Source organism: Solanum verrucosum, unplaced genomic scaffold (genome assembly GCF_900185275.1).
Source record: "Solanum verrucosum unplaced genomic scaffold, falcon-dt-bn FXZP01000176.1, whole genome shotgun sequence".
NCBI classification, from domain to species: Eukaryota; Viridiplantae; Streptophyta; class Magnoliopsida; order Solanales; family Solanaceae; genus Solanum; species Solanum verrucosum.
In genome coordinates this window covers 1,254,771-1,326,859 of record NW_026020412.1, presented here as the reverse complement: position 1 = coordinate 1,326,859, position 72,089 = coordinate 1,254,771, and the positions used below count along the sequence as shown (strand labels likewise).

At 35.1% G+C, this 72,089-nt stretch overlaps 1 protein-coding gene across 1 annotated transcript; it reads left to right on the top strand.

Moving 5' to 3' along the window:
* The first annotated feature begins 23,608 nt into the window (after nucleotides 1–23,608).
* On the top strand, nucleotides 23,609–66,993 carry LOC125840728 (probable sphingolipid transporter spinster homolog 2). Its single transcript, XM_049519698.1, has 16 exons — nucleotides 23,609–23,844; nucleotides 24,723–24,854; nucleotides 31,142–31,243; nucleotides 38,005–38,109; nucleotides 38,213–38,288; nucleotides 39,453–39,527; nucleotides 39,624–39,726; nucleotides 39,790–39,852; nucleotides 41,290–41,344; nucleotides 41,489–41,586; nucleotides 55,999–56,075; nucleotides 56,336–56,449; nucleotides 62,850–62,969; nucleotides 63,441–63,569; nucleotides 66,544–66,622; nucleotides 66,699–66,993. Exons 1-16 carry the CDS (start codon nucleotides 23,783–23,785, stop codon nucleotides 66,821–66,823), a joined length of 1,515 nt encoding a protein of 504 aa, XP_049375655.1. The 5' UTR covers nucleotides 23,609–23,782; the 3' UTR covers nucleotides 66,824–66,993.
* The last annotated feature ends 5,096 nt before the right edge of the window (nucleotides 66,994–72,089 follow it).

Below are 72,089 nucleotides of genomic sequence, written 5' to 3'. Positions count from 1 at the left end.
AAGAAGCACCCAAGATGGAGTTAAAAACACTGCCATCTCACCTCAAGTATGCATTTTTGGGTGAAGATAAGACCTTACCTATTATTTTGTCTGCAGACTTGTCCGAATCACAGGTGGAAGCAGCATTGAGTATTCTGAGGAAGAGTAAAACAACTCTAGGCTGGCAAATGTCTGACATTTATGGAATAAGTCTCGTGTTGTGTATGCACAAGATTTACATGGAGGAAGGTCATAAGCTGAGTGCACAACACCAATAGAGACTCAATCCAGTAATGAAGGATGTGGTAAAGAACGAGGTGATTAAGTGGTTAGATGCGGGGATAGTATACCACATATCTGACAGCAAATTGGTAAGTTCGGTACAGTGTATGACCAAGAAGGGCGACATGATAGTGATAACAAATGAGAAGAATAAACTGATCCCTACAAGGACAGTTAATGATGCCACCAGGAAGGACCATTATCCAGTGCCATTTATTGATTAGATGTAGGATAGATTGGTTGGGCAAGAATATTATTGCTTCTTAGATGGATACTCAGGTTAAAATCATATAGTCATTGCACCAGAGGATCAGGAGAAGACTACCTTCACTTGTCTGAATGGCACATATGCGTTCAAACGTATGCCATTCGGATTATGCAATGTACCGATGATATTTCAGAGATGCATGATGGAAATCTTCCATGATATGGTGGAGGATTTTGTTGAGGTCTTCACGGATGACTTCTTGGTGTTTGGTAAGTCTTTTGATCTTTGTTTGACTAATCTTGACAGGATCCTTGCAAGCTGTGAAAAGACGAATCTGGTGTTGAACTGTGAAAAATGCCACTTCTTAGTTCGAGAAGGGATTGTACTAGAGCACAAAATCTCAAGAAATGGTTTGGAAGTTGATAAAGCTAAGGTAGAAGTCATTGAGAAGTTGCCTACACCCATCACTGTGAAGGGAGTTAGAAGTTTTCTGGAACACGTCGAGTTTTTATAGAAGATTCATCAAGGACTTTTCTAAGAATCCAAGACCCATGTGCAACTTATCGCAAAAGGAGTTGAAGTTTATATTTGATGAAAATTGTTTGAAGGGGTTTGATCTATTGAAGAAGAAGTTGATTGAAGTCCCTATTCTGATTGCTCCTAACCTAAGGCTACCCTTCGAGCTCATGTGTGATGCCAGCGATACAACGGTTGGTGCAGTGGTAGGCCAGCGTAAGGAGATGATTTTTCACTCCATCTATTATGCTAGCAAAACACTTGATGCAACCCAATCGAACTACACTGTCATAGAAAAAGAGATGTTGGCACTAGTATTTGCTTTTGATAAGTTCAGGTCATACTTGGTAGGCACCAAGGTTGTTGTTTACACTGACCATTTGTCAAGATTGGAGGACTAATCTCATGTGAGGAATGAAGAACAAATTCGTGAGGAATTCCCTGACGAGCAATTACTGGCCTTGGATCTTGCAGGTGTACATTGGTATGCTGATAATGTGAACTTTCTAGTGACTGGTTTATTTCTACCTGGGGCTTCGACACATCAAAAGGAGAAATTGAAGTATGAGGCACAATTTTATATATGCAATGAGGCTTTCTTATTCAAGTAGGGACCTGATCAGATGGTGCGAAGGTGTATAGCTGAACATGAGGCATTGCAGGTGTTGGAGAGTTGTCGCTCCTTACCGATGCAAGCGTACGACACATAAGGTATTACAATCTGGATTCTTCTGGCCTACATTATTTACAGATGTTGTAATTTTTGTAAAGGGTTATGATCAGTGTCAGCGGATGAGCACAATTTCTAGAAGACATGAGATGCCGCTAAACAACATCATCGAAGTTGAGATCTTTGATGTATGGGGATAGACTTGATGGGACCATTCCTATTATCCAATGGAAATCAGTACATTTTTGTGGCAATGGACTATGTGTCCAAGTGGGTGGAAACAATTGATCTATCGACTAATGATTCGAAGGTGGTAGTGAAGTTCATCAGGAAGCACATATTCACCAGGTTTGGAACTCCAAGGGCCATGATAAGTGATGGAGGTACGCATTTCATCAACAGTTCAATGTGGAATCTGCTGGCCAAATATGGAGTAAGACACAAGGTAGCCACAACTTATCATCCTCAGACTAGCGGGCAGGTGGAGGTGTCAAATAGGGAAGTAAAGCAAATTTTGCAAAAGACTGTGAATGCACAACAGAAAGATTGGGCTGGAAAGTTAGATGTTGTTTTATGGGCATACATGACAGCATACAAGACACCGATAGGGACTTCTCCTGATAGAATGGTGTTTGGAAATGTGTGTTACCTTCCAGAGAAATTGGAGCATAAAGCGTACTGGGCTTTCAATAAGTTAAATTTAGACTCTGAGTTAGCTGGCAAGAAAAGAATAACATAGCTACATGAGCTTGAGGAATTCAGGCTTCATGCGTACGAAAATACCAAGCTATATAAAGAGAAGACTAAGAGGTGGCATGACAAACATATTGTGTCACACACCTTTGAGCCTGGCCAATTGGTGTTACTGTTCAACTCAAGACTGAAGTTGTTCCCCAAAAAACTTCGGTCTAAGTGGAGTGGGCCGTCTGAAATGGTGAGGATATCCCAACATGGAGTTGTGAAGCTAAGAAATAAGGATAAGAGCTCCATTTTTCTTATAAATGGGCAACAAGTGAAACACTACTTCAGGAATGATGTTGATCGTGAGAAATAATCGCTCACCTTGAATGACGAATGAGTCATGATCTAGGTCGTGCCGCGATGTTAAATCGGGTGCTACACGGGAGGCAACCTATGACCCCTTATAATAGTTAGGATTTCTAATTTTTTGTTTCGTTATTTCAAATCATAGGATTTAGTAAAAAATGTTATATCAGAAAATAAAAAAATGAGTCGTGCCACGACCAAAACTAAGGCGTTGGATGGGAGGCAACCTATGTGTTTACATTAATGGGTGTTGTGCTTGAAATGTGCAGGAAATAGGATTTTACACCAGAGTGCGTCGTAGAGATGGGGGAGAATTTCACTTCGCTAGGAATTAATTTTCCAGGGCTAGGCAAAACACACCATAACGTGCACGTGTTGCGGATGAGGGCAAGATATTTAGATTTGGCAAGAAATATTTTTATCGTCAATCATAATGGAGCAGTGTATCATTTCCGTGTCGCGGAGAGGCATTTTTAGAATTTTATTTCCCTGGGAATTGAATTGATTCCAGGAAACAGAGGACTGTGATGGGAGCGCGTCGCGAAGCAAGGTCAAAATTTTGCCTCACTAGGAATTAATTTTCCAGGGTGAGGCAGAACGGTCCGTGATGGCCCCGCATCGTGCAGCAGGTAAGTGAAATTTGACTTTCATTAAAAAAAATACAAGTTTTACCCGTCTGTTTTCAAAATACCCCACCTAAGTCCCTTTTAATCCCCAAATTCACATCCCGAAACCCCCACTTTTCTCCCAAATTACTTTCTTCCAGTATGCACAATTTCCCCTCCCCTTCGCCTCTTCTGGTTTATCAACTTCCAATCCGTAATGTGGAGTCAGTCGCTCATCCATCTCCTTACTCTACTCTTCTTCAACAACAAATGTACGTGTTTTGTTCCCATTTTCTCTTGTGTATGGATTGTTCATAATTTGCTTGTTGTTGTTGTTATTGGGAGTATATGAGTTGTGGGGAGTTGTGGGTGTGATTGGTAGTAGATAGAACTATTGTATGTTGTTCTTTATGGGTATTTCTATGTCTTGAGTAGAAATTACCATTGTTTGAGTTTATGTGGGTATTGGGTGGAAATTATTTGTAAGAACTCGATAGACTGAAAGGTTTGGGGTTTGTTGGATACATAAGATCGTATGTTTCATGGTTTATGCGGGAAGTAGAGTGATGTCTTGAGTAACACTAGGTGTACCTTTTGTGGAATCTCGCATGTGTTGGGTAAGAATCTTAGTGTTGAGGTTGGTTGTACATGACTGCCATTCTGGTGACCAAATGGGATATATGAATGTGTTCAATATGTTGGTATGCTGTTGTTTTGAGTGTTGCGTGTTAACAATTGGGAAGTCTGAGTTCCAAGGTTGGATCACTCAATGAAATAAGTGTGGGGTGGTGTTTGCGCATCTCCCATGTTTATCTGGGTTTTGTGATTGGCTTGGGCTGACTTGTATTATGTTTGAAGACAATCATGTCAAGCACCCAGCGACCCAGAAAGGAAGTAGAAACCTCAAGCCAGAGGAAGTGTGTTCGGAGTGGGGGGAATGTACCTCTCACACCTGCAGTACCCAGGGCACAAACTAGGAGGTTCGGGTTGCGCGCAGTGGTTAATGAAGGAAACGTGTGGTGGAAAAAGCATACAGAGGCACGGTATTTCTCTGATGTGTGCATTGAAAGAGATAGTCTGGCACTTTCCCAGAATCATGAGGCATATCCAAGAGCTGCAGATGGAGTTTATCTTTGATGAGCCCATCGAGTGTAACTTGCACATGGTTCGAGAATTCTATGCTAACTAGGGGATGGAGTCTGGATCTCATTTTGTGAAGGTGCGGGGAGTGGATGTAACTCTCACTCCCGCAGTTCTCAATGACATTGTTGGCACTTCACCTGATGTTGATCCATTAGTGCTAACAGGGCTGAACATTCATCCACCTTACTGGGCCATTCGACACACACTTTGTGGCCCCAGTCTATGGTGCAGTAGGCTAAGCCCAGTGTAAAGAGATTCCACCAATCTCTTCCTTACGCGCATATGATCAGAGAAACTTGGGATTGGTTAAAAATTGTGATGAATTGTTTGATACTTGTGCTACACTACACGGATAATAATCGGGATAGAGTGTGCTTGGTTTATGCCCTGGTGACTCCCACTGAGTTGAATATTAGTGCTGTTTTGAAATTGGCAATGAGGAAGGCCCGGGTTCATAAAAGGCGCATGTATGCGTTTGAAGGTATCATTACTAGACTTTGTCGTGATGCAAGTGTACTAAGGAGAGCTTGGACTATATGGCACCAATGTTCCCAGCGCCTGTAGATATAACGAAGACAAAGGGATCTAGTATAACACTCACTACCACAGAGCATCATAGACGTGATGAGTTGATTATGGCCTGGATGTATGGGCTGGAGATGTTGCGCCACCAAAATGGCTGTCGGGCGTCGACTGACATGCAATTGGGGAAAGTAGAAAGGTGGTACCCGTTGAATGCACATGCTAAAGCCCTGCTTGGCATTGGTCCTGAGTTCCATGAGACGGTGTATGGTGATATACCAACATATGAGGATAGGCTGCGCTCTGGTTCCGATGTGGACTCTGATTCGGAAACGGAGGAGATAGACCCTACACAGGCCGGTGACGAGGCTGACGGCGGAGATGCCATGGAAGACTGATCAGGGAGTGATTCACCCTACCTCTGTATTATTTTGTGATTTTGTGGAGCACTGGGGACAATGCTAATATTTTTAGTATGGGGTGGAGTGAAATTTTCTTTGTATTGTATATATTAGTGAACATTGATAGTGTCCTATGTCTGTCTTTGAATTTTTTTTATTTGGGTTCCTTGGAGGTTGTTTTCAGTTCTTTGGCCAAGGAGAGTCCCTTTGAACCGTACAAAATACAAAAAGAGTTTGTCTTTTTAGGATCGAGTCAGTCGTCGTAGTTGAGTTGCATTGCCCTATGATAGATAGATGACGACCGTATTAAGGGCAATTTTCTTCATTGAATCGTAGGTATGGTATGTGCTGAAGCTTGAAATTTTGAAAGAAGATTGTATGAAAGCATGTGGGCTATATATATATAAATGCATTTGAATTCTTGTACTTGATTTTAATGGCTGCAACTTAAGCTTAAATAGAACCCTTGCATGAACTAATTGTGTTGCCTATGATTGATCCATTTTGAGTAGAACTTGTTCCATAAGCGGCGAGGTATTGTAGTAGCCATGTATTGCATCTGAGTCTAGAACTTGTCTGGCGTGTTATTGAAGCGAAATAAAAGGTTTGCTCTGTTTAGGAGATGATAATAGGCTTTCTTTGATGTGTCTTGTTTATGTTAGCCTTTTCAGATAAAATATCCCTAGTATATCCTTATTGAGCCATTTAGCCTTGATTTTGATCTAACCTACTTAATTGAGCCGAATCCCTTTTATTTATACCGTTAGTTTTTATCCAAAGTAATCCTTAATGCAATATGTTAAGATGAAAAAGTGAAAGCAATGGTAAAAGTAGATAGGGTGAAAATGCTTGGTTTGGTGGTAAAGAAATAAAAGAGGTAGAAAAATGATGCCCCTTAAGTTCCTAAATCTGTGATTGGCCCTGGTCCCTTGGACATTGTGCACTACGACTAAGGTTAAAAGCCTAAGTTGAAGGTGGCTAATTCGGAGAATACCTTAATAATGTCCCTGGTTTTTACAAGGGAAAAGTGCACCTTAACTCGTGAGAAATCCATAATTTGAGAGTGGATATTGTTAAGTGTGAAAAAAAGAAGAGAAAAAGGGGTGTGTAGAAAATAAGGGCTTAAGGAAAAGAGAGGGAAATGTTTTAAGTACAATTGGAAAAAATATGCAAAAAGGGGGACCCAAGGGAAATAAAAAGTTGTGAATGTATCAAGAAAATGAAAACATGTGCATTAGGGAGGATGCGTCACTAGTTTTACCCAAATGTATCCCCCCCTTACCTCAAGTCTACATTACAACCCATTAAAGTCCTATTTGATTCTTTGTAAAACACACTTAATTAGTGGAGATGTACATAATGGGCAAGCTTATAGTTCTTAGTGCATGCATATTTGATGTCCTTTCTGAGTGAGAGTGTTATGTGTTGTTAAAGTCCTTAAATTATATTCAATCTGTTGAGTTGAGCGTGCGTACTATTCTTTTGAGTGAGGGGCACTTGTTGTATGAAAGATATGTGATATTTAATGGTGCACATGAAGTTAAATGTGTTGGTTGCAAAAAGTTGTCGAGTCAGTACTTGAGTTGTATGATGTATGAAAGTGGGAAAAGCCTTTTGTAAGTGAGAATATGCTTGTTTGAACTGATTAAAGATCCTTGAAAGGTAGTGGCGGATGCACAAATACCAGAGTAGGGGTCTAGGTCTAGGACTAGTTAGTAAGTTGTTCAAGGACGAACAAAGCTCTAAGTGTGGGATAGTGATCTTAGTCGTATTTATATGCCTAGGAACCAAATAGAACCCGGATTTTAGCCAAGTTCAGAATCATTTTCTATTAACTGATAGTCGTGTCGAGTCTTTTGAATGCATTTATACTAACCAACGTGATTAGTTGTGTAGGTGAGCTTAAATGAAGGAACGAGCACGGAAACATGCATTGGGAACCACGAAAGGATCCAAGTTAAAAAAAAGCAAGGAATAAGAACAAAAAAAAAATGCAAGGAAGGACCGTATCCGCTTTGCGTCGACGAGAGAGGGATTTTTTATTTGCTTCACGAAATAGAAATTGGGACAAAACGGTCCGTGTTGTGGCCACGTCGCGGAGAAGAGAAGAAATTCTCAAACTGAATTTTAGGAGTCCCTCCGCGTCGCGCCCCCACTTGCCAGATTTGGCCCTTTCGACTTAATTATAAGTAGAGTCATATTTTATTTTATTAATTATTCTTTTTCTGGGTTTTGAAGAACGACGACTTTGGGACCTTTTTCATCTATTTTTAGGATTCATTCATAAACTCTTTTACTTTCGATCTTTTTATGTTATTTGAAGATTGCTTAATCGAAATTCTTTTCATGAGTAGCTAATTTCCCTTGTTCTAGGGTTGTGGCTACATGATGATTATAAATTATTGGAGTTTTATGGATTGATATTAACTATCATATGAATCACTCTTATGTTCTTGTTTTTCGTATTTCATGCTTGATCACCACTGAAATAAACATCTTGTCTGAATTGAACTCGGGAAAGGAATAAGAGGATAGAACGTGGGGCTTGAGGAACATGATTTTAACTTAAGAATTAGAGTAAATTTGTATCTAGGATAGGGATATATCTAGAGACCTTGCTTGGTCATTAGAGAGGAAGAAATCGTAATGCTCAGTAATTGGTCCAACCTATCCTCGCTCAACGATGTAGTTAGGTTGCCATTTATCATAGGCGATTAGAGGTCGAGAGACCATAATCATATATTTTACCTTGTGATCATTGATTCGATAGTTGATAAATATCCGTTTAACAACATTATATGCATGATATCTGAGGTAAGCTACAACCCTAGACTTTACCCAATCATTGTTCAAACCCTTAAGAAATTGAATCACTTTTATTTAGTTTTTAATTAAGTTTTAGATTATAAAATCAATCACTCTTTTACCCTTGATAACACTTGTGTTTAATTGAAAGTATTGGAAAAATCGAATTATTCTAATCTTAAGTCTCTGTGGGTACGATACCTGGCTCTTAATAAGAGCTACTTTAATACTTGAATGACCACGTACACTTGCGTGTGCGATTGGACGCAACAATGTCGAACTGCTATATTGATCAAGGATATGGATATCTTTCATTTGATTAAATATATGCCCATCAAATCAAAGAGGAAAAGCTAAAGGAGAAGTCAAGAGAGTCAAAGAGGGCAAGAACCGGTCACAATAACTTTATTCATTCTAGATCCGGTGGACATGGTCATCCTCAATTTTGGTAAAAGTTCTCCGATCGAGGTTCTTCTAATGTTCCGGCTCCAAAATTTAACAAATATAGGATGTATAACCCTAAGCCTCAAGGAGGTGGTGGTAATGAATCTTCTACTCTTACTTGCCAAAAGTATGGATGGAATCATCCGAGAAAGTGCTTAGTTGGTACCGATATTTCTATGGTTGTGGGAAGAGTAGTCACAATATGAGAGATTATCCATTGCTCGATATTTAGGGTAGAGATGGTAGACAATCTTAGCCTAGTAGTTCTGGTTCGAGTGCTTCTTATCAGAACATATTCTATGCTCTTCAGACTCTACATGATCGTGAGGGTTCTACAGATGTTGTGACCGGTATATTGAAAGTCTTTCATTATGATGTGTATGTGTTGCTTGATCCATATGCTACTTTGTCATTTGTTACTTCTTATGTGGCCATGAAATTTGATATTGGTCTTGAAATCCTTTTATGATCCATTTTATGTCTCTACACCTATTGGTGACTCCATTGTTGCTAAAAGAGTTTATAGAAATTGCTTTGTTTCTTTTTCTCATAGAGTCACTCAAGTTGATCTTGTAGAGTTTGATATGTTAAATTTGATGTTATTCTTGGGATGGATTGGCTTCACTCTTGTTATGCTTCAATTGATTATAGAACACGTGTGGTCAAATTTTAGTTTCCAAATGAGCCTATCTTAGAATGGAAATGGGAAATTCAGCACCTAAGGATCATCTTATATCTTGCCTAATGGCTAGGAAAATTATTTCTAAGGGTTGCATTTCTCGTGTTGTTCGAGCTAGGGATATAGATTCTGAAACCCCTACTCTAGAGTCAGTTCATATTGTAAATGACTTTTTGGAAGTGTATCCTAATGATCTTTCTGGTATTTCTTTCGAAAGGGATTTAGACTTCGTTATTGACCTTCTTCCAAATATGCAACTTATCTCTATTTTTCCTTATTGTATGCCTCTGATAGAACTTAAGCAATTAAAGGATCAACTGAAGGAATTGTTGGATAAGGATTTCATCCGACCAAATATCTCTCTCTAAGTTGCTCTAGTGGTGTTTGTTCGAAAGAAGGATGGTTCACTCCGAATATGTATTGATATTGTCATTTGAATAAGGTCACCATAAAGAATAAGCATCATATCCCACAGATTGATGACTTGTTTGATCAACTTCAATGTGCTAGTTTCTTATAAAAGATTGATATTCGATCAAGGTATCATCAATTGAAGGTAATGGATTGTGGCATTCCTAAGATAGCTTTTCGAACTGGGTATAGTCATTATGAGTTTTTGGTGATATCATTTGGGTTGAAAAATGCTCTGATCACTTTTATGGGTTTGATGAATAAGGTGTTTAAACAATATCTTGATATGTTTGTAATTGTGTTTATCAACGATATTTTGACTTATTCTCGAAGTAAGGATGATCATGCTGATCATTTGCGGATTGTCTTGCAAATCCTTAAGGAACGACAATTGTTTAAAAAATTTAGTAAATATGAGTTTTGGTTGAGGTCCATTGCGTTCCTTGACCACATTATTTTCGGTAAGGGTATTGAGTTTGATCCTAAGAAGACAAAAGCGGTTAAGAATTGGCCTAGACTTCCTTCCCCTTCATATATTCAAAATTTCTTAGGCTTTGCCGGTTATTATAGAAGGTTCGTTGAGGGATTCTGTTCTATTGCTTCGCCTTTGACTACGTTGACTCAATACCCATGACTTGGAGTTAGCGGCATTTGTTTTTTCCTTAAAGATTTGGAGACATTACTTGTACGGTGTCCATGGGGACATGTTTACCGACCACAAAAGTTTGCAATACGTGTTCAAGAAAAATGATATAAACCTTCACCAACAGAGATGGCTCAAAATTTTGAAAGATTATGACATGAGTGTCCTCTATCACCCTAGCAAGGCCAATATAGTGGCCGATGCCTTTAGTCGGTTGTCGATGAGTAGTGTGGCCCATGTTGAGGATGGTAAGAAAAAGTTAGTTCATGATGTGCATAGACTAGATCGGCTAGGTGTTAGCTTGGATGATTCTGATGAGAGTGGTATCATTGTTCAAAATGGTTCTGTATCATCTTTTGTGTCAGATGTGAAAGCCAAACAAGATCTTGATGGGCTTTCCCCCAAGGGGTAGATGGTGCTCTTCGTTACCAAGGTCGATTATGTGTTCCAAATATTGACGACTTGAGAAATAAGATTTGATGGAATCCCATTGTTCTTGGTATTCTATTCGCTTGGGAGCCACCAAGATGTACCGTGATTTGCGGGAAGTCTATTAGTGGACTAAGATGAAAAAATATATTGTTCCTTGTTGGCATGGATTCACACTTGAAGATAGTTGACTCAATTGTTTCTCAATTTGTTTAATGGGTACAATATGTGAATCTACCTTTTATCCTATACTCGATAAACCAGTACATATCTCCTTCACATTATCATATGTCGAGTCAAACCTTTTCATCATCTTCGACATTATATCCTCAATGCAATTCAAACTTGATCCTCCATCTCGATTGCCTGGTGGAACATATGGATCTCTTTTATCATTTCTGTTGTTATACATATTCATGTTGTAATTATTATCATGATTGTAGTGCATTTCATAGTTGTAATTATTGTAGTTCCAACCTTGATTTCCTTGACCTTGACGTCTATCAATCTGATTGGATGCTTGGGTGTTAGTCCGGAAACCCCCGTCTGCTCATTCACAAAATTAGCATCTTTCTTATACATATACTCATCATGCGGTGGTGCTCTATTCTGGTAGTTGACTGCATTAACTTTTTCAGCACTCCCACTCAAATGGTTCAATATCAAACCTACTTGTGTTCTTAAATGTGCCACCTCTTGACGCATATCTTCACTCACTTGATCATGAATGACTTGTATTGAAAAATAGGTCTTTGTGGTAGCTGAAGTTCTAGTGCTCCATGCTTTATTATTCTTTGAAATCTTTTCCAGCTTCTCTACAATCTGTTGGAATGACTTAGACCTATTTGATCCTCTAGGATAGTATCTAACACAATTTTACCATTGTAATCCAGCCCTCCGTAAAAGTATTCCTTGAATGACTCATCATCAATTTGGTGGTTCAGAGCACTTCTCATGAAATCTGTTAATCTGTTCCAAGAATCAATAACTGACTCCTAGGTAGAGCCACGAAGTTGTTGAGTTTATCTTTAAGCTTCAACTTCTTTGACAACGGGAAGTACTTTTCCAGGAACACTCTATGCAGCTCATTCCATGTGGTAATTGAGTTGTAAGAAAGCTCATATAGCATCACAACACCCGTCAATGATTATGGGAACACACGTAACCCAATCACATCCATGTCTAAGTTTGGACTTCCCACACTACTCTTGCACACACTGAAGACTTTACTTAGATGAGCATATAGATCCTCTGATTGCATGCCATGAAATAACCCTATGGATTTGAGCATTTGCATCAGACTTCTAGTAAACACAAATGTATGTCTAGGTGGTAGTGGAGGTACAACTTTGGCACCCGTTGATCCCACAACACTATGATCAACCCTGTAATTAGGGTTGTTCTGGTTGTTTCCCAATACTTGCACTACCCTTGGGGGTTAAGATCTAGGGTTATCCTCTTGACCTACTCCAATTGGATCATCATTCAGTTCTAGATTTTGGCCTTGTCCGACCATCTTTCGCAAAGTTTTGTTGAGTTCTGGATTGTAAGGTGTCAAGGGATTGGCTTGACTCCGTGTACTTGACATACACTGCAAACAAAACCTGTATAAAACAAAAATAAAATAAAACATAAATCAAGAAACAATTGACTAACAGTGTAATAACAAAATTAGTCTAATCTAAAAGTCTTATTTCTCGGCAGCTGCGCCAAAATTTGATAAGCCCAAATTACACCTCCCTAAAGAAGTATAAGCGATTGTTGTTCAAATAAAGAACCTAACAGAGGCTAGGATGGACCCCACGAAGAATAAGGCTAGACATAGGATAATTAATTGTTGATTGTACTTTAGTTAGCTTATTTCTGTAAAAAGAGTGGATTTATAACACAAGATATTAATTGATTTAATGTAGTAACAAGTAACCAAGTAACAAGATTTAATGTTTTTTAAAATTAATAGAAGATGAAACTATAGTGTATGTGTTCCCACAAGTTCTTAAAGAGTAAACCTTATAACAGTAACCATATTTAGTGTTTAACATACAAAGTCGATAAGTTAGGTATCTCCTAAGTGATTAGTCATCCAAGTAGGGAATTTCACCACACAACTTGGTCGGTCTACGGGTGTATGCTTACTAACCCTTACCCTTGACCCAAGATTAGTCTTTACACAATGGGTTTAGGCTATTAGATGACAATTTATCACGCTAAATCTCCATTATTTTATCTATTTTCCCATTCGTTACTTCCTTTGTCAAACAAGTAGGAATATGGTGGTTTCTAACGTTGGCCACTATTAAAAAACAATCAAAACGAAGAGATTAACAATACATGCATCAACACTATTCAAGAATTACTTAATTATTAGGTCTTCTTTGTTAATTACTCATGGTTCTCACAACCCTATTTGTGGATTTAGGTACTCATGTTTGGGTGATTACAATTCATAACAAATTTGCTAAAGTAAATCATGAACTTACAATAAGAGTAGATGAAATTTGGAATCTTGAATTGACAAATGAAAATGATATTATAAACCAATACTTCAAGATTTAAATAGACAAATTGTTCAACAATTAATTCTTAAAGACAAAACAAAAGTGACAAATTGTCCAACTCCCAAAAATGTAAATTATAACTAATATTCATAGACATTGAAATCCTAAATAAAGTCGAAAGAGGATATATAGGAAAATTGGTTTGGCAGTCAATCCTACGAGTTGTATTCCTACGATTCGTAGGAACCTTCCGTCAAACAGAAGATTCACTTCTTAAATTTTGGACTTCTCTACAGGTATGTTCTACGACTTGTAGAACTTTTCACGACCCATCCTGACTTTCTGTCATTCAAGTACCGGAGCTCAAAATCTCTGAACCTTTCCATGACTGGTTTCTACGGCTCAGAGGAGTTCCTATGGCTCATTATTTGGTTTCATCGTTTTACACTTAGAGCCCTAATTTACTTTGCTTCAGTCCACAACTCATTCTTAGAGCTTGTAGAAAAGTCTACGGCTCGTAGGTTGAGTCGTCAAACACCAATAATGCTGCTGCTTCAACTCTTTTCATATCGACTGATCCAAAACCTATATTTCTACAAAATACAAGAAAGGTACAATCAATTATACTAACAAATGATTAAGACACGTGCAAAACTCCAAGTTTAAAGCATTATATATCGTAAATTCGTGGTACATCATATGTTTCCTGACGAACAAGTTTTGGCTTCTTCTTTTGATCTTATCCCCTAGTTCACAAATTTCGCTAATTATTTGGAGAGTGATGTTGTGCCTTAGAATTTGTCATTCCACCAATGAAGAAAATTCATGTCTGATGTGAAGCAGTTTTTCTGGGAAGAGCCTTATATATTTTATGTTTGCGCTCATGGGATTATTCGCCCTGTGTTGCTGAGGTTGAGATGATGAGTTTACTGAAAGCTTGAAATTGATCTCTTGTTGGTGGTCATCATAGTGGTATTTGGACTGCTCATAAGTTCTTGCAGTGTGGGTATTTCATTTGGTAAATTATTGAGTTTTCATTGCATTTCAGCTGGTTTCGTTTTGGCTTGACGGTCCATATGTTGGGCTTAGTTTGGCTTGAGTTGGTTCGCTCAGCCAAGTGAGGTACCGGTGCTAGTCATGCCTCTGTGAATCGAGGAGTGAAAAAACTTGGTATTAAAGCAACATTATGTCCTAGGGAGTCTACAAGTCATGTCCAGTAGGGTCTTTCTTATGAGTGTGTTGTGAACCATAATTATAATCAGGAGGCTATAGTGCATTTAAGATTTGTTACAATTCTTTCATCTTCGAGATCATGCTATAGAGATGAGTCCTAAGAGTTGAAATGTTGAAATAGTGTGGTAGAGATGCGCGATCACCAAACCTCAACAGACCTTCAATTTTGACTCAAGATATCATGACATATTCAAGAATTAAGTTGCTATATTAAGGTAAGTTTTTGTTCTTATTATGAGTGTATCTTGTTGACGTCTGTGTAGAGTGTAATGAGTTTTTGGTAACTGTTAGTGACTATGTAAGGTAATTGACTTATTTTTCTTTTGAGATGTTTAGCAGATGTGATATAGTATGGTATATAGAAGAGGTTCTACCATAAATTTGAGAAGTTTCCATCTTTAATTATATGTCCTATTGTACAGTCGAGGACAAATGTTTCTAAAGGGATAAGGATGTAACACCCCGAGTATTTGTGGTTATCTTTTGTCCCGTGTTGAAGGCTTATGAACCTAAATTTGAGAAGAATATATCGCTTTTAAATTAAAGAGAAAATGGTCAAAAAAACCCCTATTCTATATCCGGATTTCCAACTACACACTTTAACTTTACGGGAGTCCTACCACCCACCTGGACTATTTCTAACTGTAATAATTACCTCCTTAAAGGCTTAGTTGGCAATGTGGGTGTGAACATCAAAAACTATTACTAAAACTTTATTTTTAGTATCTTTTTTCAACAAATATATGTATTTTTAATTATTTATCTTTCTTATTTATTTTCTTTCTTCTCCATAGCAATATAAAACAAATCTCTCCATCATTCACCACCTCTAAACAGGTGTTGCCACCGCCATAGTCGTTGCTGCCATCACCATTTTTACCAAATTCTTTATTGTTGATTCAAAACAAATTTTCAAACTCATGTAATACTCTTGCAAAATCAATCAACCCAAAAGGATTTGGATCAAATTTGAGAAAAGATGATAAAGATGGAGGTGGAGGTGGTAGCAACGATTTCTTATACGACAATGGTGAAAAGGATGGAGGCCCGACGAATTCACCTTGTGAGGAAGATAAAAAAATAAAAAAAAAGACCCACAATGTATTCCCTAATATTTTCCCCAAATCAAGCTTTCACAAAAAAAATTAGGGCTGCAAAAAGATTGAAGAAGAAAGGATGAAGAAGAAGGAGAGAGTTTTTTAAAAAAGTTTAATTGGTGAAACACACGTGTCAAGCGCGTGTGCCTCACCACAAGGCAGATGGTAGGTTATCACGTTTTAAGGGGGTATTTCATTTATTTTAAAATAGTTTAGGGGGGTAATAGGACCCCCGTGAAGTATAAGTGTGTAGTTGAAAATCTGAATATAGATTGGAGGAGGGGGGCGGGGGGGGGGGTATTTGACCATTTTCTCTAAATTAAAATTTGATAAATATATATTTTTAGTTTCTTTTTAAAATGTCTTAAAATATTTATGAATAATTCTTAGGTTAAGATATATATATATATATATATATATATTTATATTTATAAGAGTTTTATAAATTATTAATATTTTAATGGATATAATAAGTTTGATATGTCAAGAAGTTATTATTATATGAGGTAGGGTTTATTCAAAATATTTATCTACTAATTGTGATATATTAAAAAAAATTATATATATATATATATATATATATATGTTGTAAAACTTAAGAACAAAAGAACAATATAAAGATGAAGACAAGAAGAATATAAGACAAGAAGAATAATATGAGATACTTTCTTTCTTTCAAGTGTTCACCAAATCTTCAAGTGTATACAATATGAACCTTTATGCCTCTATTTATAGTGTAACATAGAGGCATACAAAAAGTTAGTCATAAACATGACATTAACATGAATATAATGGAGGATGTTATGGAAGTGAAAGGTTACAAGAATAATGGTTATAAAGTTGGAGGTTATGGTTATTTTCATAATGGAGGAAAGTAATGGAGATAATGGGTGAAAGTAACTTCTTGGTGTAGTGGACATCCACACTACAATATTTTATAACGCTCCCCCTTGGATGTCCATAGATAATATGCCTCGTTAAAACCTTATTAGGAAAAAATCCTAGTGAAGGAAAAAGAGTACACATACCTTTTAATACGCTTTGAATGTGGTCTCGTTAAAAACCTTACTAGGAAAACCCAATTGGGATAAAACCATGGTTTAGGAAAAGAGTACAACACGTATTTTTCTCCCCCTGATAAAAACTTTAATTGGTATCTCGGAGACGATGCATTCCAATCTTATATCACAACTTCTTAAATATTGATGTTGGCAATCCTTAGTGAATAAGTTTACAAGATTATCACTTGAATGGGTCTTTGAACGTCTATCTCACCATTTTATTGAAGATCATGTATGAAAAAGATTTTTGGTGAAATATGTTTTGTCTGATCTCCTTTGATTGTATCCTCCCTTCAATTGAGTTATATATTATTTTCGTATATGGTGGCTGGAATGTTCTTTGCCAAAGGAAAATCACATATTTTCTGAATATGATAGATCATGATTCCAACCAAACACACTCCCGACTTACTTCATAGATCAATATTATTTCTGCATGATTTGAAGAAGTGGTTATCAATGTTTGATTCTTTGAATGCCACGTTATTGTTGTGCCTTAATATGTAAACAAATAGATCATTTTGCGATCGAGCTTTATGAAGGTCAAATAAATATTTTGCATCTACATAATCAAATCATTTCTGACTTAGAGATTGATCATTTCAATTTTATTGAAGCTCATTTTTTCTACTCAAAGAAAATCACACATCTTCTATGTGTTGAGTCACTTGCTCTATTAGTTTCTTGGCATAACTTGAATGATAATATGTCAATCCCCTCACATAACTTTTTATATACATATAACAAATAATCTTCTAGCATTTGCATAACCAACAATTTGTATATGCACAAATTGCACTAATACATGGCATTTTTAATTATTTTCATGAGGTTGAAAAGATTCTTTCTATGTATTAAGCAATCTCAGAATCATTGGGTACTCAATGGAATTGTTTTAAGACCTTTTAAATCCTTCAAGAATTTTTACACAACCTCAATTGTCTAGTTAGACATGATAATCCGTCATTATACATATTCAAGTATTTCATCTATTGCATCCACCACTGGAGAACATATCTCCATTTGATAATGTCAGGACTTCTGTGAAAACCCTTTATGCCCCGAGGCACAAATCGTACTTTATATCATAAGGTTATACTTTCGCACGATGATTCATTTGTACCCCACTGACATATATTTTGATCTATGAACTATAAGTTCAAAAACATCACTTTTCTAAGTGGAACAAAATATACTTGAATAGTGCATTTTATCTGGCCAATCATTTATCTGTCCACATTATATGACAGATGCGAATTTAAGATCATCGTAACCACTTATAGCATTGAGTGCTACTTCATATCAAAGATAATTTCGACGGTCATTTGACTCGATTCCAATATGACATAACTTCTCGAGATCTCTTCATTTTCCATTATTTTCAGGTACCCGAACCTTTGCCAAGGTTTTATGAAGTGTTATGTCATAGTGCTCTTTCAAAGCACTTACCTCATTATCATGACCATTTTGATAATTTGCTCCTCTCCTTCCTCAAGGAGTTTTACGTTTGGAATCAATTGGTTTATCACGCTTCTGGTGTACCATAGACTCTGTCCTTCAAGGACTATTTATTGGAGCATTTGCAGCTTAATTAAAATATTGAGTCAGTAAATACATCTGGCAAATTATTTGCAACATTTTGCAAATGAATTATCTCTTGAACTTCAAGTTCACATTTTTAACGAGGATCTAGATAATTCACCCCACACATAATTTCAGCTGCTAAACATATCTCCCCCTAGTGTTAGGAAATCTAACATTTACCCCCAACCTCATTTGGGGATCCATCTTTGTGCATGGTGGAGCAATAAAATCATACGTGCACACATCAAATTTTTAGATGGAAATTATTTGGTTCCTGACCCTGAACCAATTGTGATGGAAGAACCTTGTTGGCTTGATGCATACATGTTAAATAAACTCATCTCATACCAAATTTTATTTGAGAGATTTGTTCTCAGAATCAATGGTCTAGCTATAATTGGAGGCATACAATTTCTGCTAAACCAACCAGTATTATCAATATAAGTTTATAGTTTGGAACTGTGCTCTTAATTTAACAATTTGAGCAAACAACCTTACAAAAACCAATTTGTAAGTTGATACAAATGCACATGTGACCATACCATAAATGCATCTATTAAATCATAATAGTAAGCGGTCCACATGAAAGGTGAACGGGCCCATATTCACCTTTTTATGTGTTTCAAATAATTCCAGGGGATACAATCCCAACCTTAGCTGGTACAATGTTCATTTTATCACGAGAAAAAGCAACACAAGAGAATTCTTGAAGAATCTTTTATTTCTTCAAGCATATAGTTACATGAATTCTCAATTTCTTTTGCATCACATTTGAATCGGAATGGCCAATCGATTATGCCAACTGATATTTATTCTAGTAAATTTCTAGTTTACTTTTGCATGTGATTCCATCATCATTCCCATATTTGTATACAACAAACAAGAGGAAAAAATGGGTAATCTTATACATAAATATTTATAACCCACTTTTGTTGTAGTAATTTAAAGATATTAAATCTTCCTATAATTTATAGTCTCAATATAATATTTTTTTCTTTTCAATTCTTCCGAAACTTAAAAAGTTTCTTTTGAGACTTACTACAACCCCAATATTATGAATAATTTCATTCCTCCGGATAGTAACAAATTAGCCCTTTCGGAACTCTCAATTAATTTTGTGTACTACCACAAATTTCACAACGTCATTCTTATGGTGACCATCTCCTTCAAGGAGAAAATTATTATTATTGTCATGTTTAAAATTATCACATGCAAGACTTATTTCTTGACAACCAATGACAAATTTGTGTTACCACACAACAATATTTATTTTGGTCATAGCCACAACCTTTATATGAAATAATTATTTCTTTCTTTTTGTCCTTCAATAGTTCATAATTTAACACATCACAATATATATTTGTGTAGTACTTAAAAGTATATGACTAAATGATCATTTATGTCAAAATATTTCTTTTCAATCTCCCAAACCTCCCGTAGAGGTGAGATTTGACATTTATCCAACAATACATGAACATGTTCTTATCCATAAGAATACAAGTCACATTTTCTTTAAGAAATGGACCATAACCATTTGAGCATGCTCCATAAGTTTTTATTAGAAACTCATTGTCATGCTTTCACATTTATCAAATTCATGTGATTCACCTCAACATCACTTTAAAAGGTCAAATGTACTACCACTTTGTTTTTTTTTATTTTGATAGAGGATTTACAAAACTTTTCAAATTTGGGTTGCACCAACAACAATGTGCCCAATAACTTCTCATACCACTTTAATGGATAAAAATTACCTTCACATTTGAAAGACCATCTTAAGAAATAATGTGTCCAATAACTTTTCATACCACTTTAATGAACAAATTACTTTCACATTTGAAGGACCATCTTAAGAACCCATAATGTTCTTCCTTTTAATTACTACAATGATGACCATTAACATTTTACCACACCCATATTCATACATTCAAACATTTGTCATTTTTCAGACATATTATGCACTGCTACCACATTCACATAAGAGAATGGAGAAAAATAATTGGGAAAATTTCATGACTTTCAGTCAAAAGTATACAACTTTATGTTAGTCATCATCATATCATCACTATAGTGCATTAGGACTTAAACCCAATGCCTTACCCATATAAAAACGTCTTTGGTCATAAATCAATGGGACTTGAACCCAACTTCTTATTATCTTGGTGCACCGAGACTTTAACTCGATGTCTTACCCACTTGGTGCGGTGAAACATGAATTCACCGTCTTACCCTCAACCAATGTCTTAATAAACCAAATGCATTACCAAAAAATAAATATTGGATACCATAAATATAATCTGAATTTGACTCAAAATTGAATAAAAATGAACAAAACTAATTAATTAGAACAACATGTTGGAACCAAATAAAAGTTCCAAGTAAAAATGAATTAAAACATTTTAATAGTCCCTCACAATATTGTTATGAAGATTATCATAATTTACTAAGCATGTTAAAATGAACACAAAACAATCTTTGTTAGTACAAATAATATATTAATTACTCAACAAGTAAATGTCTAGATAAAGAAAAATAAAGAGGTACAAAAGTAACCAATAATGATAATCCAATCAATATGTATATGTCACATAACTCAATAACTTATCTTTTAATAAAACAAGATCATAAAGAACAATTTCTTTACAAATTATTAGTTTACAAAGCTAATTTTACTTTTTAAATATATAAGTGATCAAATTAAAAGTTTGCTCAAAGTAAAAGCAACTTGCTAGACTCATATGATTTTGAGATGGTAAGAAAACTAATGATGCATAATCAAAAATAAAATATAAAATAGATTATAAAGTAATTTACCTTGTTTCCGAGAGAAAAATAAACACAAATAATTTTACCTTCTTTATATTTACTTTGCTTCAATCCTTCAATAGTAGAACAATCATGCTGATAGCGTGTTGTAAAACTTAAGAACAAAAGAATAATATAAAGATGAAGACAAGAAGAATATAAGACAAGAGGAACAATATGAGATACTTTCTTTCTTTCAAGTGTTCACCAAATCTTCAAGTGTATACAATATGAACCCTTATAACTCTATTTATAGTGTAACATAGAGACATACAAAAGGTTAGTCATAAACATGACATTAACATGAATATAATGGAGGATGTTATGGAAGTGAAAGGTTACAAGAATAATGGTTATAAAGTTGGAGGTTATGGTTATCTTCATAATGGAGGAAAGTAATGGAGATAATGGGTGAGAGTAACTTCTTGGTGTAGTGGACATCCACACTACAATATTTTATAACATTATATATATATATATATATATATATATATATATATATATATGAACCTATACATTACCCAAGTGCATTTATAACGGGTTAAAGAAATTGTTGGAAAGGCGAACAAAGGTAGTACTCGACGATTCACCAAATGAAAGACTGACTTAAATGAGTTTGCCAACTGAGATTCAAACACCTGAAACCTAGAGCATGAAAAGATGAGCTGAGGAGCAAGAGGCGATTCGTCGAATGATGGGTCGCGTATTGGATTTTGGGCCTAATTTTGGAAAATTATAAATAGCCCAATGGAGAAAGAAAAAAGAGAGTTCGGAAATTTAGAAAGAGTGAGAAATATTTTGAGTTTTTGGAGAGAGAACACTTTACCTTCTATTGTTATTGGACAACCAAAGTAGTTGTGGGAACAACAAGTTCAGTTGTCCAAGAATTACAACTATTGTTTAACTATTGCATGACACATTTAATTTTATGTTGCTTGTTCTTTTGTCTGATAAATAAGATCAATTTTTTTCTTGTAAGCGGGTGTTGCAGCCATCCATTTAATCATTCTTGGAATTATTCTTTTAGATGAAGAATCTTTGGCAAATCATTGAATTTCCGGAATAGCTTCAAAATCCCAAGCCATATAATTTTAGAAATAGCTAAGTATACATAATAAACTCAAATAATAATTTAACTAAAAATCATAAAATGGAAACACCAATTTAATTATTTACGGTAAATGGCCATGAAAAGCCAAGAAGATTATACTGAGATTTTGTTTTCACGTAGAGCAGTTGAACTTGAAATGATGAAGGAACAAGGTTCAAGGTGAATGACTAAAAGATAAAAATCTACTTGAGGCAACCGGAAGAAGTCAAAGAGGTGATTAAAGAATAGGATCTTAATGAAGTCTAAGTAATTAAGGAGTCTGCGTCATGCCACGACGTTAAATCAAGCGCTGTTTGGGAGGCAACCCGAAATGTAATTTAGCTATTTTTGAAGTTTTTCTAGTTTTAGTTTTGTTTTTTAGGCTAGAATAGGTAAACTTAGGGTTCATGTCAAAATAGTGTCAAAAAATGTAAAAGAAAGGCCTAATGTTTGCTACATGTGCAGAATATAAAGAAAAATCTGGAAAAATTTTAAGTGCAGAGGGTCCTATAGATGGGTCCTATGGGCGGTAGAAATTTTCATGGACTGTAGGCCCTCTTCGTAAAACTTTGGTGTTAAAGGTAATGATATTAGCGTCAATTTAATTTAATTTATTAGCCATAAAAGAGGACACTAAAGGGTTACATTTAAAAGTTTTCAGAGGAAATATTTTAGACTTTAATGTTGCCTTCAAATAATTGCCATTAATGATTTCAACTATTAGCGGCAATTAATTTAATTTATTTGTCATAAAAATGGACCCTAAAAGGGAAAACTAAGATGTTTTTTAAAGGGATATTGTAGCTATTTATTACCATAAAAAAATTGCCGCTAAAACTAATAACTTTTAGAGGCGATTTATTTGGATTTATCGACTAAAATAATGGACGCTAAAAGACCATAGTTAGCCGTTAGGAATTGGCTTTAGTTGCCAAAATCCTTTGCCGACCTTGGCATTGCCAGCTAAAGAACATTGGCTGGTATAGTTTATAGCGGCGGAAGTTATTGCCGCTAAAGAAGAAGAAGAAGAAGCACTTTTAATAGACCTTCTGAGAGACATTTTTTAAAAGTTATACCTAAAATTGCTATGCGTCTATTTAACACTTACTATGTGTCTACTCAAAAGTAAAGGGTAAGACACGTATATAACCTAAAATACATATCAACTTGAGAGTGAAATGACCAAAATGTCCTTATTTTTTAATTTAATGACAAATACATACATGTTGAAACTCTCTCTTTTGTATAATAGAAAAGGAAAATAATAAAAATAAAGAATGGAGTCTGCGACTTATTTACAAAAAAAAAATATCTAATATGACTGATTGACTTTTTTTTTTTGCTTAAAGATAAGATTACTATTTTATTTGCTTCAAAAGAGAGAATAATGTGAGTTGAGTTTCCTCCGTTAAAAGAAAAAGGGATATTTGTGGTTGGACTGTAAACGTACCAATTTATTAAAATTGTGGACTATTAGTGCTTCTTGTATAAGAAGCAGGATCATTTTGAGCCAAAGTTCAAAATAATGCCTTTCCTCAAAAGAGTCAATTCCAAAGCATTTGGATGATCCAACCACTAAATTTGACTCGAAGCCAAACCCATCATCAGTGGCTGTTCCTGCAAAACAGACATGATCAGAGATTCAATTTCATCAACGTTAGCTCCACAACCTTCCTGGTTCACTGCCAAAAGGTATTATTGCGAAAAATTCCAAGTTTACTATAAAGAATACGAGTTTTCTCTCTTTGCCATGTGGGTTGTCTATGTATTGCAGTTTTTTTTTTTTTTGAGGCTTTTGGTTTACAGTCCAAGCACATGAAGGGAGAGACCAAGATTCATGGGGTTAGTTTGTTATTTCGATTAGTAAGCAAGTGCCCTTTTCTTGATTCTGACTAACAGGTTTTGAAGATGTATATGTCTTCTTCTTATTTAAAACCTGGGAACCTAGCAGAGAACTTGCTTCCGACCTTATTAGTATGATGACTCTAATTGGCATTTTTACTTTGGGTTGTAATTTTTCTTTTCTCCTGTTTTATTTATGGAACCTGAAGAATTGTGCAAGAAAGAGTAGGGTTGTTTTTATTGTCATTTTCAGCTTCCAAAAGTTCATAATACATATTGTGCGGGTAATAGAAAAATGACAACCACAACAATCACTCCTCAGTCCCAACAAGTTGGGGCCGGCTTTATGAATCCTCAGTGATCATGTTACTCCATATAAACTAATCCCAGAATGGATAATAGAATAACCACTAGATTAATTTTGTTAGGGTTTAATTTGTAAGATACTTTTAGCTGTAAGGTTACTTAAGAACCAATTTCTATAATAAGTAAGTGTAAATTAGTAACCTAGAAAATACGGCAGGTCATTGGTAGTTTATATTACTTTATCCTAATGAAACTTGTAGGCTTAATGAAAGAAGTTTTATTTGAAGCAGTGTCTGATGTGTTTTTTGAAACACCAGGCTCTTAGACTCTGGAGTGTCTATTACAATCCATTTTATAACTTTAATTTTAGCTATCGCTTTGTCTTTATATTTGCTTATGATCTGTCTGCTGCGAATTGTCAGGTTACTAGCCATATTCTGTATAATCAACTTGCTAAATTATGTGGATCGCGGTGCTATAGCGAGCAACGGTGTTAATGGGAAGCGCAGTGAGTGTACTAAGAGCGGTACTTGCTCTTCTGGCAGTGGAATCCAGTAAGTATTTTGTTGATTACTTAATCTTAATGTTTCAGTACAAGTCTGCTTCGTTCTCAAGTGATTGATTATATGGGGAAGATGTAGTGATTGATGTTTCACTCTCTAAGTTTTCCTTCCTGGACAAGGTTTAATATTTTGCTTTCTAATTTTTCCTTCTTGATGATTGACTAGTTATTATATCTAAGAGTCCAATTATGCGTTTTCTCTATGATGTACTTATACCTACCCTAATAATGACTTTTCCCTGTGAAATTTAATGGTTAGAATAGCCATTAAGTAGGCGTTTGGACATGCCATGAAATGAAATCACTGTTTGGACATGTGTGAAAATCTCACCGGTTCATATCACCATCGAGTCGCTGGACGATTAACTGAAAAGTCAGGTCTAAGTCCTTGTTCTTGTTCCTTGACTTGGCTATGATTGCTGAAATTTGCAATTCATTCAGGGAATTGCAGACGTGGAAACTTGTTTGAGAAAGTTCGGAATCTCAGAAACTTGATAAAATCCAACTTATTTTATTAATAACGTCAACTCTCTTAAATAGAATTGCTTTCTTGTATAATTCATTGTAGATATTATTCAGGAACATTTATTAATGCAGAAATAAGATGGGAAATAAATAGGAAAGAATTATATTCAGTATATAAATGTTTATTATCATTTGAACCATATATTGTATATAACGAATTTATTATAAGAACAGATAATACACAAGTAAAATGGTGCCTAACAAGAAAAATACAAGATTCGGTAACAACAAAATAAATAAGGAGATTGATATTAAATATATTAAATTTTACATTTACAATTGAAATAATAAAAACTGATAAGAATGTTATTGCAGATTACCTATCACGACAAAGCTACTCAGACTGAGACTGAGGAAGAAGATACAATTAAAAAGATACTCAAAGTCATTACTACACTTTGTACAAAAGTGGATAGTATGGACAACGAGATACAAAAGCTAAAGACTAATGAAGATAATCTGAAGTCTAAAGCTAGTATAAGTCAGCAGCATGACTATAAAAATGCGGAGCTATGTTGATCCGAAGACAGAAAAAATCCAGAGCTAAAGGGTGACGTTGGGAAACACCTAAAAACCCATAACATTTGTTTAAATACAGCTGCAGGTACAAGCCAACAAGTTAGTGGAAAATATAAGAATTCAAACTTAAACCAGTTATTCGAAAAATCATTTACCCCGAGGCTAACACCAAAAAACATATTAACTATAGAACCACAAACTTCTACATATGCGGATAGCCTACACCATGACAAAAGAACATATAACCATATTACGCGAACCTATATAGAAAATATATACAAAATCCAAACATTTTTAAACCTTAACCCCAGATCTACTACAACCCAAGAACCCAACCAGGATTATTTAACCCAAAAATTACAAAGTTATAATAAACTGATTGCACAACCGAAAACTAACGCCAACTTAGTAAGGACATGTTACAACTATGGACTATTAAATACAGTATATACATATGACGGAGAGGAACTAAGTGGAATACCGAAACTACATAAAACATTTATTACATTTAAGAGAGTTACTAAGAGAAATTTATTATATGTAAAATTTTATACGGCAACAACAGAGATATTATACGAGGAAATAAAATCTCTGATACAAGTGGTAAAGATAGGACTAACAAAAGATATGATAATACCGAAAGATATTGAACAGCAACCAGAGATACAAAAAAGCGAGATATCCAGTTTTTATGCCAATAAGAGAATAATTGTTATATCAACCATTATACAAGAGCTAGCAAATAATTATTTAAACGGAAACGCTACATGGAGCTACTATGCAAGAGATCAGTTAATGATTTATTCCAATTCAAGGGAGCTAAGGAAAGCAGATATGGATGAAGTCTAAAGATGAATTTTATCATTACTTAAGCCAGAAGAACGACCTACAACACGAGCACTAAAAGTAGGATTTATTGCGGCAGAGCTATTAACCAGATATTGCAAGTTAATTGGACACAAATATCCAGATCACATATGTTCAAAATGCAATGGAGAAGATAATGTGATACTAGATGTCCAGCTAGAATAATCCAAATGGCAAAAGGAGATAAGCATGGAAAAAGATAAAAGAAAAAGAAGTCAAGATAGCTAAAGTCATCTACGTATTATTGCAAAGATGTAAAAGTCATAAAGTTATTTAACTTGTTAGAAATAGTAGTAGACATGTGTAAAGTATGAATAGTAAAAAGATGTAAAGTAGTCATAAAGTAGGTATGGTGTGTCATAAAGTAGATAAGTAGGTGTGTCATAAAGTAGGTAGATGTGCCATAATGTAGATATACTATATTATATTATATATTAGGCACATTATTAAGTAGTAGGTGTACGTGTAGTATTATGAAGGATTGTAAAGTAAGAACTTCCTTTCTATATAAAGGAAGTTATATGTAAATGAAAAGGCAGACAACGCCTAACATAATAAAAACTTTCATAAAAAACCACTCTCTCAAGATACTAAATACTTAAAAGTTAATGGATAAATCTGAAATCCAATAAGATATTTCAGATAGCATGAATAAGCAAGAGACAAAAGTATATTGTTCAAAAAATATACGGAACTAATTTCATATATTCCTGAATATCATATATATGATTGAATAAATTTATGTTAGTTATTATGTATTAGAATTATTTGAATCATGATTTCTGGTTTATTAGCACACTGGAAACAATGAGAAAACTTCTATACTATGCCATCCTAATGTTGAAACCGGTAGGCGAGGAAAGCCGTTTAGGGGAGTAAACAAAGTTGAGGCGCTGATAAGAAGGAAGTATCCGCTAAAGTACGATGCTAGTAGTGACAGGAGAACATGATAAACAGATAATCTAGTTCATAATGATCTAATATGAATTTAATCAATTATGAATATAATAGGAAGGAATAATTTGAAATAAAAAACCTGCATTATAAAGAACATGACTACATACGTTCATGATGAAATGATAAAAAACTATGAAACTTTAATCTTATATATATTTAAAGATATAAAAATAATTGAATTAAGAAGAATCATATGGGAAAAAATATTTAATGATAACGAATCAGAAGATATATTGAACCAACAATGGTATGAAATAGACCTACATGATTTAGACTACGAAAGAATAGAATGGCACGATTTAGAAATAAATTCAGACTAAAATGAACTACGAATATTTACAATATTGAACAAAATTTATGGAAGATATAAAACTATTAGAACAATTAATGGAAGAAAATTTATATATGTACCAAAGAACCCAAAATATGTTAGGCGTTGCCTGCTTTTTCATTTACATATACCTTCCTTTATATAGAAAGAAAGTTCTTACTTTACAATCCTTCATAATACTACACGTACACCTACTACTTAATAATGTGCCTAATATATAATATAATATAGTATATCTATATTATGGCACATCTACCTACTTTATGACACACCTACTTATCTACTTTATGATACACTATACCTATTTTATGACTACTTTACATCTTTTTACTATTCCTACTTTACACATGTCTACTATTATTTCTAATAAGTTAAATAACTTTATGACTTTAGTTTTCTTGACTTCTTTTTCTTTCATCTTTTTCCATGCTTATCTCCTTTTGCCATTTGGATTATTCTAGCTGGACATCTAGTATCACATTATCTTCTCCATTGCATTTTGAACATATGTGATCTGGATATTTGTGTCCAATTAACTTGCATTATTTGGTTAATAACTCTGCCGCAATAAATCCTACTTTTAGTGCTCGTGTTGTAGGTCGTTCTTCTGGCTTAAGTAATGATAAAATCCATCTTTGGACTTCATCCATATCTGCTTTCCTTAGCTCCCTTGAATTGGAATAAATCATTAACTGATCTCTTGCATAGTAGCTCCATATAACGTTTCCGTTTAAATAATTATTTGCTAGCTCTTGTATAATGGTTGATATACCAATTATTCTCTTATTGGCATAAAAATTGGGTATCTCGCTTTTTTGTATCTCTGGTTGCTGTTCGATATCTTCCGGTATTATCATATCTTTTGTTAGTCCTATCTTTATCACTTGTATCGGAGGTTTTATTTTCTCGTATAATATCTCTGCTGTTGCCGTATAAAATTTTATATAGAATAAATTTCCCTTAGTAACTCTCTTATATGTAATAAATGTTTTATGTAGTTCCGGTATTTCACTTAGTTCCTCTCCGTCATATGTATATACTGTATTTAATAGTCCATAGTTGTAACATGTCCTTACTAAGTTGGCGTTAATTTTCGGTTGTGCAATCAGTTTATTATAACCTTGTAATTTTTGGGTTAAATAATTCTGATTGGGTTCTTGGGTTGTAGTAGATCTGGGGTTAAGGTTTAAAAATGTTTGGATTTTGTATATATTTTCTATATAGGTTCGCGTAATATGGTTATATGTTCTTTTGTCATGGTGTAGGCTATCCGCATATGTAGAAGTTTGTGGTTCTATAGTTAATGTGTTTTTTGGTGTTTGCCTCGGGGTAAATGTTTTTTCGAATAACTGGTTTAAGTTTGAATTCTTATGTTTTTCACTAACTCGTTGGCTTGTACCTGTAGCTGTATTTAAACAAATGTTATGGGTTTTTAGGTGTTTCCCAACGTCATCTTTTAGCTCTGGATTTTTTGTGTCTTCGGATCGACATAGCTCCGCATTTTTATAGTCATGCTGCTGACTTATACTAGCTTTAGACTTCAGATTATCTTCATTAGTCTTTAGCTTTTGTATCTCGTTGTCCATACTATCCACTTTTGTACAAAGTGTAGTAATGACTTTGAGTATCTTTTCAATTGTATCTTCTTCCTCAGTCTCAGTTTGAGTAGCTTTGTCGTGATAGGTAATCTGCAATAACATTCTTATCAGTTTTTATTATTTCAATTGTAAATGTAAAATTTAATATATTTAATATCAATCTCCTTATTTATTTTGTTGTTACCGAATCTTGTATTTTTCTTGTTAGGCACCATTTTACTTGTGTATTATCTGTTCTTATAATAAATTCGTTATATACAATATATGGTTCAAATGATAATAAACATTTATATACCGAATATAGTTCTTTTCTATTTATTTCCCATCTTATTTCTGCATTAGTAAATGTTACTGAATAATATCTACAATGATGTTCTATTTTTTCTTTTCCATACCTGTATTTTAATACTCCTCCATAACTTTTTTCACTGGCATCTGATTCTACTATATAAGTAAATTTTTTATTTTCATCCGGAAAATATAGTTTAGGTAGGTTCTTACATAATAATTTTACTTTTTGTATTTGTGTTTGGTCCTTTTTATCAAACTGGTATTCTGTCTTTCTTTAATTTTTGTTGTAATGGTTTTAAAATCTCTGCTAATTTTGGTATGTATTCTCTTACTTGATTTACTAGTTCTAAGAATGATTGTAATTTCTTTTTTGTGTCTAGGTGTTCATTTGAGTTAATTATTTTTTGTACTATATGTGTTTGCATTTTTATTCCATTTTTATCTATCTGTATTCCTAGGAATTCTATTTGGCTTTTCATTATGTCTGCTTTCTTTTTACTTAAGCTTATGCCTGAATATTCTATAATATATATGATTTTTTCTAATAATCTTATGTGTTCATCTTGGGTTTTAGAATATAGTAATATATCATCAATATATACTACACAATTTTCTAGTTGTTTAAAGTAGTTATCCATAAAATGTTGATATCTACCTGGGGCATTTTTATATCCAAACGGTAATACATTCCATTCATAAAATCCTTGGGGTACTGTAAATGCTATAAGTTTTTTAGATTCTTCTTCTAATTTTAAGTGGTAAAATCCTGATTTGCAGTAAAATTTACTAAAGTAATTATATCCTTGTATTTGTCTTATCTTTAGTATTTTATTTGGTATCAGATAATTATATGTTTTAGTTTTTGCATTTAAATTTCTATAATCAATAACCATTCTGCTTTTTCCTCTTTTTTGTTCACTATGTTTATTTACTATAAATGCCGGGCTTGTGTGCTTACTATTGCTTTCTTGTATATATCATTTTTCTAGTAATTCATTTATATGTAACAAAAGTCCTATAAAACTAAAATAATAAGTATCCTAATTCACTCAGGGAATTTTTTTTTGACTAAAACAACTAAAACTATAATTCGGAAATATTAATCATTCTTGTGTCTGGAATATTGTTTCCTGACAAACGCATCAATAACAACTATGCTCCAAGTTCATCTTATTTTGTGTGTTTTTGCAGGGGTGATTTTGATTTGAACAATTTTCAGGATGGTGTCATATCATCTGCTTTCATGGTTGGGCTTCTTTTGGCATCTCCAATATTTGCTTCCTTAGCCAAGAGGTGATAATTTTAACATATCGCAGCCTTGATGTTGAGATATATAGAAGCATATATCATACTAAAGTGATTTCACTGTAAAAAGTATGTTTGACAGACACCCTACAGAAATAAGCATTGTATTTACTATGGAGATCATTTTGTCAAGCATTGTATTTACTATGGAGATCATTTTGTCTAGACAGGAAATATAATGAATTACTTTATTCCCATTGTGTTCATTCTCTTTCACCACTTTTTCTTTTGTACTTTTGTCTCATTTTTCTTGATAAGATCTCTTGAAATTCCAAACTAATATAAGATGTTAATACTCTTTTATTGTCGAATACCATGCTGTCCATACTAGGCCATGCGACCCATGCCAGATCAATGTCCACTTTCTGAAATGATTAAGTCACCACTTATTATCCCACTTTTACTCTTCCTAGCATCCAAAGAATAAAAAGGTATCCTTTGTTTTAGTGGGATAGCCTAGTGAAAATCCACATCTAATATTAGAGGTTGAGGGTTCAACTGACCAAGAGAGCCTAGTGGGAAATGGCCATTCTTGACTCATAGGTAGGGAGGCTGGGTGGTGGGTTTAGCATATAAAAAAAAGGTTAAAAAAGAGAATCCCTTACTTACAATTTTACTTACTTGAATGAAATAATCAATATCTCAAAGTCCATCAAATAATTTAATGTAAGTCAATGGTGTTTCACAAATCATCTAAAGATCAAACTAATTCAAATTGAATTGGATGAAAGTGATACCTATATCCCAAGGTTACATTATTATAACTAATTTCTCATTCAGTACTGAAACTCCGGGGGTGGGGTGTACTGAAATATTTTCTAAGGTTATAAAGTATCAGTCGACTATTGATATATGCAAGTTGACTCACGTGCAAGTTACAGATAAAACAGATATAACATGGAGCAAGTAAGGAAACAAAAAGAGTAATTGATTTTATATTGGTTCGGATCACCAATATGGTGCCTAGTCTGTCCCCTGTGGGTTCAAGGGTTTCCTTTAGATCTTTTGAATGAACTTGATTAAACAGATTGTATTGTGGTGAACTTTGAAGAGTTTCTTACATCTGGATAATTCCAGATCTCTTTTGTGGTCACAACCTGTACTTATATAGCTTTCTAATATTTTTTTCTTTTCTTTTTACTAGTAGACTATGATGATTATAGTGCTTTTTGTAAGATGAAAGAGTGAATAGTGTTCTTGTTCAAGTGAAGTTGCGCATCTTTCTTCTTCGATCTTGATCCTCTTTTAACTTGGTTGGCTGTTTCATGACTGTTGCTCTTAAGATGATATGATTAAGAATCAATTCTTTCTCCTGGAGAATCATTACTTTGATGTTGATTTTGCTGGGATTGATTTGCTGAATCAATCCTTTGATATTCAGCGACCGACTCTTAAGTTAACCTAAGGGAGTTTCCTTCAATCAAGGGTATATTAATTTGCCTTGATTGAGTTCTCCTATCTGTCTTCTTTCCTTGTGTGTTCTCCGGTCTTCCTTGTATTTTCTCAATCACAGGAAGATTGATTTGCCTTGTTTGTCCTCTTTCATTGTACGCATTTCTGTCCTCTGTGTCTACTGACTTCTTTCACTGTATAGCTCTTCCCTAATTTTGGGCGGGGTTCTTGACTTGTGCGTGCTTCGGTCTTGCTTGTATATTTCCTCCAATTACAGGAATATTGATTTCCCTCGTTTGTCCTCTTTCCTTGTGCGTATTTCTGTGAAGGTGACCTTTCCTTCCATATTTGTAATGCTGCTTTTCTTGGTGATATTTGTAATGCTGATAAACGAGCCCAAGGAGAGATAGTCAAAAGGTCAGATTGTCTTAAGAAACCACCAAAACAAGACCAGGATTAACGCTTGGCTAAGAAATATTTGAGAGTGTTGATAACTCTCTCTCAGAAGGAGTGGTAGACAGTGTTATCAAAAGCGAAAAGCGCAAAAAAGCTCTAAGGTTTGTTGGGGCTTTAAGCGCAAAGCACAAATAAAGCGTGGATTTTATTGAGAAAAGGCGCAAATGGAGAAAACATACAAATATATACATGTTTAGTCCAAGACTAATAATTATAAAGGTTAAGGAGCTCAAAGAGGCCTCAGGCAGGGGAACCTCTGTCCCCTTTCCTGTTTTTGCTAGTGATGGAGGGACTTAACAACATGCTCAAGACAGCTAACACAAATGGCTGGTTGAGAGGTTTTGATGTGGCCAACGATGGAAGGGAAAGTTTAGTGGTGACTCATTTGCAATATGCAGATGACACACTCATCTTTTGTGGGGTAGAAGAAGAACAACTCAGATATATGAGAGTAATATTGGTCTTGTTTGAAGGAATCTCTGGGTTGCATATTAATTGGAGAAAGAGTTTTCTTTATCCTATTAATGAAGTACATAACATGGAGGCACTAAACATAATCCTAGGTGGACAAGTTGGGGATCTCCCAACTACATACCTTGGGATGCCGTTGGGTGCTAAATCAATGTCTAAAGAGATCTGGAGCAGTGTAATAGAAAAGTGTGAGAAGAAACTGGCTAGATGGAAGGGACAATACTTGTCTCTTGGAGGAAGAGTTACTCTAATTAACTCAGTCCTAGATGCCATGCCTACTTACATGATGTCTTTATTTCCCATTCCAGTAGGGGTCACAGACAGATTGGACAGAATCAGAAGGAAGTTCCTATGGCAGGGAAACAAGGACAGGAAAGGTTACAATTTGGTAAAGTGGAATGATCTGATAATAGAAAAAAGGTATGGAGGTTTGGGTATTAAAAATCTGCAGAATCATAGCAAGGCCCTCAGAATGAAATGGTTGTGGAAATATGCTAACGACAAACATCTGTTATGGAGAAAAGTCATCAAAGCCAAGTATGAAGAAGAAAATAGGTGGATGACAAAGGAAGTATTTTCCCCATATGGAGTGAATCTGTGGAGATCTATAAGGGCCTTGTGGGATGATTTCAAGATCAAAACCAAGGTTAAGGTTAGAAATGGGGAAAAGACAAGCTTCTGGGGAGATGACTGGCATGAGATGGGGATTCTGAGGAATATCTACCCAGATATCCACAACTTAATGTTAAATCAGCAAAGAACAATTGCATGAATGTGGACACCTGATGGGTGGGAAATCAGTTTCAGAAGACAAGTAAATGACTGGGAAATCACAAGAGTTGCAGATTTCCTTAACACTATTGGCCAGTTTAAAGGAACACAAGAAGGGGAAGATGAGTTTTGGTGGCAGGGCACTGACAGAGGAACCTTCAGGGTAGGCAAAGCATACAGATGGTTGAATAGTCACAATCAACAGAATGTCAACAGGCCCTGGAAAACTATATGGAAAGTGAATATACCCTACAAGGTATCATGCTTTTTTTGGCTCTTATCTAAGGAAGCTGTCCTTACACAAGACAATCTGATGGAAAAGGGGATAATTTTATGTTCGAGATGTGTTTTTTGCAGAGAACAAGCAGAAACCGTTCGACATTTGTTCCTTCACTGCAAGATCACATGTCATCTTTGGAGGTTATTCATAAACCTTAAAGGTTTCTCCTGGACTATTCCAGGAAAGGTTACGGAGGCCCTTCAAAGTTGGGAAGAAGCTGGGGTTCTGGCAAGAAGCAGAAGTAGGTGGAGAATCATACCAGCCAGCATATGGTGGACAATCTTGAAGGAGAGAAATTCTAGGTGTTTTGAGAACATAGAAAATAGTATAGAACAGATCAAATCGAATTGTATCTTGATTCTATGTTTTTGGTGTAATCAGATTCGGTCTAATGATCTTGTATCTATTATTGATGTGTTAGATTCATTATAGACATGGGATCATAGGATCTAGATTTACTTGTAAATATGGCCCTAGTACAGCCCATGTACTGATCTGTTTCTATCAATAGACACAAAGTTACCAGTTTCAAAAAAAAAAGAAAGAAAGAAGTCCCACATCGGTAGAGGGATGGGAATTTGGTCTCCTTATATGGACTTGGACAAACCTCCCCTCATGAGCTAGTTTTTGGGATTGAGTTAGGCCCAGGTGTCATATCTTTATATGGTATCCGAGCCAAGCCCATCTCAATTTGTTGTTCACCAATGATGGCCCCCCATTTAGAAGTGTTCACGCTTCTGTTGAGGTCTGGGCGTGCGGGGGAGTGTTAAGAAGTCCCACATTAGTAGAGGAATGATAATTTGGTCTCCTTATATGGACTTGGACAAACCTCCCAACATGAGCTAGCTTTTGGGGTTGAGTTAGGCCCAGGTGTCATATCTTTACAATAAGCATGAATAACAAAGAAATTGATTGTTTTTAATCAATGGTTTAGCATCGCCTCTTCAGGACATGCTCATTCAAAAGGAAAAATATGTCTTAGAGCCTTGATGACGACACTAAAGCGCTCATTAAGTGAGGCTAAGCGCTCAACGTGTTTTGAGCCTCGCTTCAAGGCTTAAGCGCCCCTTTGATAAAACTGGTGGTAGGATTTTTCAACATTCTTGGATAGATTGGAGTAGGAGGTCTGAACAGCTATGGCAAGCTCTGTCTGAGAGGATTTGGCCTCTTGCGTTAAGGAGTTGACTCGTTGAATCAGCTTATTCGTGGTCTTGATTCCTTCACACTGATTGCCATCCATGGAGATTCTCAGCTTCCCAACATTTGTGCTAGTGTCTTTGGAGGTCCTTGTCCCTGGTCTCTGCAGCTGCTGCATTCCATCCTCCAGAGCTGCTAACCTGCCTTTTATCTCACCTGCTTCTTTAAGCAATTCTGAGGCTGAATCAGCAGAGATCTTGCTGCCCTTTGGCTGCTCCACTTTAACCTTCACTAAACCCTTCTTTGACCACTTATCATCATGTCGAACATATCCCATGCTAGCAAATGCTTGAGTATCATATGTAGAGGAAACTTCCAGGGGTTTATAGGTAGAGATGTCAATCATAGAGGCAGTTAAGATGCGGGTGATGATCAGTACGTAGGGAAGGCTTGAAGTAACACCTGATTCCTCAGCACTCTTGACAATGTATTCACGAATTCACTTAACCCAGTTGATTTATTACTTTTCTAATAAGCAATAAAGTACAAATGGAAAATTTACCCAAAGTTTATTAAGTGCACAAAGTTCCATTGATGTTGCCTCCATATTGAACTTCATAATTTGTTGCCCCTTTCTTCTATAGTCTAGTACATTGTTAAGAATGTCAACAAACACGTAGTGATCAGTTTCACCCCAAAGTATATTAAAATGTTGGACAACAATGCTTAAATGGCCAAACCATGCCATTGGTGATTGCTCCAAACCATAAAGAGGCACTGTTGACATACTAATCTAGACTTGCCCTAAGCAACAACACTAGCATTTGCTGTTGACTTCCTCCGTAAGTTCATGATGAAAGAAGACAATTTTTCTATCAAACTGATAATGGAGCTAATGAAGTACAACGGTGATCCTAGGCACTGTGAAAGAAGTATTTTTCAGTTAGACTTTTAGAGGACGGAAGAGATGTTGCTCCACGAGCACTTATGTGGGTCGTATTGAGAGAGAGATGTGGGTCATATGGAGAGAGAGTTATACAAGAGCTTTTGAAGGAGTAGAGAATGATTTCTTGTAATCTATTATTCCTTACTTTTTATTTTTGGTGCACCCATGAGGCTCCTGTATGTACAGAAGATTGAAGCGTTGTTCATGGAGAACTATTTTACATTATAAAACTAATGGTCAATGAGACATAGCTGCAGTGGAGATAAGGTGGCGGATAGATGCAATTATGGCCACCAAACAAAAGGTATCACCATAATCAATGCCAAAAATCTGAATATATCCCCTGAGCACCAATTTAATTTTAAGATGATCAACCTTTCATCAGCACTACGTTGACTTTAAGCACCCAACGGCATCCAACTATTATTTGCCATGTACTAAAATAACTATCTTCCAAGTACCATTGTCATGCAGAGCTGTCATTTCCTCAATCATAGCTTGATACCAAACTGCATGATTCATTTCTTTTGCTGCAATTATAGGTATTTTGACAGTGGATAAATTTGTAAAGGAGACATGATATGAAGGTGATAAATGGTGCTAACTTAAGTAATTATAAGCCGGATGAGGGTTACAAGTAATTCGAGTACCTTTTCGAAGAAAAATAGGAAGGTCCAGCCTATTACTCAATGAAACAGGGAATGTAGTTAGACTTGGCAAAGAAATACCAGGTGGACTTTGTATACTTTGATCATGAGCTAAAACTTCAACTGGAATTGACAAGCTTCAACCAAGGTCCATCATATGTATTTTCTTGGGGGTACTCTCACCTTCAAAGGGTTACAAATGCTATGTACTATACATAAGTACTTTGTGAGGCAGATGCAAATTTTATGAGCCACCCCCATACTTTTCATCAAATCTGCTGATTAAATAGCCTTAGGTAGAGTTCTTGTTATTCCAACTCTTCTGACTCTAACCTTCTCATATATGAACCCATTAGAGCAAACCATTTTACTCATGCCAGTCAACCAGACCAAGTTTTAACTAAAACAAATAATGCTCATCCTAATCCTTGCCTACCTCATTAACATCTCTAAAGATGCTGTTATTTCAATATGTTAAGACTTTAACTAAACCTCATCCTTTCTCCAAATTCATGCTTTGCCACTTAAAATGCAAAGGGGATTGAAAAAATAAAGGGAAAGGATTTGAATTGTATGTCTACCTTTACACTATGATGTGCCTTCTATTTAATCAATTTCTCATATTTCTTGTATTATTGTGACTTGGCAGTGTTAATCCATTTAGACTTATTGGAGTTGGACTGACAGTCTGGACCTTTGCTACTGCTGGTTGCGGCCTGTCAATTAATTTCTGGTCCATTACCATCTGCAGAATGTGAGTAGATTATGTCAGTTCTTTTGAATGCTACCTGTTTTTCTACTTTTTCTTTTGGGGGTGGTGGTGGTTCTATTTGTTAATAATTTATTTCCTCTATCAGGATGGTGGGTGTTGGTGAGGCATCTTTTATAAGCCTTGCTGCTCCATTCATTGATGACAATGCCCCAGTTGATCAGGTTTGTTTTGCATTTGTGATTCAGCTATGTAAAGTTGCTGACTTAGTAGATGATGCATGCTGTACTGCTTGTCTTTTATTTCTGTTCTGAGGCAAAGAATATTCTGGGTAGCTCTGGCCTCTGAGTGCTAATATCTATTGCTAATGTGATGGGTAGTTCTGCTGTTCCTCTGCCTGTACTCCTGTTCCATTATTGTTCAAAATTATTTATGCTTATAATACAAGGTGCAAGCTCTCACCTCCTTTTCATTTTTAAATATGGTGTGCCTAGACTTTGTGAGGCCCCCCATAAAAGTATGATTGCATTAGTGGGCGTAGTTTTACCTTTTAGTATATTTGAAGGCTTCTCTGCGTATTGCCATTGAGAACTATGAGTTTATGATTTATTAGCTGGAGCAAAACTGAGAGTATCAGTCTGGTAATAATTGTAACTCTGAAACATTGGGATAACGCTTCCAGTCCTATGCATGAGTTTCTACTTAAATGTTACCTAGTCCATGGATTACCATGTCTCCTGGTAATGAAGACCAATCACAATTCCTGTAAACAAATATTTAATATACTGTAGGTTAGGTTCAGTTGGTTAGAGCTTGTGGCTGTTAACCACAAGGTCGGAGGTTCAAACCCTCCTTCTAGCGTTCTCCATTTATTTACACTAGGTATGTTGTTGTACTGTAGGTTAGGTTCATTGAACTCTCTTGTTGGCTTGGTTAAAGCAAGTTGTGAGGCAATTACTTCTTTTTAATTGCTGGATCTATTTAACGTAGATCTTCTGTACAATATTGTCCATGAAGATATCTGTGAGAAAATGAGCATAACCTGGCTTTATGCAAGTTGTTTCCTATTTTTGTTGTTTTCCTTTTCTAAACTGTATGGTTCCATATTTTGTTGAAATTCCTCAAATTTGTGTAGAAGATGTTGTGATATGAACAACAATGCTTCATAATGGAAATGAATGCTCGTTCCAATTTAACCTTCTTGTATCTTTCCTAGTTTATCATGTTAACAAAGACATCCAATTATATATAACTTTTTTTTTTTCTTGATGATCACTATTTTTTACATGCTTCTTCAACTTCATAGCTGCTTGTGTACAACTGTCAAATGTTTCTGCATCTCATATTATGTCTGTAATGTGATGCATGCTAATTCTCCTTCATGTCAGAAAACAGCATGGCTGGGAATATTTTACATGTGTATACCAACTGGGATTGCTGTTGGTTATGTATATGGTGGATTGGTGAGCTTGCTTCAGTTGCTATGAGTTAAGCTTTTCTTGGGGGAAGTATCTTTTGTGGAGCATGCCAAGTCTTACTAAAGCTCTGCTCTGTGGTAGGTTGGAAGTCTTCTTAATTGGCGTTGGGCGTTCGGGATAGAGGCATTGCTGATGCTTCCTTTTGCAATTTTAGGTTTTGTGATGAAACCATTGCAATTGAAAGGTGATGTAATATTAATTTTCAGTTCAATGCATTTTCCAGACAATTTCTAAAATGTTTCTGCAGGGTTCTCGCACACCGGATCAAAAAGACCATCGACTTCTGTGCAGACTTCTTGCACAGAAGCAGGTAATGCCTACTATCACTCATATGTGTTCATTTCACCTTCTCTACCTAATTCAACAGGGTTCACAATTCTTGTCCTAACCTACAAGATTCCTTTACCTGGATGATGTGCTTGGGAGGTACATCCTCCCAAATATATTAATCTGTGAACAGGAATGTTATTTGGCTCTTTTCTTTTATAAGCAAATGCGTTGCCAAGAACTCAGAAAATCACATATGAAGATCGTATATCAAAAGATAGTAATTTCGTTGGGAGAAGTTCTTGTTTTGCGCACATAAAACCTGAACTGCTAAATAATACTATAAGTTAGGTTGTTCATAGATGTATACTAGTAAAATAAAAGAATGTCGCTTGAGGTGCTTCCACCATGTCCTAGCTTGATTTTTAGAAAATCTCTTTTGTTTGTGTAAACTTGAAGATGCAAATAGTATTGATCATTTCATGAAATTTGTTAGCTCCTTGATTTACAGTTCGTTATTACAGGAACATTGTACAGGAGCTACTGTTTTGCTAAGCTGCTGTATCTTTTAGCATCTTCTAGATGCAGTTTAATGAAAAATACCACACTTTGCTTGATAAAAAAATGTTTTTTGTCCTATGTAGATGTCCATATGCGCCAATAAGTAGGATCATCTTTTTTAAAAAAAAATAAAAAATTATGGCCACATGGGCCAGATTTTATTAATCAAAATGGTCCAGCAATAGTAAGTAGGAGCATCAGTATCATTACATAAGGTGATACTCACCAGTAAGTATGATCATCAATATCATGGCATAATGTGATAACTGGGGACAAGGTAAATCCATTGTTAGATTGTTCAAGGAAGTAGTCTAAAAAGACTTACAACCTCCCAAATTTAATGCCAACGTACTAATGACAGAATACAATGTAAAAGGTTTACCAACTAATTGTGATTAATACAGTCATCATTTTACTTAGACTACATCAGGTGCTTGTGAAGATCGACCAACTAGTTGCCGTTTTATGTTCGCGAATGGATAACTGTGAAATTTAAAGAACTTCTAGGTTTAGAAAATCCATTGCCTTTAACAAATTATTTGGTATTATAATGAAGGCATAGATATAATGATGTTGATAGAAGATTCATTATAGTCCTTACTAATTAGATAGGGTGTAGTTGATTGATTGAATGATTTTTAAGAGTACATTGAATGATTCTTTTATCATGATTTTATCCTGGTCTTGATAATGGAATGAGATCATCTATCCCATATAGAATGTGGGATAGATAATCCTGGTTATAATCCCAGGATAACCTAGTTTTGAACCAAACGACCCCTGAGGGATAGCTCAGCACTGTGATGGATAAAGTTGATGTTATCTCTGTTCCTTTTTATTTGTTTTCCTTGCAAGGTTCTTTCTTGTGATTATATCAATCACACCATAATTTGATTTTAATCTCTTGTCATTAATGCAGTTACTTCACCTTGTCAAGATGGTTCATCCCAAACAAGGAATGATTCCATGGATGAGTAAGGAGCCTTCATAAAAACATGGTCTATGACAGCCAAAATTTACCATCATGCGTGCAAGCATGATTGGAATTGGCATTCACTGATCGCTGTAATATAGTAGACAACTTCGTCATGCATCTTATTTTTCTCTCTCCTTTGCAGTTCAAAAAGTGCACCCGGAATTTTGAACCAATTTACAAGATTTTGGATGGATATGAAGGTGCTTTTGCTTGACAAGGTCTACGTCGTGAATATCCTAGGTATTGTATTCACTTGTTCGACTTTGTTGATTTGATGCCTCTTTGTTCTTAGTATTCTTATACTGGCATGTGGTTGAACCTATTTTGAATTCCCTACTATCCATCTATACTAATATAGAAGTGGGAAGCTCCAAACTAAAATACCCCTCAAAAGTTGATGACCTTTATACCCCATTAGAATTAAATATTCATAAAGTTAATGTAAAAAACATTTATACACCCTATTCAGTATTATAGGCTGTGTTGTGTATAACTCTTCTCTCTCTTTTCTCTCTATTTTCTTCTCTATCTATCTCTCCCCTTCTTCCGGTACCCACTTTCCTAGGGTTCTGATGGATAACAGCATCTATATTGCGGTGGGTTTCAAATCTATTGACATAACAAGATCATGTGGCACAACAGAGATATGGTACGAGTGGACTGAGAGGAGTAGAAATTTCATCTGGAGAACAACTTTTAACAAGATGACTATGGAATGGATCTCTCTAACTCTGAGAGAAGCATCGAAAGTGAATGGTAACTTTGTCAGAAGATGGAAGAGAAGAGTTAATTTCTCAGAAACATTTTGCTCTAGGAATTTTAACAAGTTTGGCTGGTGTATCAGCATTGTGAGTTTAAGGGGGGAGAAAAAGATCAATGGTAATCATACCGGAACTGACATTAGTTTAGGATGGAATTTTATTGCTGACAAGATAGAAGTTTTTTGAAGAAACAGGATCCCCATTCTAGGGCTGAGTCAAGATTGGCTGAGAAGAACCTTCCATACTCTGAAGCTGCCAGGAGCTTTAAGTGGTTGAGTAGGGAAGGTAATGAGGACATTTAAGACTCTGTATTGATGAAGGGAGGAGTTATATGCATTGATGAGGGGTCAAGCTCCCAAAGTGAAGTTTTACAGAGATGTTTGGTCGGGGCTTTCCCAGATAATGTCTCAGAGTTTCCCATCCAATCAGAAGTCAGAAGATGGGCAAACACCTTATGGAAACAAGTCATGCCTGAGCATCTATGAATTGGCAAACAGAAATTTCCTTTTTGAGTTCGCATTTTCCATAAGCACTTGATCGGTTCTTTTTTACTCTAAATAACATTTGAACAGTTGAACCTGTCAAAGATAAGTAGGTATATCCAAATCCTGGTTTTTGAGATTAGTCAACCGACTAATCACATTATAAAAGCGGGAGATTTTTTTGTGTAAAGCCTTTTCCCAAACTAAGAAGCACGTCTGGAATGATTGAAACAACAACATCAACTTCGAATCAATAGCTTTCCAGAATAGACTACACAATTGAGTATCAATCTTCTTCCATTTTCCCCTATCCTTTTCATTAATATCTGTAGCTTGTTTAATTAAGTAATCGTGAAAATGTTTCCCCTTACACCATAGTTATATTGAAGATGACCAAGTAGTTTGCACTACCTATTAAGGGTTCAATAGTGATAGAATGGTTCGAATTGTTGGAAATCATGGTTTTCTTAGAACCAAAAATATATAATCCGAGGGACATTTTTTTCAAATTAGTTGAAATAACCTCAAATCAAGGGTAAGATACAGCTACCAGATAAAATGATGATCCAAGGTCTGGGACAGAGCAGATCTCGTCGGAAACAGTGAGGATGTTTGCCGAAAGTCCACTGCCTCATTGGAAAGTGATCGGAATCTAGTGGAACCTGTATAGGTGGTCTCAGAATCAGGGGGTGAGTCTATCTGAAAAAAGGAACTCTCCCTCAAGTGGTCGGAACAGATCTGGCTGAGTTTTGGTCGTGGAGGTGTCCTGGTTCCATTGTGGTGTTGGTTTAATCACAACACCAATAGAAACACAGGTTATGTTAGACGGTCGTGAAAGTTGTCGGAAACTGGCACGGCAACATAATTTTATTCTTCCAATATGTTACTGACGTTAATCAGGCTCTAATATCATGCGAGGTGGAAGAGAAAATAAGAGAATAGGAGTAAATTAAGTTACCTGCTATGTATATTCTAGAATATTTACAAGGATACTGTTTGTAAATTTGTTTATCTCAAACTCAAAAAACTATACTATATAATATCCTAGTGCATTAAAGTCAATCTAAAAACATCACATTCTTTTTTTGGGGAAGTTACACATTTGGCTGCTCGTCTAAAATATGTACAGCCACTAGCCAATATACATATCTTATACAACTATTTATGCATATCTTATACATCTGTTGGCTAATCTTTTGGCAGGCAGTTATTTAAGTTAGTTTCCCTTCTTTCTTTTTGATGGGCAACTAAAAACAATTGTTGCTAAATAGGATCATCATTCATTTTTCTCAAATAACTTAATTTTTTTTCTTTAATTATTATTTTGTAACTCAAACACATTCTTTAAATACTCTCTCAATTTAAAAAAGAATGGCCTAGTTTGACTTGGAACGGAGTTTAAGAAAAGAAAAAAACTTTTTAATCTTGTGGTTCTAAATTGAAGTTATGTCAAATCATATATATCATATATATATATATATATATATATAGGGAAAATACGTTTAGTTGCGCGGACTCTTCACTTTTGATGCCGCACCCGTCTCGGATTCTTCAAAAATACACTACTTTTGGCGAATCCGACACGCACCCGTTGGCATTTTTGAAGAGTCCGAGCAACATAGAATTTATTAAAAACCCCCCTGAACTTGGCAGCAGAACTTACTTTAACACTTAAACTATACGAGCGTTTTTTTACCCCCCTAATTTCATTTCGCGTGAATTTAATACCATCCTAACGGATGACGTGGCAAAAAAAGAAAAGAAATCTTTTTGAAAGCGCGTTAAGTTATTTTTAAAAACAAGTAATGGTCCCACTTTGTATATATGAAAAAAAAGAAAGAAACCCACCCACCCCATTCTTCTTCTTCTTCAAACCCCCCCACCCTGCTTTTTCAAAACCCCACCTACCCCCTCTACCTGCTTGTCTTTTCTTCCTCAAACTCCCCACGTCACCCTATCCCCAACCCACCCCATCCTCTTTCTCCTTCTTCAAACTCTACATTCAAAGCACATAAATAAAAAGAATAAGATCCACATAATTTTTTTTACTCTTTAATTTGGAGATTTGATTTTTCTTAAAAAGTTATGAATTTTTTTGAAAATAAAGACTTGGGCATAAAAGAAGATGAGGTTTTGTCAACCGATCTATAATGTTAATGGTTGACAATGGCGATTGAAACAATGGGTAGAGAAAGGTGGTTGACAATGGCGATTGAAGCAATGGGTAGAGAAAGGTTTTTTTTTAAAGAAAAATCACTACAAAGAATTGTGTTTTTCTTGAATTAGTTAAGAATTCCACATTAGTCTGGTTCAACATGGGCTTGTGTTTTTGGTGTAAAAATCGTCATCGTGCTTGGAGTAGTGCAACACATGTTAGATCCACTTAGAATTGGTGTGGAGCAACAAAGCATAAGTAATATGTTTCCAGAAGAAGTTCAAATCAGTGCTCTTTTTATTGTGTTTAGAACAAAGAGTCTATAATTAGCTTTTAGCTTCTGCTTAATTTTCCTAGTTTTAACCTTCTTAATATATAGAATATGGTTCTGTTAATTGAAAAAAAAAAGTTGAGAATTAGAACTTGATTAGTATATAAAAAAAATAAAAATAAAGAACACCGACAATCGACAATGGCAGTAAATGACGTTGAGTATTGAAAAAAAATCACTGGTAATGACTTCAATTTTTCTTAAACTAATTAAGAACTAAAGATTAACTAGTATTTAAATATTCTGAAAAGGAAAGAAAGAAATGAATTTAAAAAATCAAAAATCAAATTTTAGAGAATTGCCAATGTGGCTATGACGTGGCGCGTGCGTAATACACTTGCCAACTTGAGACTGGTATTATATTTTTAGGGTGTTATTAATTCACTTCAAATATGTTAAGGGGGTATTTAAACGCCCGTATAGTTTTAGTGTTAAAGTAAGTTATACTGCCAAGTTCAGGGTTTTTTTTATGTATTTTCCCACATATATATATATATATATATATATATATATATATATATATATACTAGTTTTGATGCACATGAATATCAAACCATGTACTATACTATTTTTAAAAACTGTGAATATTATTAAATAAAAAAATTAAGTAAACAATTATAAAATGAATGATAAAGTATAAGTTCTTATGAATAGTGGATGTAAATTTTCTTATTATTACTACTGAAAGTTAGTCACTCTTAAAGTCCCTGAGTTACACCTCTTAAATGTACTTTCTCCTCCCTCCCCCATTGGCATTACTTAGTTAATATTGTATTGTTGGAGTTCTTACTTTTTATATAATATAATATAAAATATAGAAGATATACTAAATTGGATATTTTTAGTTGGAGTATTATATTAATTTACCATTCATATTAAGGAGTGTTCTAATTTCACTTAACTTTGAGATTGTCAATGTCCGTAAATCAAACTTGAGAAGAACAAAAAACTTTAAAAAAATCATGTGTAAAAATGTAAGGAAACCCCTCCATTTATATTAAACAAAGTGTAGTATGAGCATGTGCATATTTTTTTTTTTATCATAAAAATCACAACCCTTCGGAAAAGTCACAACTCATCGGAAAAGTCAAACTCTTTGGAAAAGTCGTAACCATTCAATGTGAAATGGTGTCTTCTTTTAATATAAAATATAGAAGATATACTAAATTGGGTGTTTTAAGAAGAAGAACAACAACGAAAAACTTTTAAAAAATTGTAGTTTAAAAATTTGAGGAAACCCCTGTAATTATAGCCAACAAAGGGTAGTGTATGAAAAATGTTTATTGTGCCTTATCAAAAAAATGTCACAACCCTTTAGAAAAGAAACAACCCTTCAAAAAGTTCACAATACATCGGAAAAGTCATATTTATTTGGAAAAGTCACAATCCTTCGAAAAAGTCACAACTTGTCGGAAAAGTCGCATACCTATAGAAAAGTCACAACCCTTCGAAAAGATCATAACTCATCATGAAAGTTATAACTCTTTGGAAATATCACAACCCTTCAATGTGAAAAGGTGTGTGCCTTTAATATTTTATACTTCCTCTGTCCCAATTTATGCGGCACTTTTCGTTTTTCGAGAGTCAAACAGTTTAAGTTTGACCGGCAATTTGCGCATGTAATGTTCAACTTTTTCGAAATGAAATTTATATATTTGTAAACTACGTAAAAAGTACTACAAGTCACAATAATTGATAATTCAAAATGTTTAAAAGATCTATGAAAAACTTACGTTATAAAATAGACTTGTTTGAATCTCGAAATCTGAAAAGTGCCACATAAAATGGGACGGAGGGAGTAATATAAAATAAATAAATAAATATAATACAATATAAAATATAGAAGATATACTAAATTTGGTGTTTTAAGTTGTGGGTATTACAATAATTCAACATTTAAGTTAGGTAGTTCATTCTTTTAAGATAGTATAGAATATATATAGATAAAAACATAGATATAGATTTATCTAATTTTAATTTGATGTGAAATTTTTAAAAATAAAGAAGACTCATAATTTAAGGATATGTAGAATATATAAAAATGACTTTTAACTTTCTGGTCTTAAAGATGCGCCCCACCCCCAAGAAAAAAATATATCCTATATTAAACTGAATAAAAATAAAAGTACAACAAATAAATTGGAAACGGAGGAGTACTAATTAATCTAGTTTGGACTCTTCAAACAAGTTTTTGATCGAATCCTTTTTCTCCAACAATTTGAGACTTTTCACAACTTGAAAACACCAAGTTGTAGTTTGTGCAACAGAAAATCATTGATGTTCTTGTCAAGTGGAAGTTGCTGCAAAAGTATATTTATGGCTATGAAAATGAGTACATATTAATTATCTAGATAGTCTTCTCGTTTGTAGTTGAGTTATTCCATTCTCCTTGTAGCATCAATTTTTGTTGATCTATCTAATTTATCCACAAAAAATACTGTAATTGAATAATTGATCAACTCTCACAATCTTCCTTGTTTTAAGAAGAAGAACAAAAACTTATAAAATTTGTAGTTTAAAAGTGTGATAAACCCCCACTATTTATAGACAACAAAGGATAGTATGAAAAGGTACTTATCGTGCCTTATCAGATAAATCACAAACCTTTAGAAAATCACAACTTTTTGGAAATGTCATAACTCATCAAAAAAGTCACAACTCTATAAAAAAGTCATAACCCTTCGGAAAAGTAACTACCCATCAATGTGAAAAGGTGTTAGCTTTTAATATAATCATATATCATATCATATATATATATATAAAATGAGAACCCTAGACCCGCCTACGTGGCGCCACCACAAACCAGGATTCCCTTTTAATTTATTTATTTCCAAAACTAGTCCTCCCCTTTCATGAAAAATTGTGACTTTTATGAAAAGTTGTCTTTTGTGAAAGGTTGTGACCTTTCCGAAGGGTTGTAACTTTTTCAAAGAGTTGTGATATTTCCGATAAGGCACAATAAGCATTTGTTCACACTATTCTTTGTTGTCTATAAATAGAGAGATTTTCTCTCATTTTAAAACAATGAAAATTTTGAACTTCTTCTTCTTCTGCACAATTAAATATTCGTGTACTTTACTCCTGTTGAGTGGCTCACTGACACCATTGTTTTTGTATCAATACACTGGTGAATAGAATCGTTCCATCCTTAGAGAACATTGTGCATTCAGTGGACTTGATTTTTTCTGGGTAATTTTACTAGTATAGAGTAAATAAATATAATATAAAATGTAGAATATATACTAAATTAGGTGTTTTAAGTTGGGGTATTAGAGTAATTTAACATTCAAGTTAGGGAGTTCATGGTTTTAAGGAAGTATATATATATATGCTAGATTCACCACACGTGCGTTGCACGTGGTTCCCTTGTCTTGAGATTGACATGTGTATGTAAATGTATTAGATTATATTAGTCAAAATATATCGTTTTTTTTAGATGACATTTCCTACAGTTGTAACCGTTATTTATGGGTCTCCAATTATAGATTCCTAAATATTTCCGCCTTACGCTTGAGTAATGTACTTCTTCATGGTGTTTTTTGGCGGTGTCTTTATTATAAAAGTAACTTTCTGAAGATAACCATAAATTCCATACAAATGGTGAAGTGGTGATACCACCATTAAAAGTTACAGTAGTGCTGCCCTCACTATTTCATCGGGGTATTATTTATACAACACGCAACAATATGAACACAATAATTTGGTATATGTTTCTTTAGTAGTTGTCTTTGTTTGGCCCGATCATAACGACTTTGGATTCCACTTGTATTGAGTTGTATCAAACCAAATAGCTTACTAAATTTTCGACTAAAAGTGAGACCAGCTCATTATGTACACAACTCCCCAAATATTGACTGATCAAAACTGCTTTACCATCTGAACTCATAGATAATTTTAAAGATTACAGTGCTTCATTAGCAAACTCACCTTTCATTAATGGTCTCTGGTGAGGATTATCAGATGAGTAGACGCTTCAATCATCGATTATGCACAAAGACTCCAGTTAGAAGGGACTCTGCTCGACGAAAACTGTGGCATATTACGAACATTGACATTGAGAGGGAGCATACGATACTCAATATCTAGCTCTCTGAATATCTTTACCATTTCCTTAACTAAAAGGGCTGTCTTTGCCCATCTCTCTCTCATGTCTTGCAAATTCATTGTGTGTGTAATCCATACTGACCATCTTATCCTGGGTAAGTGTTCAATATCTCTCATCACTTTTGTTCTGAATATACCTAACAGTACAGAAGCCATACCATAAATTATTATAAGGGGAAGAATATTACTCATTTCGTTTCAATTTGTTTGTTTGGTTTTGAGTATATGGAGTTTTAGGAAGTTAAGAATAATTTTGAATCTTGTGGTCTTAAGCATTGTGATGTGAAAAGTTGATATTAAAGAGTTGCAAAAAGAAAAAAGATGTTTTTTTTGACAAACACAATAAGAAAGTAAGAAAAACAAATCGACACGGAGGAGCTCTGGTTTCTTGCTTAAGCTGAGAAGCAAGTCAAAAAAAGGCGTTCTGTTCCGTCTATTTACCAACATTACTATTTTCAGAAAAAGAGTCAGGACGGGTGATTTGTGTGTAGAAAGACTACTAAGATGAGTGTATTCTTATGTTGAGCATCATAAAAGAGTAAGTCAACCACTATAACACAAGAGATCCGTAAAGGAAACAACTAAAATTGATCAATGGAAGATGAATAGTTGTATATACCTTGTTATTTTCTCTTTCATCAATGCTATTTTTTCCATAGGAGTTGAGATATGCATGCCAAATTCGATTGCATCTCGCATGTCTGTACTGTGATAGTAGTTACTTATGGGCTTTGTAGATAAGACACTATTGGGATATATGATCTTCGGGCTATCGTATCTCAGAAGTACTGTAGCCAATATATTCATCTCTTCTACAATCATCTGTAACCCAAAAATCAAAAAAGGTCCTTTAATATACAAATCAGAATGGTATCTAAAAATCTATATTAGAGTGGATGAATTCTTACACGAACTCTGTCAATTTCAACATGGTCTCCTACATCAAATGGGTGCATCACAAATAAGAATATTATTGCCTTGAATGTCATCTTGGCCATGTTTCCCAACATCAATACGGCCAGAAGAACCTGAGTGCTCATAAAGAACAGGAAATGTGTAGTGGCAACTTTGAGGATAAGAAGCCAAACAACCAGTATGATGGCCCCTACTAAGACGTTCAACATGTGATGCAGTTTGTCCACAACAGTCTTTGTGTCTCAGTCGCCACGTGGCCTGAATCTCGATGAGTGCAACAATGTTAACTCCAGGGGTAAAAATGTATTAGTACCATTGATGAGGGTAGCGTAGGGTAATAGTCTGCAATAATTTGATGCATAAAAAATGTTATCAGTAAGATGCAACATGCGGATAACCTAAGGCTAGCAGTAACAGATATATTTATATATTATAATGACTGTTTTTATAATTGCCAGGGGACTGCAGGTAAGCAGAAGAACCAATAATAGTCCATATAATTGTTGCCTCAAGGCGATGTAACAAAGTCGATTAGTGCTCTGTATATGCTAGTTTGTATGATACTTTCCCTCTGGACTGCGAAGCAGATTTGGTGTGACTATGATGCATACAAGAGGGTAGCAGTAAGATGTAAAGAGCAAAAGCTTAAGGTAAGAAGTAACACATATATGGGACTCTGTAATTCCAAATGCCAGAGGACCGTATATACTCAGTAGAACAAATAATAGTATGTGTTATTGTTGCCACAAGGGGAAGAAACAAAGTATGTGAGTGGGCTGTACTCTTAGGCAATATTCCATCTGGAATGTTATTCATATTGTTCACTTTCAGAATGCCGTGAGTAATTGTACAAGCAGCCGTGGTAATGAAAGATAAAATTAATAAAGGGAATGTGTGTTTGCGGTTAGTGTGTGTGCAGGGAAAACAATTAAATTGCCGAAGGACAAGGTTATGTTTTAGTAAAGCAGTATTTTCAATATGAGGGTGTGTTGTTACATACCTGTGCGTCATCTGTTTGGGGAGAAAACATCTGCGTTTATGAGTTATAAAGAGTGGGAAATGATGGGTTACATCTGTTTGGGAATACTGGAAGTTGGTGTCTGTTCAACGCGGAAGTGGTTGAAGTGGTGGCCTATGCTTTTGATACATGTATGGAAATGTTTTTCTACTATATTTGGCAACCAGACACACTACTTTGCTTGTTGGTGTATGGCATTATAGACTATGTATACAATTTAAGCATTAGGAATGTGAGTCAGAGTTGTATAGTTGTTGCCTAAAGGGGATGAAACAAAATTCATGGTATTTTCCTGTAGGAATATGAGTCAGAGTTGGGGTGAATGTGATGCATAACAGAGGTTAAGAGTAAGATGTAAAGAGCCCAATCGTAAGGTTAGAATTAATCCAAATATAGGAAATTTGTAGTTGCAAATGTCAGGGAATTGTATAAATGCAGGCGAACAAACTGTAGTCAGTCGTATTGTTGCAGAGGGGAAGGAACAAAGTGAATGAGAGGACTGTAATCGTAGGCAATATTCAATGTGGAATGTGATTCACATTGCGTAGTTTCAGAATGTTGTGAGCAATTGTAGGGTACCAAGCAGCCGTGTTAATGTAAGTTTAAAGTAATAACGGATTAGCATAGAAAAGGGAATTGTCAAGACAAATATCGTCTTGACATTAAATCACACAAAAAAATTTAAAATGCAAGAAGAAGAAGAATAGTGTCACGCCCCGAGCTACCCCCGAGACGCGGACACGGGACCTAGGACCACAAGTGATCCCAAGCTAACCCTGCTGGCATGCTCATGAGCATACTAAAGATAATAAACTGATGCAGAAGCTAATTCATAAATAAATCTGAAAAGATGGGGAATACCCATATACTATAACTGAATATATCAAATCTGAGAGTTTAATACAAAAGAAATATCAAACTCAAAATACTAAGTTGAATCTAACTATGTCTGAAATAAGCCTCTAAACTGACTAGAAATGTTGGGACATGCCCCAACTAAGTCTAGCAAAACTGAAACTAAAGACTAAAAGCGATAAAGATAAACATGTCACCTCGAAGAATGAGGACTCACCACTGATGCTGCTGAACTGGAGATCGGGAATCGATCTAAGCGTGATCTGGATGCTGAGAAGCTGAACCTACATCACGAGAAGATGTAGCGCACGTATGCATCAGTACTTGAAAGGTACTGAGCATGCAGTAAAGCTGAAATAACATATAACTGAACAAAGCAATAAAGCAATGAAATAATCTGGACATGATATAGATACTGAAAATACTGAATACTGAGTTAACTGATGCAATGACCAAATTTATAACATGCTGAGACTGAATACTGACTGTACTGAAATATGGTCAATGCAAAAGAGTCTGACTGAACTGTGGGAGCTACTAATAACCGACATAAAACCACATGAGCTAAATGTGGAGTCTGATGTATACGCCCCATCGAGAGGACCCAATATACCCTGCCAGAGGTATAGAGGCATGCTGGCGTGATCACTAAACTGATGTTGCCCATAGAGGGGACTTACACCTACGTGGCTCGTAGTTTTGAGACTATATGGGTATGCTGAACCCTAGTCCAACTCGGTATTATGCTACTCCCAATGAATTAAGTGGTTAACACATTATGACTGAGTTATGTAAAGTACTGGATAACTCAAAACTGAACATGCAAACTGAGAATGCAAAAATTAATCTGATAATGATGCATTAATAACTGAGGCATGTATAACTGAATAACTGAGATATCTGACCTAGCATGTGTAATTCAAGAACTAAAGAAATACATAGCTATGGTTCTGAAATTCATGCGAGAAACGATGTAATAACATGATAATCTAATTTGGAACATCTAAATAACTAATTCATGATGATCTGTTGAAATTCTAGAAACCCTAGGTCTATTCATGATAAGGGAATCAAGAAACTGACTGAATTCTAGGGACCCAATGGGTGAAAGGAACCCACTAGTGAAATCCCACATACCTGGTGACGAATTTCACGGAGAAATCTTTCGATTTCGAGGCTGGAACTGACGGAACCTTGCTGCGTTCTTGAACTAGGGTTCTTGACCTTTTTCTCCTATCTTGATTCTAATTTTCTAAGTTTTGATTAATGATTTTGACTAAGGTAAGTTCTAGTTATGTTTCTAGGCTTAAACTGACTAAAACCTCATGATCTAGGGTCTAAACGACGTATCTTAGGGGTTAAACGAAATAGGAAAAGACTAAAAGACCCCTGACTTAGCTGCTGTCGGATTGACTGATGGACGGGACTGACGGGCCGTCATTCAATCGACGGTCCGTCGATTGGATCCGTAGGTCGAGTCTGCCCGACAGGGCTTCACTAAAACGAGCATAACTTTTTACTTGGAGGTCGGAATTTAGCAAACTCGGTGGCGTTGGAAAGATAATTCAATTATCTATCATATCATAGGTCATGGGACACACAATTCTTTTTGTGCTAAAAGTTATGACCTTCTGAAGTTGATCCATCAACAATTTTCAGCTAACTAGCTGTTAATCCTCACCTACGGTCAGACCTACGAACCGTGGATCGATTGACGGTCCGTGCTAGTCAACCGTCAATCGGGACTGAAGCTGGGTTTTTGGGGCATCGATCCACGGACACGAACTACAGTCCGTGACCTGACCTACGGACCGTAAGTTCGGCCGTGGGTCAACACTTAGCCAAATTTTCTGACTAAGTTCTGGGGAAGTTTTCTGTCACGAACCACGGACCTGCAAGACGGACCGTGAGTCCATCTACGGTCTATGGATGGTGTCCGTGAGTGCCACCTGTAACACCACAAATCTGAAATCTCTATTTTCGGATACGGGGTGTTACAAGTAGGAGATTTAAAAAATTGTGGTTGAAAATGAATGGGAACCCCTCTATAGTCAACAAAGGGTAGTATGAACAAGTATTTTTTGTGTGAATATTAAAAATATTGTGGTTGAAAATGAGAGGAAACCTCTCTACTTATAGTCAACAAAGGGTAGTATGAACAAGTATTTTTTGTGTTTTATCTGAAAAGTCATTACCTTTCCGAGAAGTCACAACCCTTTCGAAAAGTCACAACTTGTTGAAAAAGTCAAAGCTCTTGGGAAAAGTCACGACTCATCGAAAAATCACAACCCTTTGAAAAAAGTCACAACTTATCAGAAAAGTCAGTACTCATCGAAAAAGTCACAACCTAAGTTAGGGATATTATAGTAATTTGACATTCAAGTTAGGAGTTCATGCTTTTAAGGTAATATAGATATATATATAATACTAATTACTAATACTAATAGTGGGAAGCTCCATAGTTGAAAGTTGAATTATGAAAATATCCCTAATCATATTAAAAATAACCACTTTGTCCTAATAACTTAATTAACACTATTCCTCTAATAACTTTTACATGTTAGAAACTAAAATGTTTATCTTCTGTCAATTGGATAATTAAAGGGGGGGGGGGGGTACTAGTTCTATCTGCTACAATTATTGTAGACTTTTAGTGTCCAAACCTTTTAAAATTACCAGTTACAGTATCAAACTTTTCATATTACAACATTTATATATTTGATCTTTTAAACTTCAACCAGTTAAATACTCTATACCCTTTTCATAGTTTTTGCACTTTATAAAGTTACCACACTGTCAGATTTCTTTATCATTTTATTCTTACTCCTCTTCTGTTAGACTACACAAAAAGCTATTACTATTGCCCTTTTATTTGTTGAGTTTTGCCTAGTATAAGGTAATACTCCCTCCGTCCCATTTTATATGAGATACTTTGACTCGGTACGGAGTTTAAGAAAGTAAGGAAGACTTTTAAAACTTGTGATTCAAAATGAATGATAGAAATTTGTGTGGCTGTAAATCATTTCATTAAGGGTAAAATAGATATTTTATAGTTAGATTGTTACTTTATATAGAAATGTGTCATTCTTTTTGGGACTGACTAAAAAGGAAAGTGAGTCATATAAATTGGGACAGAGGGAGTACTATTTTTTCCCTTTGAACAAGTTCAGTTTCAGCTTACTGCTTGAATATGGCTTGTGTTTACGAAATAATGTGTACAAATAATATATTTTAATTTAGTTATTTCACACTTTATTCTTTTAGTTTGCTCCAAAAATATCACTTTGGGAGTAATTACTGAACCAAATTCATAAGTATGTATATATTTCATGAGTCTGATTTTATATCCAACTTTATTGGTTTCGTTTTGTGTCATTTTGGATGCTTTGTGGCCTCTCACTTCTAATATAGTATAGATATTTATTTTTTAAACATTATTAGTATCATACCTGAATTTTCTATCTTCGTAAAGAAAGAAAATAACTCCCAAGCATGTATCTCATTTTGTTACATGACAGATGAATAATATTGCATTACAAATATATGTTGTATTTGAATCTACTTTTTAACTCAATTGCTGTTCAACTTTGTAGGTTCAGAATTTCAATTATACACACATTTAAATAGAGTATTATATACTCCATTTTAGGAAGTCTATATTTATTTGCATGAGACACACGTGCGTTACACGTGTCCAGAAACTAGTGTACCAAAATGCTCTTTAATCTTGTGGCCTTAAACATGCCACGTGGAAGGTTGAAGTTAAAGTGTTGTCACAAAAGGAAAGGGGTCAATTCTTTTTAAAACAGACTAAAAAGGAAACTAGGCCATTCTTTTTTAAACAGAGGGAGTAATATTTATGTGACTTTATAAAGTTTGCACTCATTGACATGATTGTACACACGCATTGCGTGCTCATAGATTAGTTTTTCCTATATTTGTTGTGATCTCATATATGCACTGAACCAGCTAGCAATTTCAATTACTAAGTGCTAGATTCTTATTATTCTATTTGAATGGTTCTTTTGCAGGATACATAGCATATAATTTTGTAATAGGTGCATACTCGTATTGGGGACCAAAGGCTGGTTATTACATATACCACATGGTAAGCATTCGAGTCATCACTTCATAAGTATTCTCAAAAGACACATATGTAAATCTGTTGATAACATCTTTCTTTCTGTGAGTGTGTCTTTCTTGGGAATTACTATTTGTAAGTTTAATGAGTTCAGTTGGTGAAATGCCCACCCTGTTACATTGTTTTTGTTGCATGAACTAGTTATCAGTCTTGAATTTTAAACAAATGAAAACCAAAAAGCATATGTCAGTGGTAGGCAACTGATCTGCAATTGGTTCCTTTTGCAGAACAATGCAGATCTGATGTTTGGAGGTATTACTATCATATGTGGAATATTTGGAACCTTAGCAGGAGGTTTTATTCTGGATCGAATGACTAACACGATATCCAATGCCTTTAAGGTAGATTCCTAGCATTCCAAAGGTTTTCTTTTAATATCTAAATCTCACAAAACTGCTTTCAGATCTAAATATTTGGGAACGTGATCACTCTAGTTGTATTTCCATTTACTCAACTGATCAGCCTTCTCTTGTGTAGTGTTCCTGATATGATGCAGGATACACTCAAGCGGATATAGTAAATAACAAATTGATTAATGCAAATGACTGGAGAGAATTTTTTTTTAGGAATTGAAGAATAAAAAGAAGCTTAGAACCTTATTGAATGTCCATGTTAACAATTGATATATGAAAATAAATATCACCCCAAATAACGACAATGAACAAAGCTGTAAATATTTTAAGAAAAAAAGAATTACTGTCATGAATTAAGCTTGAGAGTAATTGCCAAGTACAATCCAAACAAAGAGATTCTACCCTCACAATGTGTGTCTCGAATCTCAAAATATGTCACAAACTATCAACCAAGCTGATGAAAAATAAGTCAGGAGGTCCTTTTTTATTTTGACAAGAGTCCAGAGGTCCTTTTAAAGGACCAAAAATCAAACAGAAATATCCACCAGTGCATTGCTATAGGCTTTAGTCTTCTGCACTGCAAAACTTCTGATAGAACGACCATAGCTTTGTGTAGATGAGTCAAAATGATGAACCATTTAAACCTCTGGAAACTAGATTTCGATATCTAAAGTATTGGTTTAGTTTGCATGTTTTTGATTGAGAAATATTCTCTAATGAAGTGAAGTCATGTGCTACTCAATCTCAAATGTTGCTCCAACTTTCCAACTCTATTTTTTGACCTCTAAATAGCTCCTTAGGTCCGTAAGTTACCAGTTTTTTAAAAAATAGCTCCATAGCCCCATTTTGGCCCTCCATGAACCATATACATATGGCATATAAACTCAAGTCATTAAAAATATTTTTTTCTTATGCTATCCGGGCCTTCCAGGATCATAGCAGTTCCTTTTGATATTCTGTGCATGCAGTTGCATCCTTCTCGTGTTTTGACCTTTCCTGAAATGCGAAAGTGGTGTCTTAAGGCCTAGTGAAAGGTAGTACCTCACTTATTGAAAGAGGAGCTTGAGTAATTCTTTCTTCAAGTGTGTCTGGTCTATTACCCATCTTGTGGAAAAGAAAATTTGAGAAAAGATAAAAGAAAGAGAAAGGTTAGTCATGTCATGATCCAAAAACTGGAGGGTCATGACAGACATCTCCGAGCATTCTACCCACCAAGCTATCTCTGACTTTACTTATGCTTAACTCAATCAAGGCAAACAGTGGGACTTTAGGCAGTTCTGTTCCTGCACATGGACTCCTGGTGGCCCTACTATCACGCAGCAGTTATGACAAAACATTATTAGTATCAAAACATGCATTTAGGGGTAAAGTCGCCACTTACTCAAGTTCGAAACTTAGGGGTTAATGTTATGTCTCTAGTATGTCACCATGTGGCAATCCACACAATTAACTGTTCCAAGGTGCCAATTACATCCAAATAAATCAGCTCTAAACGAGAGTCTTCGGACAAAGGTCAAGGTGGTCCAAATCCCGTCATACTGATCAACCCATTTCCATTTGATTTATAAATTACCCATAGCCTAATAAGATCAGAGTCCTATTACTAGGGCTCATCAAAATATCCAAACTATTCAATCCTCAAAAATTCTATGTTTGAAATTTTGGCAAATCTCATGAGTTCCTATCTTTTCTTAATTTTCTTGAATTGTGGATGGTTGGTAAGAATTTCTCAGCGTATGAAGCAATGATAACAGTAAGATACATGCTAAGTGCAAGAAAATAGAGAGGAGAGAACTGGGGGGTGAGTTGGGTGCTATGAGAAGTCTGTCTGAAGGTCCTTGGGTAGTAGGGGGGGACTTCAATGTTATTAGATACCCAGCAGAAAGATCCAATTGCTCTAGGATTAATGGTGCTATGACTGAATTTTCTGAATGCATTGAGGAATTGGAATTAGTAGACCCTCCTACACTTGGAGAAGAGGGGAAGGGCACCAAACAGCTTCCAGAATTGATAGATTCTCTATAGCTCACAATGGGAGGAGCAGTTCACTTTTATCAAGCAATCCACAATGCCAAAGTTGGGATCTGACCACAACCCAATTCTACTGACATGTGGGAATCTGAATTTTAAGAAGTCCTACTTCAAATTCGAAAATTGGTGGATGAGAGTGGAAGGATTCAAGGAAGATGTGAAATTATGGTGGCAATCTTTTGTAATAATTGGAACCCCAGGTTTTGTTTTGGCAGAAAAGCTGAAACTTTTGAAAGGAAAGATGAAGGAATGGAGTAAGAATAATAGAAAAAATTGTAAAGCACAAAAGGAGGAGATTATGGAGGAGCTGGCCAAATGGGAAGCTGTACAGGAACAAAGAGTGCTCACAGAGGAGGAGATCCAACAAAAAACAAAGTTGGCTAGCACTTATGAGCAAGTAGCTAAGAATGAAGAAATAAGATGGAGTTAAAGATCAAGAATCCAGTTTTTTCACAGAGTAGCGACTTCTCAGAAGAGGTATAATTCCATTCAGTCTCTACTGGTGGATGGATGCAATACTAATGATCCCTCTGTCATTAAAGAGGCCATCAAAAGCTTCTGCCAAAATTTGTACACAGAACCAGAGGAGTGGAGGCCTGAGCTACAATTACAAGGGATCACAACCATTAGTGTGGAGGAGCAGATAGAACTAGAGGGTCCTTTTGAGGAGGAAGAGATCTTAGGCTGCTTAAAGCTTTGTGCTATGGAGAAAGCACCTGGACCTGATGGTTTCCCCATGTCCTTTTACTTGTCTTTCTGGGAGATCCTAAAAGAGAATATTATAAAGGCTATAAAAGAATTCCAGGCTAGACAGATTACTGAGAAGAGCTTTAATGCTACTTTTATAGCACTCATCCCCAAGAAAGCCGGTGCTGCTGAACTTAAAGACTTCAGACCAATAAGTCTGATTACTGGAGTTTACAAGGTGATAGCAAAACTATTGGCAGAAAGGCTGAAAAGAGTGATTGATAAGCTTGTCAACAAAAACCAAATGGCATTCATTAAAGGAAGACAAATAATGGATGCAGCTCTCATTGCAAGTGAGTGTGCGGACTCCAGATTGAAAGGAAACATTCCAGGGGTAATGTGCAAGCTGGACGTTGAAAAACATATGATCATGTAAATTGGGGTTTCCTACTAAACACCTTGAGACAAATGGGTTTTGGAGAAAGATGGGTGGCATGGATAAAATTTTGCATATGCACTGTGAGATTCTCCATTCTTGTAAATGGAGAACCGGTGGGTTTTTTCTCTTTAGGAAGGGGAATCAGACAAGGTGATCCTCTTTCACCCTTTTTATTTATCCTGGTAATGGAGGGATTTGATAGCTTGATAAGGATTGCTACTCAAAACAGGTGGATCAGAGGTTTCCAGATTAGTGGAAACAATGGTGATATTAAAGAGATTTGCCATCTACTTTATGCAGATGACACCGTGATTTTCTGTGAGCCACGGGAGGAGCAATTTAGATTCATCAAACTAATTTTGTTGTTTTTTGAAGCTTGTACAGGTCTGAAAGTTAACTGGGGAAAGAGCAGTTTATATCCTATTAAGGATGTGACAAACATCCAAAGTCTAGCTGACATTTTGGGCTGCGGAGTGGGGAAATTGCCCACAACTTATTTGGGTATGCCTTTAGGTAATACACACAAAGACTTGAAGATATGGGACAACATAGTCGAGAAGACTGAAAAGAGACTAGCCAGATGGAAGGCTCAATACATTTCTTTTGGTGGCAAACACATTCTTATCAACTTTGTTCTAGACTCTCTCCCAACATATGTTATGTCTCTTTTCACTATACTGGCAAAAGTGGTTAAGAAATTGAACAAACTTAGGAGAGATTTCCTTTGGCATGGTTGCAAAGAGAACAAAGGATACAATTTGGTCAAGTGGGCGACAGTTTTGCATAGAAAAGATAAAGATGGCTTGGGCATCAGTGATTTGAGGAAGCATAACAACAGTCTTTTGATGAAATGGTTGTGGAGATACACTGAGGAGAGGCAAGCTTTGTGGAAAGATTTGATTAAATGTAAATATGGGGAGGATGGATTCTGGTGTAGTAACATAAGCACGGATGCTTATGGAGCGGGGGTTTGGAGAGCTATTAGAAACTTATGGCCCAAGTTAGAAGCAAATTTACATATCAAGGTGGGGGATGGAAGGAGAACTAGATTCTGGTGGGATGTATGGATCAAACAAACCCCCCTAAAAGACCTGTTTCCTGATCTATTTATTTTGTGCACCAATTATGAGGCAATGATCAGTGATTGTTGGACAGTACAAGGTTGGAATCTCTATTTCAGTAGACTTCTAAATGATTGGGAAATAGAGAGAGTAGCCAAATTGTTGGAGGAAGTGGGGGATTTTGCAGGCACCAATACTGACAATGATGTTGTTAGATGGTCACACGGTAAGGATGGGATCTTCACAGTTGGCAGGGCATATAAAAGGAGTGCAACTTGCAAAGTAGCAGATACCAGAGTTCATGGAAAAATATCTGGAGGACTGCAGCACCAACAAAAGTTAAATGCTTTACTTGGTTGGTCATTAGAAAGGCATGCTTGACACATGAAGTCTTGAGGAAGAAAAGAAAGATCATACTTCCGTGGTGCTCTTTATGTGGAAAGACGGGAGAAACTAATAGTCACCTATTATTACATTGTACTTTCACAGCACAAATATGGTCCATGTTTCTCAACTATTTAGAAGTGAAATGGACTATGCCCGAACATACAGCTGATTTACTTAGTTGTTGGATCAAGAGAGGAGGTAGCAAGAGAGAAGACCTGGTGGAATTTGATTCCACATTGCATTTTGTGGACAATGTGGAAGGAGAGGAATAGTAGGAATTTTGAAGATATATCCAATTCCATTCACAAGGTTAAATGGAATTGCATTGTATCTCTATATTTTTGGTGTAAAGAGATAGGATCAGAGGATTTAGATCAACTTTTAGAACTCTTAGGATCCTTGTAAGTATTATGCTTTTTGTTCTTTTCTGATTTTTTAAAGGTCCCCAGCATATCCTTAATGCTGAATAAAACAATGTTTACCAATTCTCAAAAAGATATCTTATAGTATGAAACAATTTGAATTAGAGTAATAAGTTGATCACTAACTCAAAGCTAGTGAAATAGAAATAGAGAATTTAACTAAAAGGGTCATGGAGATGCTGCTCGGAAAGGTTTCTTCTGGAACTTGATGTGAATAAGTTAAGGACTCCTTTATATAGAATTGGGAAGGGGACGGCGTGAAACTGTGTCCAACAAGGTGATTAGTTTGTTAGTACTCCTAGAAGGAGTCTTAAATGCTAATTCTTATTGTATTAAGTATGTGATACTCTTTTTGATAAGGTAAGTAAGCATTATATTATAAAACAAAGCAACTTGGCACTAAGAAAGTGCAAAAGCAGTACACTATCTTGAATCCCTCATAACAAACAAAAACAAAAAGGGAGGATTCCACTGTACAAAAATCTGTTCTTGCAAAGTATCTATAAAATCTAGCATGCTGTGTTCATCCTGAAGATTACACCAAAAAGCCAACAACCACAAACATTTGTATTTGAGCTTTTGTACGTTATCTGTTTTCCCCTCAAAACATTTTATCATTTCTTTCCTTCCGTACAACCCAACACACACAAGCAGGTACTGTATTCCAAATCTTCTTCAATAGTTTACTAATTCCTTTGAGTGCCCAGCCGTGCAATGTCCAGCTTGAAGAATAAACCTATTTTTCCCTGTCTTCTTCTGCTGTCGAAATACTCGTTAGCCATGAAACCGCATCTGTAATTTGCCTCTTTTTAATAAATGCCATTGGAGATTTTGCAACGATAGCATTCATTACCTTCTTTAATCTTTCTGCTAGTAGTTTAGAAATGATTTTGTAGAAACTCCCCACCAGACTTATTGGTCTGAAATCCTTTATTTCCTCTACCCAGCTTTCTTAGGCATTAATGCAGTGAAAGATGCATTAAAATTTCTTTCAATATTTCCACTCTGATACAAAAAGCTCACCATAGCCATAATATTTTCCTTTACTGCAGTCCAGTAGTGCTTGTAAGATATCTTATTGAAACCATCAGGTCCTGGAGCCTTTTCCCCTTCATCACATAAACCTTATTATCCAATGCTTGTTCAGTCAGAAACCCCAAATTTATGGCGTTTCTCACTAGGATGGAAAATATTGACTATTTGGGCTTATACAACTCTCCCTTGTTTCAATTAAGCAGATTCTCTGTTATCAAAGGATGAATGGCAAAGTTCAGTTGTCATGTTAATCTCACGTATTCTCCTGTGGTGTATTGATGTTATACCAATTCCTGCCACTAATGATGTCAGTGTACTCTGTGCAGCTTCTTTCAGTGGCAACATTTTTTGGAGCAATATTTTGCTTTGCTGCCTTTTGTTTTAAGAGCTTGTATGCCTTCATCGCTCTATTTGCAATAGGAGAATTGTTAGTATTTGCAACACAGGTAATTTATTTGATCATGTTATTTGTGTTCTCTACTCTTTTTTTGAAACTGATTTCTGTTCTCTACCCCTTTTTAAAAAAAACTGATTTGTGTTCTCTATTTTATATCGTAGTGCTTTTAATAACAAATTCAATTTTGCTTATTTCTCAGCAGCATGCTTTCTTGCAAGGAGATTCCTTCCCCTTCCTCTTTTCCTTTGATTCTTGTGATGTTGACTAGTGTTAGTAGATGTTGCATCTGAGATCAGAAGTCTAATTTGTTGTGAGGCAAAAATAACGATCCAGAACTATTAGAATTGTTTTGCTATGATTGGTATTGCCACTGAAGTTTTTCCTTGCTCTTGACTGGCTTTGACATTGTTACCTGTCATATCCCAATTACTTTGACATGATGGCTTAGTTGTATTTATCTAACATTCGATGACTATTAGCCAGTTCCTTACTTCTTTAACATTGTACACTACGAATGCAGGCCCCTGTAAATTATGTCTGTCTGCATTGCGTCAAACCAAGTATGAGACCATTGTCTATGGCTATGTCCACTGTTTCGATTCACATATTTGGTGATGTGCCTTCCTCTCCTCTTGTGGGGATTCTCCAGGTTTGTTTTCTTTTGAAGTAAATATATAAGAGCTTATGTTGATGCATTTTTTTTTCTAATTAAGACTGTTAAATATGGAAAAAGTTGATATTCTGTAATCATAGAAAGATTCCCAAATTCCTGTAATTAGGGTTGCGTATTGGTCAGTTCGATTTTGAAGTTTATTGGTTCGACCTATCGGTTATCGGTTTGTAGACAAGTTAAACCATTAAGATATTGGCTTATCGGTTATCGGTTTGTCGACAAGTTAAACCATTAAGATGTTGGCTGATCGGTTATCGGTTTATTGGTTATGGATCGTTATCAGTTTAACCGTTAAAATTTGACACAAAAATAATAATAAAAAATTATTTGGAAACAAAGTGACAAACCAAATGAACCATGCACATGAGTTGACGAATTGCATTTTGCTCAAAAGCAAACACTGGCACATTATAGAATAACTGAGTGTTTGAGACAGCAAGAAATAAAAGTATGAAATTAAACCCTAATGTTACACCTTGTTTGGATGGTTGTTACCCGTTGTATTGTATTGTTAGTTTAAATACAATATTTGTTTTGATTGTTACTTAAATTCGTATCGTATCATTTAAATTCATCGTTAGGTAATGACGGAAAAACCATTTATGTAACGACCGATTTGGTGTGATCGCGTCATTACCTTAATATTTTCTTGTCATTTTGTCTTATTTATTATTTAATAATTATATTTCATCTTTTACCCTACCTTTTCATAGGAGCTCTACCCCGTATTATACTTTTCTTGTAGGTTTACCATTCAAACTATGGATGTGTGACATTATGTAATGACGGAGAACGATAAAATCTATCCAAACATTGTATTCATTAAAACAATACAGTACGATACAATACAGCACAATACAATACAATAGGATACATTATGAAACAATACATAACAATCATCCAAACAAATAAGTCAAGAACTTTATATACCGAATGGTGTAAATATAATTTATTAATTTATTATAGGGTTATTGGTTAACCCGTTAAGAAAAAACCTCAAACTGTTAAGAACCGATAACGATAATAAAAAAAAAATTAAAACCGTTACCAAAACTGCTAAATTAATAACCCATTACCAATTACCCAATAAGTTTTTTCGGTTCGGTGAACCTTCTGATCATCAGACTCTCTCTCTCCACCTTCTCTTCTCTTTTACTCCTCTCTCCTCCTCCCACCCACGAGAGAAATGGAGCACACCATCTATTTTGCAATTGGATTCAAGTCTTTTGACACTCCTTGGTCAGTAGACTCATACGAATGGACTGGAAGAAGTAGAAATGCCATCACTAGAACATCTTTCACCAAGAAGACAATGGAATGGATTGTCCAGATTCTCTCTGAAGCTTCTAAGACAGAAGGAAAATGTAGTCAAAAGGTGGAAGAAGAAAAAAAACATTGTCAGAAACCTTTTGTGCTAGGAAATTCAACAAATACGGCAGATACATTAGTCTCATTATTGTAAGGGGCAGGAGGAAGTCAGTCATCATCATCCCTGAACTGACTTTCAACTCTGTCTGGGCCTTCATTGCGGAGAAAACGAGGACATTCACTGCCAACCAAAAGAGGGAGACTGGCAGAGATAACCACAGATTAATAGACAACAAACTTCCTTTTGCTGAAGCAGTCAGATTTCAGAAACAGTAAATGGTGTAACAGGGAAGAAAATAATTCAGATAACCTGCATGCCCAGTAATCTGCGTGCACACATTAGACTAATGACTCGTGAGGGAGGATCCATTCTACATGTAAAACTGGAACGTGCTTCCACACATCCTTAACTTAATGTACCATGAAGATGTTCACATGATCGTAACTGATTACCGGGCATGAATCCGTATGCCCATATATTCAACACGACATACATACAAGCAACGTGCATGCTAAACTAGTAGAACCTTGTAAGTCGAACACACATAAACTTAATGTTGTTCTAGCATGTACATTATACTAGCTTATACAATATGCACATTCAACAGATATAACATGTTATGCATAATGAAGTTACAATAATTTAATGGTGAGTTGTTTGCTTAGCAGTTTGATCGCATTTTTACTTGGTAGCTGAACTTGAAATAAAATTGGTCTTTCTGGACACGTTTGCTGGTTTAGCAGTTGTATGCTTTTATTTCCAGGACGTGGGAAGTGATAAGGCTTCTAGTTGGGATGTGGGAAGTTCTCACCTATTCTCTGTATCAAGACAGATTTTCCAGACTTAACTTCCAGCAAACAACATAACGCTTTCTTATACGCAGCTATGTATACTTCCAAAAGAAAAGAAAATGCCATGATGCTGATATTTGGCTGCTAAGTTTCTTTTCAATGGAGAAAATTGATTGACCAACTCTACCTCTTAAATATCCTATGCCAAAAAAGGCTACTACTTTTAGAGAATACAAGCTAAGGAGCCTAAAACCAGAAAACATACATCTTTTATTTGCTAGTTTTGAAGTTCTTGCTTTAAGATAGATGCTAAATATTTGTTTTATCCCAAAATTCAAATTTTTGATACATGAAAATAGCAACTATTTTAGGAGAAGTTGTTCCAATAATTAGATGTGTTCCCTGTATCCCAACAGGATGATCCTTTTCCCTTCCTATTAAAGCAATAAAATGATAAAACAGGGTTGACTACGTGTTAATTAGTTTTGATAAGGGGTTCACATATGAAACAAGGTCCCCCATTCCCTTTAGTAAATGATAATAATGTCAGGACATAATTAAATCAGTAAATTTTGATATTTATGTACTGACAGTATTATTGATTAAGAAATCAATTACAAGTAACTATATACATAGTCAATGTGGATTGGCGACATAGACAAGATGACGAGTGTGTGTTGGTTGAACCATAAATTATTTCTCTGTCGGAGAACTTGAACACTAAATTATTTAGTTGATCATGGGTTGATTCAATGGTACAATCCTCGAGGTTAACATTTTCTTTTCACAGGATCACATTAATAATTGGAGAGTTACTGCTCTAATCCTCACATCCGTTCTGTTTCTGGCGTCTGGAATATGGGTTATAGGTAAAGTTTTCCAACAGAATTTATATCCATCCAAATGTGATTGAAGATTAAATGTTACATTTATTTGTACATGCAGGGATCTTTCTTCATAGTGTTGATCGATTTAATGAAGAAAATGAGCTTCAAGTTAGTGTTACTGACAGATCAAACACAATTCCACTACTTGGGGAGACAACTCAAAAGTCTTTGATAAATCTTTGATTTTCTCTTTTATCATTTTCTTTTGGGACTTGCAAAATTGCTATGTAATTTCTTTGATACTTATCTATCTTGTGTTTAGATTCTGTTTATGCATCAAGGGAAGCTTCTTGTCTCTCTCTAGTGCAGTTAAACCAAACATGGTGGCGAAAAGGACCACAATTTGGCTCAAATATTTTCTACTTTGTCGAAGAAAAAAAAAGAAGGTAAATTACATAAATCTCATAGTTTTAATATGAAATTACAATCTATCCCTAATAAGTTTCTAATTACATTAATCCCTTAAAAATTAAAAAAATCGGATACAATAATTGAAGCTCGGATACATCAAAGAAATAAGGGATTTTGGGGATTTTTAAAAGTAATAGGAGATAATGAAAATAAGTGAAACAAAAGGTGTATTTCTGTAATTTGTCCAAAATAATATTAATATTTTCGAATCTAGGAAAATCTCACAACTACAAGCGTATTAGACGAATTGCATTTATTAGCAATCTTAGTTATTACAATTGCCACCAAAAGTAAATTCATATGATATATACCAAAAATTATCTCCGGTGAAATCAATCAATCCAATTTAAAACAGTAACCCAAGTATACTGCAACATCCCTAAAATTATATTAATAGAATGGAAATCATACGAAGAGGGTGCTTTATTATTATTAGTTTTTTAATTATTTTTTTTAAGTATAATTTTTAGGAATCCCATAATGTAAGGAGCAAACTATATCCTATCCCAACCATTTTCTAATTTATAAAAATCCCTTCAAATTTGAGCCATCCGGATACACACCTTTCGTCTGGATACATAACAGACAGTTGATACATTAGAAAATTTGTTTCGTGAGATTAAAAAGAAAATTAAACGTAAAATTAAATATCAAACGCACAAATCATGCCAATCAAGTTTATGCAATTTCTTCCAAATCATAACAACTAGGGGTGAGCATAAACACCGAAAAATCGAACCGAGCCGAATTATTTCGGTTTCTGTATTTCAGTTTTCGGTATTCGATATACGTTTTTTTATTTTTCGGTATTTCGATTTGGTTTTCGGTATGTAATTTTTGTGTTATTCGGTATTTCGGTTTATCGAAATATATTATATTATAATATATATTAATATTATATTAATTATTAATATTAAATATAATTTAAAATAAAAAATAAAATTATGTCAAATCAAAAGTTACTTTTGTTACTTTTCCTGTTTTCCACTTTACAATTCCCAAAGGCCCAAAAGTGACCATCCCTCTTCCCACGTTTCCATGTCCACAGACTACAACAGCAGCAACTGAGTTCCGGCGACCAACAGTAGCACGCAACAACTGCCAGTCGACCAGCAGGCAGCCGCAACACAGCAGCAACTGAGTTTCGGCGACCAACAGTAGCACGCAACAACTGCCAGTCGACCAGCAGGCAGCCGCAACACAACAGCTGACCTTTCCAGTTTCCACACAGCCAGACGCCAGCCGTGAGGCGACCATCGACCACTTTCCACTTCCGTCGACCACCATAGGTATTGTATTTCTTCATCCATTTTAAGTTAACAAGTTTCAAAATGAATATTTCTTCTTTCATTTATTTTTTCTTTTGTTACTAGTTAGTGTGTGAATTTATTGTGAAATAATTTTTTCGAAATAACATAAACTGAACCGAAATAAAAAAATTTGAACCGAACCAAATTATTTCGGTTCGATATTCGGTACACGTTATACAAGAACCGAAAACCAAAAAAACCAAAAAAAAAATGAAACCGAACCAAAATATCAAATGCCCAACCCTAATAACAACTTCAATTTCAAAATTTTCTTCTCTTAGATCTCTCCCAAATTGTAACAAATTGAAAAAAAAAGTATCAGAAAAAGATTAACAACAAAAAATCAACCAGTTGCTTTATCAATGTTGTGTCATATACATAACTATGAATATGATACAAACTGATATTGTTATAAAAATATTAGTGTTTATGTATCTACAATAATATTTGATAATTTCTACAGATACATAACATTCTAGCTGAATAAGTTTGGGTGTATGTATCTGGTAGTAAAAGATAATGAAATTTGTAATAGGTATATATCAAATATTTAACTATGAACATGATATTACTAATTTGTGTTTCAATAAATTAAGTATATGTATCAAACCTAATATTTGAACATGATACATTGTGCATAATGTATCATAATGTTCAAATGAAAGCATTATACATTAATTTAAGAAACAAAAAACAACTAGATTCATTAAAAATCTGAACACATATGTATCAGAAAAAGATAAACAACAAATCGAAAGAAATCAACAATTTGATCTGCTGAAAGCAACAAAATAAAAAATGATGAAAAAGTCCTTCTACACTTTCTCCTTTACTCTGTATCAACTCCCATAGATTTTTTCACTTTCAACAATGGCGTCACCCATGAATCTCGACCTAAAGTACTTACCGGAGCCACCAACAACTTGACATTTTCCCTCCTTTTTTGGGTAATTTTTCCACAGTCAATTTTGAATTCGAAGATGAATCCTTCTTCGACTAATTGGGTAATCACAATACTAAAAAAAATAGAGCATCATCAATATAATATATAATACAAAAAACGCGCGCATTAGCAACTCCCAGAACCGTGGTTAAATGGTGCCTGAACCGTGGCTAAAACACTTTGGCCACAGTAGATTGGCCACGGTTGGTAGTGTGCCCATAACGGGCGTCGCGAGTATATTTTCCACGATTTGTACACTCGTGATAACATTTATTTAGCCACGGTTGGCATATTAGTTAGCCACGCTCAATTCGTAGGTAAAGTTAACTGCCCGAAAATAGTATATGTGTAATTTCTAATTAGCTATGCAAGAACCGTGGCTAATAAAGAGTAGGTATTTGTATATTTTTAAAGTAATTTTATAGATTAGCCACGGATGAACCGTGGCGATAGTGTACAATTGTTTTTTAAAAAACAAATACAATTAATTCCCTACAATAACCTGGTACTAATCCACTAATAAATACACAAATAGTTACTTTAATGATGTATTCATCATATATTAAAACAAAAGGTATGTTTCATCATAAAAGATAGCAAAAGTATATACTGCTAATTAATGTAATCAAAATGCAAAAAGTTGAAGCTACATCATATATATATATATATATAAACTAAGAAAATCTATGTTGAAAGTAGGCAATTTACTACCAAATTTGGCTTGTAAAAACCTATGAAGAGTTGCCAAGTGATCCTCATTTTGCGCAAGTCGTTTCTTAGTTTCCTCAAGCTTTTCCTTGGTCTCATCAAGTTTTTCTTTGGTCTCTTCATATCCGATCAGCTTCTCTTCCAAAATTTCTACATGTTTCTCTAGGTCTTCAACACGTTGATGAGACATATTATTGGAACTACCAACATTTGCATGACTAATTGAATGTCTAGGCATCCCAAAAGCAGTTGAAGGACAAACATTACCACCTATACCACGCACACGACCAGAGTGTTCAACTCCATACACTTTTCCAATGGCGTCATTAGGATGGGCCAATATCTTCAACGAAACACCTAAAGTAGTAGCATGTTCTTGATCTTCAGGTAGATGCTCCAATATTTTATCGTACAAATAAAATAGAAGACATGAGAGAGGAATACCAACATTGTTAATAATGAATTGTTAATCAACTCATTAGCAAGTACTGTAAAACTAAAGCATCTACTGTCTATACCAAGACTGTCACCAAAATAGACGAGTATTTAAAACTTACAGCTAAAATCCTCCCCTCTTCATTCACATAATTACCATTCTTTTTCAATAAAGTTGGCAATACAACTTCACTTCGGCACACCGGCCTTCCCAATTTTTGTTCCTATCATTAATCAAGTACAGATAAAAATAAGTAACAACCAATTCATTTTATTTTGTATAATAAAGTGGTTCTTAAATAAACTTCAATGTAAAGAAACTTACCATTTGACGACCTCTCCTTGCATTGCTTTTACTATCACCGGCATGCGAGACTTTAAGTTTTGTTTTATTTCTCATATTTTATGCACTTTGTGTCTGCAATAATCAAACATTGATTTCGTATGTATAGACGCAAAGTAGCAAATTTATACGTTAAAGTAGCGATAGATTGCAATAAAAATTTGAATAGCTATTTAAAAGTAATTAAGGCAATAATTTTTTACCAAACATATAACATTAGTTATCTCAAGGAGCTGTCATAGTTTGGCCAAAAAGTATAGCAGCAAATTAGCTCAAATCTGCCAAAATGCAGCAAGAGTTTGGGCCCAAATGTAGAAACAATTGGCTCAAAGACATGCAGTTATTTTGCTCAAAATATAACATCAATTTCACTCAAAGTTACCCCCAAAAAAAAGCAATAGTTCTGCTAAAAATATGACAGCAGTTTCACTCGGATTTGACCAAAAAATAAGAGATACTTCAAGTACTAAGGAGCGAGTATTTTACGTTAATTCAACTACCATAATGCAACTTTGTTCCAATTTAATTCTTGATCGTTTTGAGCGAGAGAGAGTCCTCTCTAAATAAAAAAGAGAGAGTACCCAGACTCCTCTTCAATACAGCCAATGCACCCTTCTAACTAAGAGAATAATTTCCCTTCCTTCAATACCACACCCATCGTTTATCAAAACATCAATGTACTTAGCATATGAACCAAACCTTTACGAACCCCAAAAATGAACAAACACTAAACAACAATAAAGAACAACATAAAAGGAAAACTGACCAAGAGGTTAGGAACAATGACATTGACATGATAAATATGAAAAAACAGGGCAAAAAACAGGGCAAAATCTAATGAGAAATCATGTCACAATCAAGGATAACATGGAAAAGTTAGACCCGTAGACGAAACTGAAAATTCATTGATGATAACTTCATCCCCCTAAGCTCTACACTAGCAAGAACGAATTTATAAAAACTGCTCAAATTCCCTTATAGTCAAAGTTTTAGGAAGAAGAGTGGGATACCAATTTCTACAACAAAAACTAATAGCTATTTGCAAACCCACAGAAAACTTATCTCTTATAGACCTATATAACTACTATTTAGTGATATTTAGTAAAGAAGACAATTACAGTAAAGCTTTACATCGAAGACTATGGTTTATAGGAAGCCAATTCTAACAGTAAGGAGATGAGGGTCAAAATTTGTAGCTTCTAGAGCATTTTTAACGTACTCTGCCATCTGGGCCAGATTACCCCTCCAAAAACTTGAAAAACAAACCAACCTTTATTCCGAGTAAAAAATCCATATAAA

What these genes read in the sequence shown, in the direction of transcription:
- LOC125840728 (XM_049519698.1), top strand. Translation starts at nt 23,783, where the DNA reads ATGATCAGAGATTCAATTTCATCAACGTTAGCTCCACAACCTTCCTGG. An exon ending in GAAACCATTGCAATTGAAAG is followed by an intron (nt 39,727 to 39,789) that starts GTGATGTAATAT and finishes ATGTTTCTGCAG; the next exon opens with GGTTCTCGCACACCGGATCA. An exon ending in GACTTCTTGCACAGAAGCAG is followed by an intron (nt 39,853 to 41,289) that starts GTAATGCCTACT and finishes TCATTAATGCAG; the next exon opens with TTACTTCACCTTGTCAAGAT.